Genomic DNA, 70,559 nt, shown 5'->3' on the forward strand with positions numbered 1-70,559 from the left:
CCACAGTGAAAGCACTGGACAGCTTGTCTCACAAAAAGAAAAGGATTTAATTACTCTGATATACTGATAAGCACACACATTAGTCTGTTCTTCACTATTCACTATCAGCAGAAATTTTCCTACAATTCTAAAAGCAGCTGTCATACACCCACACCAAAAATCTATCAAATAAAAACTGCTTCCTATTTTGAAGACTTTGCAATCGTTTAAAAAATTGACTCCTTTCTGAAAAATACAATATATTTAATGCATTACAGGAATTAATTTCAGTAACTTAATGAGAGCTTCATATACAACTAAAGCTATTTTCTCTATGAGAGTAATTGCCTCCTTTAGAAGGTAGAAAAAAGTTGCACAATTAGTGTTTCTTTATATTCAATCTAAAAGCAATAATGTAACCTTGAGAGTAACTATTTTTGCAGTTTCTACCAATTATTTTGCATGTATTAAATCCAAGTGTACTTGATATTTCAGCAGAATGGTTGTTAATTTTTTTTAAATCTGGTATTTGATTGCTTGTATGAAACTACAGATTAAGGTGGTTCCTCACTAATTTACCTGACTGCTTTTCTAACTACAATTACTTCAATATCCTTATTTTTTCCACTGTTGTAACTTCAAGCTATAATGGAAGCAAAAACAGTTGAAAATGCAGAACAACCAATCCCAAGCAAATTCAATATTCAAGAGATCAATACAAAACTGCTTCAAAGCTGTCAGTTAATAGGTGAGCAAGTAACACCAACAATTCTGGTTGAGGCTGAAATCAGTCCTTTCACCTTCATCCCTCTATAAAATGCAAAAACAACTGATGGACTTCAATGAATCGAGATCAATTCCATCCATGCCACCCAACACGTACTGAAAGCCCAGGTCTGACCGGACCTGCTCATTCTAACCTAAAGAGTCAGATGAAGTTGAACCACAAAGTGAAACTGGTGACAACGGTATAAAACAGGTAGCTTTATTGTGTGACTGCTTTGCAGCATCTGATGTAGAATTACAGGTACAACACTGACATCCATCAATATTTGTTTTAATAGAAAAGCTTCAAGTTTTTGCAAAGTTCTCACAGGCTGGAACACGACAGAAGGTGACACACATGTGCTTACAGGATGTCCACTATGGCCAACAGTGTCAGCTGTGCCTTCTTAGTTAAGCTCATTGGTGCCATATTGGTTTAACATGAAGAACTGTGACAAAATACAACAACAACCATCAGACAGCTGTAGTTTCTCTATCTGATCACCATCCCCACATGTACTTATATCTTAAAAAAATAAATCCGTTCTCTTCCACCAGTGAAAGTCTAATTGCTATCTTAATTTTTCATGTTACTGTACTATCAAGGCTAATGACTTGCTATAAACTTTTGATTGTTTCATGTACTCAAATGGGTAATCTAACATCCAGCTTCTCACTTCAAAGCAAAATACAGTTCAAATATCTTATTCCTTTTAAGTATGCTGCTTACCTGAGTCAGGTTTCAGGTGAGGGTTCACTGCAAAGTCACCACACTCCTCCAGCTCATCCTGTGCTGCAGAACATCATTAAAATCAAGCAGCATGTCCTGTCCTGATGTCTGATGGGGAAGCATATACACCTGTATTACCATGGATGAGTACACATCTCACCAGTTCTTATTACTGTCCAGGCAACGTGTTTCAACATGAATTGGCCACACACTTCACATCTAACCTAAATAATCCTTATTACAAATTAATGCAATTGCTTATTATTCTATCTACAATGATGCCAAGAGGAAGAGCTTTGAAAAAACTCACATGGTTCCACTAATAACATCTCACAGTTCTAACACCTTTCAGAGGCTGTGAGCTCACAGCTGCTGCACACCCCCAGTAACTCCACAGCACCACATGCCTAATAAGCAGTCAAAACACCCACTTCATTTCACAACTAGAGAAGCACATCAGTACATTTTTATTTTATTTCTATGCCTATAAAATGCAGGGATGGCCAATTACCCACACATTTAACCACACTTATTACTGTAACTCCTACCACAAAAAAAGCTTTGCTCCTTTAAAAGGCTGAAAAATATGCTGAAAGCAACAACTGGCTTGCCTTGGAAATCAAAATAACTTGAAATGTCAACTTGTCTGCTCCCCCTCTAAGCACTGGCATTCTACTGAGTAGAAGCTCAAGCCAACTCCAGGCCTCTCCTCTCCCTCCCCTTGTGACCACAGCTGCTCCAAGACCTCCAGTCCAACTCAACAGACAACTTATTGACCAACACCAAGCAGCTCGTAAGTACAGAACGCAGCTCTGCCAGGCTACCTCACCAGAAACCATTGCCTACAAGAGATGTCAGTCACCCTGTGTCTAAGTCCCTTGCAAATTAGTGCAGAAAATTATTTTCAGTATCTCATTTTCCTTTTCCCCCTGCCCACATCTGCAAAACCAAAGTCCTACAGAAAAGCTGCCAGCCTACCTGCAGCCTCTAGTCATTAAGTCATTAAGTACTTTGTTTAAACTGACTGTGATCCACTCTAACTGAACTACAGGGACTCAGAAAATACATTTTTTTTCCCCACCCTGGAAGAGTTTAACATGAGAACTTTAAACTCAGATGCAGTGATGTAAGAAGAAAATCAGTTGCTTTCAGTTCAGCTTTCCTCTGTTTTTCCAGTTGCCTTAGAAATGAGGTCTTCTTTCTCTCTCCCAATAAAAAAATTAAATCAGGAAGTATGCATATTTTTATTTAAAATCTACAGTAATAGCTCATCATTTTTCTACTTAAATTCTAAATATTCTAATTATAAATTACATTATCATATTTCTACTGTGAACAACATTTCATTTTGGTTGGATGACAACAGTAATAACCACACAGACATCAATATGTAAGTGCTCCAGGTATTAATAACAAGCCAAAGAAACCCATTGGACTTGTTGACTTTAGTAAGCAGTGTGTAACTATTTCAATTTAGAAGCAGCATCCTTCAGGCTGAGATTGGCTTGAAGAGAGAGGGCCATTGTTCATATTATTTAAACAAAATGAAGTTCTCTAGCTAGAACAGATGTGTGGTTGTCAGCATGGGGAAGTTTTTATCTAGAAGTGATTTACCATTATTAAACCAAACAGCTCCAGAGCTTTGTCGCTCACCTGGCACTGGGGAGAGGCCGGGTGTCCCTCCAAGCACAGGCCACTTTGCAGGTTGATGTCAAGGATATCCCAGAAGTCCAAATCTTTTTTGCAGGTGCTGAAAGAAGAGGTGGAAGATTATCCTTTGTATCTGACAGTTCTGTTTGGAAATGGTTTTTGGTTTTTATTGTCAACTGTTTTCAAACAGGAAATATCTGCTTTTGTTTGTATAGGACACTCTTACCTGTGAGGGTCTAAATAAAAAACCCGGCTTAAGAACTGCCAGTTACCTGTCTGAAAACAGGTATAGGAACATACAGAAATGAGCACTGTGGACAAAGCAGTGACACCACACACAGCAGCTACAAATGCCTCAGCCTCTATCCCTTCCGGTGCCCTACTTTAACAGATGTACAGCCACTGAGCTACGAATACCACCATCCCATACGTATTGAACAATGGAGCGCACTGACCTGTAGTGTTACTGAGCTCAGCATGAGCACACTACAAAGGAAAACCCTTCCTGGTGTCCATGCAAACCTGTACACACCAGTTACAACAAACTGACAAACTGGCGTGGAAAGTTAATGCTGGATTTTATTTCTGAGTGATTGTTCATGACAAACATGTTAGACATCGTTTGAGGCTCATTTGAAGCACAGATTTAGTCGATGACCATAATGTAGGTCACTAGTTCTGACACAGTTTGTGCCTAGTATTCATTCCGAGGAATCAAATTCTGCACTAACACCAATAGCTGTCAAGAGTCTACACGTGGTTTCACTTACACTACCATTTAATAAAATAATCCAAGTAAGCAGATATCACAATATTTTTCACTGACTTCCCTGTTTATTTCAATCACTAAAGCAGTATTTAAATGAAAAAAGCACCATACTCTAATTCTACACATCCAAGAATATTCATCTTTAAACCTGAACCGCCCTCACTGTTTCTGCTGCCCTTCTGGTTTTCAATGAGCTTCAGTAACTCAAAAGAATTGCAACCAACTTGGTAACTAAAAGAGAAAGCTTTGTAGAATAGGAAAGGTTCACAACAGGGGAGGGAAAAAAGCCTTTCTAAAATAGCCAGGTGTTCACCTCAACCCGTACCAACTTCAAACAGATGCAAGGACAGTAGTCGAATCTGATTTCAGACTAAGGACATGAAAGGTGAGCTTTATATTCTTATGCTTTTATAATGCTAGAACGAAATCATTTTTAGATAAAGAATGGTATACTCCCCACCTCTCCTATTCTTTCACAGAAAGTTTGCTCTGAAAATAGCATGGCTGAGTTCCAGACTTTCAACTATTATTTGATCACCGCTAAATATTTGCAAGTTCAGATTTTTCCACATCCCATCCATCCACTTGATTGTAGTTCACATAGTATCTACTATGTTTTGTTCTACTTTTATAAGTAAATGTACTGTGGCAAGTGATCAAGTCAGTAATAAAACCAGAAGGAGTTACTTGAAATACAAAATGGAAACACTATTGGAAGAAGAGCCCCAACAACCTCTCATCCAAGGGGAGGTTGAACCTGAGGAAGGGGTGACTGGCCCAGGTGAGCAGCTCTGCCAGGCAGGGGAAGAGCTGGAGTTTTACTCAAGGTATGGCTGGTGATGCTTGTTCATGGCCTTGAAGACAACGGGTCACGAGGACGCAGCTCCAGTTGAATCACACAATCATTTGGGTTGGAAAAGACCTTTAAGATCATCAAGTCCAACCACTGACCTGGCACTGCCAAGTCCACCTCTACCCCATGTCCCTGAGAACCTCATGTCCTTCTGTCCAACCCTCCAGGGATGGTGACTCCAGCACTGCCCTGGGCAGCCTGTTCCAATGCCCCACAGCCCTTTGGGGAAGAAGTTGTTCCCCAGATCCAATCTCAACCCCCCTGGCGCAACCTGAGGTCGTTTCCTCTTGACCTGTTTGTTCAACAAGGCTTAGTTCAAATGAACAAAAGTGGCAAGCAATGCTTCAAAACACAGTAAGAACAGAAGCAGAAGCTTGTAATAATCTCACTATCTCCTCATCACAGAGGGAGCCAAGAATTTTCTGTAGAGTAACTCCTAAGATCAAAATGTCACAGATATTCCAAGTCTATAATTTATGTATATGGCTGCATTTTTTTTTCTTTTAGAGATGTTCTGCTGGATTTTAAGCTTCATAATTAAAATAAGTTTATACACCACTATATTACTGAATTCTGTTAAACCATGTGTTGCATTCTGCTTAATGGACTGATGGATATCACTTGAATGCATTTATGTGTACAGTGTTATTGAAACTTAAATACACCACAGCATTAGCAGATGATCAAATACTCACTTTGCAACCACAGCCCTGAGAGAGCAATTGCCCATTATAGGACTTGTGTCTATGTCCTGTAACATGTCCAGTTCTGTGAAGGATATATGCAACCTACTTCAGGGTGCCCATGCCCATGAATACACACTCTGCCATTGTATACATGCACTTTTGATCTCTAGTGTCTATCATTTATTAACCTATTATTTATGGGGAACGTACCCCACCTTATTTATATCATATTTAAAAGAGAAAAAATATTAATACCTTCAATCATATCATTCCTGGTCTTTGCATAGTCCCTTACTGAGTTCAACTCCACCCCGTCCCAGTATTTTTCTGTATTTAACAGCAATCTAACACCCAGAAGTACTCACACATCTCCCAGAAGTCTCTGGAATGCTGGTGCTCACACTCAAACATGCTCCCAAAAGCTTGAACTACAAGAGCCAGTGCATCCTCCCTATGCATGTTATGATGCTCTGCAGAGAAGAGGCAGCCGGCTTTATCAGCCTTGTGTTCTCAGTTACTTCAGACACAAAAGTACAGAAAAATACAGCTGCTAAGTTCCTGCAATACAGAGATTTTTAAAGCCTTCCATTCAATATTGATACAGCCCACCTGTAGCTGCAGAGGTTTGATTTAGCACCAGTGTATGAACTTCATTTGAAATATAAATTAAAAGCTGTAATTTCTTCTCCCTGCTGTCAAAATATTATTGATCATTCATAATCCAAAGCTAAAATGGAGATGAAGATTCTCAAATGCACACGAGGACTTTCCCAAACACATACGCCTGAAATAACAGGATTAGTACGGATTTTTTTCTTAATTTCAGAACACTTTTTACCTAAACGGAAAACAGGGCAGTTACTTTCCCTCCAGGAAAAAGTACCTTTTTACTATTGTGTTTCTGTTACAAGGAAAGATGCAAAATTTGTAGATCTACAACAAAAAGTTCTGAAACAAAGACAAAAACTTGAATGGTTTTAGCAATTCATTTACATAGAACCAGTGCAAGAAAGCAAAAGTTTAACTAAGCAACTTCTACATAACTTCCTATCATTAATTGTTATCTCTGACAGTTTGTTGCATGCATTTTGTGTTGTTATTTAAGAGGCAGCAGTCCAGGACAGACATTTAATCACCCCATGTATTATGAATTTTTATAAATTAATTAACAAACTATTTCAAAGCTGTCTCATTTTAACTAGGTCAAATTTTGTTATGAAGTGGAATGAATCAGGGTTTAAAATTTTAATGAGTTGCAATTTAAACTGTGGTTCTGAATGGGCACTATTTTAAATGACATCTCCCAAACAGGCTAAACTTCCTTTTCAAAGAAGGATAAAGCAGTGCAAGAGGAAAGTGCTACACTGGGCTGTTCAAGAACACAAAACCCTTTTTGAAATTCAAAATTATTAGTCAAAGTATAGTAGGAAGCTGTAATATACATAAAAGGAATTTTATGCAGTGATTCCTGAGTGTAATCTTGTTAGTAGCCTGTTTTTTGAAAAAGTACTGAAGATGGAAGGCACAAAAATAAAGAGGAGTCATGTGTACGTTCTGAGGACAGATGCTAAACATTCTTTAAGAATTTTACCAACATCTTGATTTTTAGTCTTTTAGACCATGGTTTTTACTGATAGCAATATGGCAAGAGCAAATTCACAAGGTCCATTTGCTTCATGCAAGAGCTTGCAAACAGTGGTCCTGACATTGCCAACGAGACAGCAGACAGGCAAGAAGAACTATGGCTTATTCTTCATACACTGTAGTACACTTACTTTTGGAAACAGTTCTAAAAGTGTTTCATCTACACATTAAAACAACATATTTGGGCTTAAAACAACTGCAAATGAATTGATTTGTCAGCTTGAATTAAATTATTTCAAAAACAAGAAGTCAATTTACAACCTGTTCTGATTATCCCACACGATCTCTGCATTTCAGGGAAATTACCCAACCCAGCCGCAGTTTTTTTTCTGTCTGAATCTCAAATCTCTCTACTACAGATCAAGTATTTCAATAGAGCACTAAACCACGGTAGGGGCAGAGAATTTCCAATTCCCATTTGAAGAGATGACGTACCAGTACACTTCCGCAGCACTCCACGAACTGAAACAGAACATCTCTGGTGTGTTCTCAATCATATTTGAGTACCAGAAGGGGATATATCAAATATGGAGGTCAGCAAGGAGGAAGGGAATTAAATATTGCATTGACAGCACCACAATTCAATAGAAAAAGCAACTGTCTCAGCTTAAAATGACCTTGTTGATTCTGTTATTAGAAGACATGTGAAGGCAGAATATACAGTCTACATTTCCTGTGAGTTTCAAATGGATTAAAGACATAGGGAAGAGATACCAATAACAAATTTGGTATATAACACTTTGTTTTGGGGAGGAAGGGAGAAAAACTTGCAATATCAAAGCAGCAATAAGGAATTCAAAGGAGCTACAGTTCACATTTCCAGTTCTCTAGATGGTCCCCTTACAAAAGTGAATTCTGTGTATTTGAGTGGTTAAGACTTCTGTATTCAAGCTGACACAGCTCACCTCCAGAAGATAATTAGCAATATAATGAAAACTAGCTTTTCCAGGATTAGACACAGACTTGTGATACAAGTTTGCTTTTTGTTTAACAGAATGTTACTCTACTAATTCATTTTTTTCCAAAGCATTCTTCTAGTTTTGCTTCAAGTACTGACTAAAAACTAGAGAGCAGGCAAAATAAAGCTCTGTGCACTTGAAGTCCTTTTTTTTTTTATGTAGCCAGCTGCCATTTTTCCTTCTGTTGGCAACTGTGAAAGGAATCTTTCAAATTAGAAAAGTGTCTGACATGCATCAAAATCCACAAAGATTACTCAGGTAAAAACAGTATCTGAAAGTTCTTTTCAAATGTCTAGATTAAGAGATCACAAAATCCAACCAAATGTAGCAAAGTGGAGAAGTTACAACTGGATTAAGATCAGACTACATTCTCAAGTCAATTTAAGAACCTAGACAGGTCCCTCATGGCTGCCACACTCCAAAGCCCAAGAAATCTTAGGACTAACTAGAAGTACAAGGGAGATGCAGGAACATTAATGTTTGAAGATCATGCCTATTTATCTACATAGTTGCAGGTTCACACTTCTGAAGTGGGTTACACTTACCTATGTAATTACCACCTCTAATAGAATTAGCTGGAAAAAAAATCTTAATAGAAACCTACTTTTGCTCCTTGCTGATGGCAATGACAGCCAGAAGGTGTCTCATTCTTCCTCCATCTGTTGGTAAAACCACAGGTATAGCTTCTCTCTGCAATGATCCCTGGCACAGTCATCTGCAACCCAGGGAAAAATCAATTAAGCAATAGCACAGACTGCAAAACTATATTAGGACATCAAGTCTCCACTACATTACTATTTAACAATACTGTCAAAAGTGATACAAACAGTTCTTTGAAGCAAAGGGTTTTTTATCTCCTTTTCTTTTCCCCTGAGGAAATTTGTTACAGACACGCAAGAAAGTGTAAGAAACATGGTTAAACTCAGCTGCAGACTTCTCAGAATAAATCTACTGGGAACAGCCCATTCATCTATTCTAACCCATAGATGATTGGTTTTGTCCCATTCTCTCCTGAACTTTCTTCTATTTTGATGCTGGGTCTCAAATCTCACTCCAAGGGAAGGCAGCAAGGGACCAGGAAAACCCAGACTGCCTTTTTCTTTTTTGCTATAGCCAGACACGAGCAGCTAAACTGGAGCATTTTCAGCTGTGTTACAGAGCAGCTTTAATATTTTAAAAGCCACATTCAAAAAATACCCACACTGGATACACACCAAGGTAGGAGTCACCAGAAATGAGCTTGCTTGCCCGTCTCCAACTTGCAGCCACCTGCCAGGTTTTTTTGGATCTGCAAAAACATATACGCAGTTCTCCCTTATGGCAACTCCAGAGATTTTTGTGGGTAAGCATTCATTCTCCTGAACAGAGTGTAATATTTTCACACCACTAATCCTCCAACAGGAACCACTTCTGTCTCCTAGTTCCTCATCACATACCACATCCCACAAGCCCACCCCAAGCAAGTGGGCACTCATGAACATGGATATACAGCATTTTATTGGCCTGACCTTGTCAAAACAAACTAAGAGGTGAAAACACCAGGAGAAAATAATAATTGTCACATTGGGCTAAACACTTATCTGGAATTAGTTTTCACAATCTTCATAGCAGCCTTAGAGGAATAAAGCAATTAATATAATTCCAAGTCTACTGCTTGCTGACTTGTCTGTGCAAAACAGGCAAGTAAGCAATAATCCTCTTGAACCTTCTTGGAAGAACTCACAGGCTGAGCACAGGTAGATCTACGTGATCCTGCAATTTAATTAGCAATTATTCCTCACACAGATCTTCCCACATGCTACAACATTCGCACCATTCATTAACTTGTCCTAGATATCATGGGATTAACGACTTCCTTAGATAGGAACAGAAAACTCCTTCATAAATATTCTTCTCTTCCCTGAAGAGAACTATCTATTTTTGCCATCCAGTCCTACCGGAGATTAAACTTCTCATTCCTGCACTCAGCTTCTATTGTCCCAGTCCACTTTTATTGGGCAGATCTCCCCACACAGCTAATGCAAATACAGGTCTCATTGACAACAAAACCTTTTTCCCTCCACCACAAGTATCTGCAGTAAGCAACATGAACTCAAAGTATCCATAATGATTTAAGGCCTGGCCAGGACACCGAGGGATATTATTAATTTGTCAATTATATATGAGGGGTGTACACTAAGAAGGAACAGGAGCTAGTTACAATTCTTACCTTTTTAGGAGTACTGTTATCTCATACTAATCTCCTTCCCCTGCCGAATGCTCAGAGTGCTGCCCAAATAGCTCTTCAAAGCTAAGGAGAAAACATATTTTAAATGTACTCTCCTTCAAGTTAAAATAAGAGGCCAATTCATGCCAAATATTTTTCTGCCATGTTTATGGGGTTGTTTTAAATAAATCAGACATACCCATTTTCAAAATACTAAGTCTGCTAATTGAATATACATGTTTCACCAAGACTGAACTGACGCAGAAGACCACTCCCCACAACTCATACAAACCCATTTAGCACCAGCAGATGGTTGCTTTTCTTCCTATTTTTCCTCTTCTGTTCGTCCCAGCATCTCCAGTTCTCACCATGTAAGTTCTTCATATTTCATGAGTATACAAAGCATCCCTTCACTAAATATAGACAAGGCTAATTAAATTAGGGTTTTGAAATCTCTTTTGTGCCTTCCTAGAAGGGTAAAAGGCACAAACCTGGCACAATGTTTCAAACCCAGATTTTAAATTATTTACCTTCTTTAGAAGGCTACTGACTTTTCCTTTTAGTGTGCAAATTCAAAGACTCAATCAAAATGAGAATATATAAGCCAATCTGCAAATTATTAGTAAAGTGCTTTTGCTCTCAAAATTGAAGTATCCTATTCTGAAAACCACTCATATTTTGGACTGAAAGCATTCGCAAGATCCTTGGTAAATGGACAAGACAGAACGGGTGAAATAAAACCTTATATTACTTCCCTATTTTTGATATCCATGTATTTTTATTCCTATTGTACAGCTTGGAAAATAATCAGCAGTAATTGACAGTTATTTGTTGTGACTATTTGCAATAGTAAAAAGTGGGCAGGTATTTCATTTCATGTGGTTATTCTTACATTTAAAGCTAAATATTACATATCAGTTTAAGCCAAGAAAACCCACTTAGAGATGTAAAATCAAAAGAAAACTACTTTAAATCACTGGTCAGTGGTACATAGAAGGCCAACCTGTTAAAACTAGGCCAAATGCAAGTTAGTTTTGTGCTCAGTATGATGATATTCATGTCAAGCTATGCAGCTCATTCTTTTAAATAACTCTAGTAGTGCACTAAAAAAGACTCACTGATCTTCCTTCAAGAATCACTATAACAAAGGTTCACCTAATCCCATCCCAACATTTTTCTCAACTGTATGAATAATAAAATGAAATTAACATAATCATAGTTTAAGCTGTATCAGAAGATGCTAAAACTCTTAAGAACTTTTCCTTAAGTCTATTTTCAGAAGTATAAACTATGAAAACCAAAAATCTAGAAAATAGTTATTTCCATGCAGTTTGTTATATACTCCGCATTTTCTATGCAGCCAGATTTAGTTCCTAGTGGAGAGTAAGCTTCCCTTACCGCCAAGGGAAAGAAAAAAATTACTTAAGGCAATAGGTAGGTAATTACAAAATCCTCAAAAATTTACAGGATAACTCCAGAAAAGATGAAGCATGCACAGGATAAAAGCTCTGTTTGCTCTTGAAACCAAAAATAATTCAGGACAAAAAATAAGTATCTAGGATCAAGTCTGTCCACCATAAAAGCTGTCAATTCATGTCACTACAAGAACATCCACTTTTCTTGCCACAGACTTAAATTTAGCAAGCAGGGACTCGTAACAGACAGTGCTTTGCAACTGCATCTCAAAGAGCAGAGTCTAGAATTTGGCAGGCTTTGAGACTTGAGATATTTTTCTTACATTTTTATCTATTTATTTGACCAAATGACTTTCATGTATAGTCCTGCTACCACATTACCAATATTTTTCTGTTAAACATACAGGTGTTCAAAGCCTTAGAATAATTTCTATTTATGCTACTGAAAGTTTCTTACCTATTCAGATCCTCAAATTCCTTTGTATCATCATCTTGGGAAGATGACATGATGTCTTCTGACATGATTCATAAGGATTTATGCTAAAAGTGTAAGAATATGAGGTCAGATATGTATAAGTTGCCAGAAAAGCCTTTAAAAAGCTAGAATAAAGCGTCAATGACAAAATAAGCACATTTAATAGATTTTCATGGTAATTTGTTGTTTAAAGAGTGGCATTATATAATTAAGAGATGTACTATTTCTCCTTCACCACCCTTTCATTAACAAACTCTAAGGAGACATGAAAAGATCACATTTCCTTGTTTGAGTTTACCTACCCAACTGAATGCCTTAGAATACACTATACACAAGCTCCATCAGTTCCCGCAACATGGTTTAATAAGAGTCTAAACCAGCAACCTGACATAACAGCCATTGTAATAATTTGCAGCCACGGCGGGACAACTTAAGACAAGATTTCTGCTTACACAGAATCCTTCTAAAGCTTTTGCTTCATCTATTTTCCCTTGAAGAAAGAGGCTCTGAACAGTTTACAGTAGGAATTGTCTTGTTAAGCAACTTGCAGGATCTAAAGTGACTTTCATTAATATCTCATTTATTTGCTTCCCATAAAAAGATATGCCCCTTGTACATCACTTACACATTCTAAATCAAGCATGTTTTTCAATTACAGTATCTATGACCTCACTGAAAAGCTACATCCTGATTTCACTATATGAACTGATTTATAAAAATACAGGATTAATAAATTCAAAAAGACAGACTTTTAAACAGGCTTAAACATTAACACAGTATCTCTGAAGTAACGCATTGCCTCAAGAGGGAGAGATTTTGTTAGAGGCAAATGAGCAGGAGAAGGGATTACATATAGGAAAACATGCAGGAAATGCAATCAAACTAAGAAACAAGTGACCCATCCTAATTACCTCTAACAGCAGATGCTGCTGACAGATGCTCTCACATTATGCTCCAAGTACAGCTGCGAGAATCAGAAATAGATACCAAAGATGATAAACTCAAAGATGTAACTACCACACCTTGAAAAGAGATACTTATCATTTTAGGCTGACAAAGCAGGTTTCTTCCCATCACTTCCACATTATGAAGCAATTCAAATGTACATTAGGCCCTTTTGCTTATGCTGTTAACTTTAAGGCTTCACAAGTGTTGGCAGAAAAAAGACATCAAGTATTACTGAGATGCACTAAGCCTAAGAAACAGTTTATTCAAGTCATAGCTGTAGTATGATGACCATTATGTTACCTTAGCTAGTCTCCAGAATTGTAAAGGACAGTAAAAGCTACTTGGAAAAAACTCAGGGAAATAAAAGCATTTAGAACTGTCCAAACAGTTCAACATGACAAACAGTAAAGGAACTACAATTTACTTGAGTATCTCCAGGGTTATTTCTCTTGGATTTTTTTTTTCCTCATGTAGGTTCATGTTAAGTGTCACAAGTCATGAGAGTTTGAATAAAAACCAGCTTTAAGATACCTGTACCTGTTCAGGAGTAACTTAACAGCTGGAACAAGACAAAAGATATCCTCACAGAAGTATAAATATCCTAGTGCAAATTACAACTTGGATACTTTCAGGATGCTAGAAATCTTAAAAGGGCTATGCACCGCACTCCATTTTCCAAAGCAGCACCTAATTTTTTGGGGTCTGATTAATTCAAGGTTCTACCAGCTACAAGAATATAGCTGTAGTAAGGAAGAAAACATATACTTCCCAGCCTCCAGTCTTTTGATTCAGTGAAATACTCCAGTGCTAATACCTGCTACAACCTTTACCAACAGTCAGAAAAAACACCACTGAGGTGCTCAGTTTTTCCATGTGGTTGGCAGAATTCCAGCCACCACCAGTGGGGGTGCTTCTCTTGGATTTTGTGCTGGCAAAACTATAATAAGCTTGACTCATATAAACACTGAAGAAAGTACTATGCTACCACCATGTGCAGAGGGCCATTACCTAAGCAAAAGTAACTTAAGACTTTATAGAAGACACAATTTATTGTGATTACACTTAAAACAAATAAGAGCAAAATAACTACAAATAATACAACCGTGACTTTTCAAATTTCCTTTAAAAAAGTCCTTGTACACAAGTAACACCTTGCCCATACTCCCTGAAAGAAGAAAAACAATACCACATCCCACCCCAAAGAGCACAGCAGCTTTCAGCAACTGCTTTTAGAGGGCAACAACACAAAATTCTTATGGCACCACAAAATATCAATACAGCCTCACGCAGAATTGTTTTGGTTGGAAGAGACCCTCAAGATCATCGAGTCCAACCACAATCCACTCCTGGCACTGCCCCATGTCCTGAGAACCTCATGTTTGTCTGTCCAGCCCTCCAGGGATGGTGACTCCAGCACTGCCCTGGGCAGCCTGTTCCAATGCCCCACAGCCCTTTGGGGAAGAAATTGTTCCCCAGATCCAACCTCAGCCTCCCCTGGCATAATTTGAAGTCATTTCCTCTCACCCTAAACATACTGTCCACCTGAAAACAGACAGCAATACAGAAAGCCTTGGTCCCTGGAGAGCTCACTGATCAAGTTGCTCTATAACTTAAAAAGCTTTCACTTAGGAAAAACAACAGTTTGATTACCTGTGTGTGGTAGCAGAGAGGGCAGAAGACAGCAGTAAGGGCCACAGATCACGACGGCTAATCTCTGTCCAACGGTGTACTTGCAACCTATAGAAAAACCACAACTTTTAAACCCTACGTTTGGACTCTCACTGTTTTGGATGTTACCACCCCCACTAGACGACCGTCGCGGCCAAGACACACAGCAGAGGCCCCTCCGGCTCTACAGCCACTCAGGACCCGCAGCCACTCTACGAAATTCTGCTGTTCAGTTAAACCGGAGCGCGGAGACGGAGTACGGGTGGCTTCTCACACCTCGCCTCCCTCCTCCTACCGGAGACAGCGGCCCCACACAGGGAAGACTCAGGCGCTGCTGAGACTACAAGCCTTAGTCCCCAACAAAACCAACACCCAGCAAACCCCCACGCTTCCCACCAAGCGTTATGCACCAACCCACACCTCCGCACACCCACACGCACGGAGCTCCGCTCCGCTCCGCAAGAAGCTCGGCTCCCTGCCGCTGCCGCCCTCAAATGGCCGGGGCCACGCCCAAGCCACGCCCCTCCCGCCCCTGTAGCCAATGTGGATTGTGCTTGCTCAGAGGAGTGCTATGAGTGGGTGGCTGGCCAGTAGGGCGCGGCGTTGTTGCGGGGGGCGGGGCCTGGTAGGTGTGTGGGGCGGGCTGGGCGGCGGGCGGCCGGTGAGGGGCGCGGCTGGTGCTGCTGCCTCCGCCCGCCATGAACTCCCTGGACCAGGCTGAGGGTGAGTGCACGGCTCGCAGCCAGCACGGACCTGCCGCGTCGGCGCGCCGGGACCTCTCGCCCCCGTGGGTGGGTTGCCTGAGCGCGCTGCCTCTTCACTCTGAAGCGGGCCCTGCCACGGCGCGGCCCTGAGGGGGCGAAGCGGCCTCGGGAGGCCTCGGCTCCCGCCCCTCTGCACTCCTGGCGTTCCTGCTCGGCCCGGACAGGCGAGCTGGGGCGGGGTCTGTGGGGCCGCCTCCACCACGGGGCCGGGCGGCTGCTGCCCTCCGGCCGCCCCGAGGGGAGGCCTGTGCCGGGGGTCCGTGTGCGGGCCCGCCCGCCGCCCTCTGGGGAGGAGCTGCCCCATGGGCCTCGTCTGTCGCTGCCTCTTCTCGGCAGGGCTTTCGCTCATTAAAATCCGCTTGTGCTGCCGTTACTGCTTCTCCACTCGTGGGGTTTTACGCGAAATGTGTTTCATTGGGATGTGAGTCCTATCTAACGCACTAGACATTAGGTCTTCCGTGGCTTTTGAAGAACGTGGCCTCGAATAGCCCTCCCTTGTCTGCCAACATCAATGGTTTGGGTTACAAGGTCTATGAAGTTATGGTTTGCAGGGTGTGAAAATCCTGAAAGGAGTTTTTGATGTCAGAAAATAAGACCGGTAGAGATTTTTAAAATGCATCAGTGTCTCAGACTCAGCGGGTGTTCTCTAGGAGACACCAGAGGCTCGTCAAGAGCAGCGATAGTCCGGCGTTGTCACAGCTTTGTTGCTATGTCTGTACAAGCTGTAGGCATTTAAGAAATGCGCCGTGCTAGTTACAGCTGCCAAAGTGATAAACTCAGAGAAAGTTTAGAACATGGATATCCAAATATAAGTTTAAATTCCTGATTTCTGAAGGGTGATTTTTCTGTTTTTATTGTAATGCTGTATACATTATGTGTTTTCTTTAGAGCTGTGTTATCAATAGATTAATTTTATGCCTCCAGGGTGCTTTTTCTCAAGTAGCAGGTTTTTATGGGATGCCTCATCTTCCCCCTCTTACTTCAGTGACTAGTCAGGGGTTTGTGCTAGTCAGGGAATGGTTAATTAGCTTTAATTGCTGGCAGTGGCTTAGCTTCCTCAGATGGGAGGTGGAGAACAGGCCATAGCTACCAGGCTGCTGGCAGTAATTAAGACTAGTTAACTGTTCTGTGGCTGAAGTCAAGATGCTGTAATCTTCCCCCATGAATACACCTGCAATCCACTTAGGAGTGAATTTACAGTTTGGAAAACTACCTTAGTAATTATAATAATAGGTATATTTCTTATAATCTTATTCTTTAATTGCTTTATTATGGTAAATAATGTAGCAATAGGGAAAAAAAATAGATTGATGCTAACTGAAACACTTGAGCTGAAAATTAAGTTTATGCTAATAAAAACTCCAGGGAGAATTCTAGCTTTGACTGGAATGTTGTCGAATGTTGGCCTTGTTGAACAGAAGCTTAAATCTAACATAGACTTCAGGTGAAACAGCTCCTTGTAGACAAACATTGGGAGGTTGGCTACGGTTTGGTTTTTTTTTGTTTTTAAACAAATTAAGAGTATGAACTGAAATGGTGCTCAGTATTTAACAGCAATTTCAATGAAAACACCATAGGAGAATGATGGCAATGAGTAGAAAGGCCTATCCAGAGGGGAAAAAAATCATTGGGCTAGTGTTTGCTGTGATTTTTTATGTGCGTATGTATATATATGTATATCATGGCATTAAAACTGTGTGTAATACAAAAAACTCCTTGAATAGCTGACAAATGGCCACCTTGGGGGTTTTTGGTGTGTTTGAGGGTTTTTTTTAACTATTTTCATTACTATTTTATATGTAATAGAACTTAATGGTCTCCTGATGTACTCAATACTACAAAATATGATACTTTTTTCTGTGTGGAAGGGCTATTTAACCTATTCTAGATCTAACTCTCAGTGTTTTTAAAGATGTCTAAAATGATTTCTCAGCTATATAGATTTTCTTTTCTGTAAGTGGGAGTTTCTTGCATTTAGTGTAACTCCATCAGTATATTTTTTAGCTAAAATTGTGTGAAGCTACTTTGGCAGTGCTTTTATTACATCTAAATGATCATTGCATTGGTTTTCTCTGCCTATTTAAGAAATGGGTGTGCATGGGGAAAAAGTTAATTCCTTTTATCTTTTACATTAAAATTTGACTCAATAGATGAAGATCTAATTATGCCTGATATACATCCTTCCCAGATCTCAAAGCTTTTGAAAGAAGACTTACTGAATATATTGCCTGTTTGCAACCAGCTACAGGACGTTGGAGAAGTAAGTTTGTTTTTCCAAGGCATACATAGGATTCTCTTTTTCAAGCTTTTTAGATTTACCAGTGTGCATCTTTGATTTATGTTTGCCTAAAGAAAAATCTGTGTTTAAACTGTCTTTAAAATTTCTGTGCCGTATATTCAAACACTCTGCAACAAGATGATAAAAGATACCAAATTAATACTTTAAGCTGAGTAGGAAAAATGCGATAAAGATTGAATTGGCTCGAGACTGCGTTATTCTGGAGATAGTTGAGATAGTAAGTTGTTGTATTTATTATGGTTTGGTTTATGTGGTGTTTTGTTTTTTGGGGGACTTTTTTGGTGGTTTTTTTTGAAGGCTCAGACTTCCCAGATAGTCACTATAGTTACTTGAACTAAATATGATTGGGTAAGATAGTACCTATAAAATTGAAGATGAAAATGTTCCAGCAGTGTGCCTTAAGGGCAGAATACGTCTTGATCTCTGTTCTAACAGGAAAGTTTGAAAGAGGGGGGAAGGCAAAAAATACCACAGATTTGCTGCCAACATTGGCATCTGTGGTAGGAAGAGACTGCTTTTTTTGTTCTAAGATTCCACTGAGGTTTCCATGCTCAAAGAATACAGACACTTTTTAGACCATCTAAAAGAGCATCTTTCTCTTGAGAAGCCAAGAGGTTAATCTCAAATGAAGGAACTGAGGGAGTGGCTACTTAAAAAGCAAAAACAAGCAAACAAACAACCACCCCACCCCAAACACCACTCCCAGCCCCCTTGTTTCACAGCAATTGGGGGGAAAGCAGATATTTCTAAGTAGATCTGTGCATCTTGTGCACACCTACTATAGGAATGTATTTAGCTTCCAGAATTGCTATTTACTGTCAGATATAGCTAAAACAAGCAAACAAACACCAGAACAAACAAACCACCAAAAAAACCTAAAAACAAAACTAAAAAAAAAAAAAATGGAAACTTCTAAGCACATTTAAATGAAGTTTGCATATTGTATTCACGAGCTGACTTTTTTCCGCTAACTGCTTGTTTTGCTAGTTTTGTAATTCATGTAAAAGAGGGAATTTTAACTTTAATTATAATGGGGCATTTAACCCAATGTTAACTTTTCCTCCTGTTATCCTGGAAAAAAAACAAGTATTTATATAGAGAAGTTCTATGCTTTTGATAGATCTTTTCCAACTTTCTTTTGAAAACAACTTGTTAGGGTTACTTTTTTTAATATTGTAATATCAATAAGGAATATGCAACTCTATAGTAATTTATAGCAGTCTTACAAACCTGAAATTAGCATTTCATTCATATCTGGGGTTTGTTTTCCAGTTCTTTCCTATGATCCTAAAGGCTGGTAACTCTGGGTCTTCTGTTATATTTTTTTTTGTGCTGCTTTTTGTTTTCCTTCTCCCTCCACAATCAATAAAGGACTTTATTTGCATCTGGAACTTCAGAGTCTACAGAAAACACTCAGAACTGCCAAATGTCCAGTGGAAGCTGCTAGACTTAATGGGTGTGCAATAGAATATGAGCTTTCTCTACCTTCAGATGTGTTCTCTTTCCTTTTTCCATCAACACCCATTCCCTAACCTTTTGTAGTCTCTGAAAATCAATCCAGTTACTCCAATATGTATCTAGCATTATTCATTTACAGCCAGTTGATAAATTCTCCCTAAGCCATTCTGGATGTGCAGAGGTTTTTGTTAATCTTCACGTGCTAATGCTAACATGCTTTCAGATTCCCATTTGAGTTTTGTGGGTTTTTTATCTATGTCAGTTTTTCTTGCTTGTAATCATGTTGATTGGGGTGGGGAGCATAACATAACCTTGACGTGCCAGTGAAAGTGCTGGTGCTAATGTAATCATGTTGATTGAGGTGGGGAGCATAACATAACCTTGACGTGCCAGTGAAAGTGCTGGTGCTAATGCCTCAGGCTTTTCTTGTGGGGACAGAAGCTTTAGTTCTACTCTGCAATTTAATGATGCTGCATTTCTGTTGCCCTGACTGCATAAGCTCAAATAGCATACTGAGTATTTGGTACAACTCTTGCTCCAGTCTTCCAACTCATATTTTTGCTAACCATGTTATTTTAGAAACTTTCATTTCTTCAAAGCATCAGGGTGTTTTTACTTTACAGAATTGAGATTTTGATATTTACTTGTCCTGTCCAAGAAACATGTACGGAATCTTTATGGTTTCGCATAATAGAAGTTTCTTCGCCTGTTTTAATTTCTACCTTCCAAGTAGAAGCTTTTCCTCTCTCAAAAGTGGGAGAAGAAATAAATATTTAAGAGCTACTGCTAAAAAGTTACTGTTTTTTAATAGGAGTTACACTGTTTCTGACTCTCATTCTTTGCTTTATCAGTGATTCTGATAGTGGTATCAGTCTGCACAGCTACTGGTGCTTGGAACTGGTTGATAGACCCGGAGACACAAAAGGTAAAGATCATGCTAATCCCAAATGTCTGTGTCATAGCTTGGTGTTGCAGCCAAGTGGTACAGTATCTTGAGAACAAAAAGACAAAAGGGGGTTTTGCAGTGAAACTGAGAGATCATTTTTAGTTACGCTCTCAAGCTGTCTGGAGTTGTTGTGGAGTATGTCCTGGGACAATGCCTCCCAAAATGCTACAGCTTCAATGCTTAGCTGGGGAATTGTTCACAAATACTTAGAAATGGCTAGAAGGAATATTTTTATTTTTTAATGAAATTAACTAGGCAGCAATTTTTTAATGCTTTAGAAAGTATCTAGTGGGACTAATCTGATTTCTCTCCTAGGTGTCATTTTTCACATCACTTTGGAATCACCCATTTTTCACAATTAGCTGTATTACCCTAATAGGCTTGTTCTTCGCTGGAATTCATAAAAGAGTGGTGGCACCATCAATGTATCCTTCCATTGTGGCTGTCGAGTTAAAAGCGCTGTAGTTACTGCTGTTATTGAAGCCTGTGCTAGTATTGCCTTTTCACTTTTGACTTGCTCTGTGCCCAAGTGTTAGTTGCCTTCCTTGACACAATCCACACAGTATAGCAGCCCGATGTCGAACTGTTTTGGCAGAGTATAATATGTCCTGTGATGATGTAAGTGTCAGTGGTTCATTGACTAAACCTTGTTTTTTGAAAAAAATCAGATATTTTGAAAAGGCATACAGTTTTATGTGTGTGTTTGTTTTCCCTCTGAACAGCACTTGTATACACCTTAACAAATTTTGTGTGTCTGTAAAACTGGAATGCAGAATAGTTGGTATTGTTCCTTGTGTCATTTTAAACTTAGCCTGTAAAATTCAACATGAAGTGCAATTGTTGGGCTCAGCTTTCAGGATCTAAACGTTTTTTTCTTTTTCTATCTTGCAGACTGGAAAATTAATTTTGAAACCTAGGCCTCACGTTCAATAAGGGCTGTCTTCCTTCAGTTTTTTCCACTGCCATGGAAACCAAAAATGACCCTTTTTAAGGTAGTGTGACAGCAAAAAAACAACAGGACTGGTTGTCACTGCCTGGGAGTGAAAGTCTTACACAGTTGACAGTGAAAGTGTGCAATATTACTTTCTTGACTATTTATCCAAATTCTTTGTTACCACATTATCAGTGCTTTTGCTACTTCCGATTACCTCTTTTTCAGTATTAGTGTCACTTTTTTACTTCAGCTAGAATGGAACATACAGGTGAAGTATGTTAATCGGCTATGAAGTTGAACTTGAAAATCAGACCTCATTTGTGTTGTGTCTTTGTAAACTGTTGTAAATAGCAGATCGATGCCAACGTTCAGGAAAAGAAGTAATATTTGCTGTATGGATTTGTTTTCTTTTCGTGAACAGTATTGAACACTCACCATTCCCACGATGTTTTATTAGCACACTTCCTCATTACAGCTGTCCTCGTCTCCTGGCCACTCTTTTTGGAATGGGTTAAAAGGCTCGCAGAGACTGTCTGTGCTGGAGAAAACTGGTTTTCTTCTTAAGAACTTTGCAAATGTATCAAGGATCACATTTGTCCAATTGTATATATAGTGCACCAGCCACTTTCATTGTGGTCACATGTAGCTCCTTGTTTGATCTGGTTCACAACACCGCTCTTTTAAGATTTTAATATTTTAAAAATTGTCTTAAATATGCCTGTATCTTCCCGATTATAAGGTTGTACTGTATCTTAACTCCACATGACCATTCTGTGTGGGTTTTTATGCTGTGGTAGTCTGAATATGAAACTAGTACTGCAAACCTATAACTGCATTGGTGAAGAAGATACAAAGAGTGCTACAATAAAATAACAAAATCTGTTATTCAGAGTGTTAAAAACAAGGCATGGATGTTATATACATGAAGTCTAACTTTTAAATAGCTGCAGTTGTAAAGAGTTTTGAGTTAAGGTGCCTTTTCAATTGTTTCAAACTCTTTTAATTGACTAAAACTGCAAAGCTTTTGCAACTTAGGTAACTCAGAGAACAAGGCAGACTGGCTTTTAAAGGCAGCCTGCCAATGGAACTTTGAGTTGAGACATTAACAGTTGTCTCATGTGGTTTTTCCAGTAAGTCTTCTGCCCATCCATTACTTTTAACTGCTGTATATTTTGTAGGTAAATGTGTATAAAATAAATTCTTTGTATAAACAGATGTTATTTTTTTGTACCGTGCAAATGCAGATCTCAAATGAACACTGAAGACCCTCACAAGTTTATAGCTGAAGTCTGTAACTTTCATACCGGACCAGCCTTTCCTGTATTTGATGTGGTTCTTATAATCTAAGATACTGACACCAGAGAGAAAGTCCTTCCAGTTTCCCATCCTCCAGGTCAATCCCGCCTCTGTAAGTGCTGTTAGAGGAAACTCTTTCATTCGACATTTACGTTGGTTGAGATTTTTGACCTGGGGAAACACCCGGAGTGACGCGATCGTGTCCTCGAACACGCGGCGGTCTCTGCAGCTGCCCGGCTCGCAGGCCTGCGGGGGTCTCACTGCTTTAGGGCCGGTGTCCGCGGCTGCAGGGGCCGTTCCGTGCCCCGGTCCGGGCTGTGGCGGGGCGGGGCGGGCCCGACGGCGGGGCCGCGGCTGCGCCTGCGCGGAGCCGCACACGTGGGTGCGCCGGCGCCGAGCGGCGGCCGCGGAGCCATGGGCAAGAGCCGGGCGCGGCGGTTCCGCAGAGCCCCCTTCTCCCCCGCCGGCCCCGAGCAGCGCCACGATGGGGAGGGGGACCCCGAGGATGAGCCGGCCGCGGAGCTGCTGGAGAAGGTGTGGGCGGGAAGCGGCCGCCAGCCGGGGAAGAGGGCGGGGTCGGTACGATCTCCGTTCGGGGCCGGCGGGAGCGGGGCAGCGCCGGGACGCGGCGCGGTGGGGCTGTGCCCACAGGTGAAGTGAGCGGTGAAGGTCTCGGTCCTCCGCGGCGGGGAAGGGGCGGTGCGGGGCGGCCCTGCAGCCGCTGCCGCCGCGTCGCTTCCCCGCGTCACGGCTGCGCCCGCGGGCCGCTCGGCGGGGAGGGGCGGCGGCTCCGCTCTCCCCGCACCCTCCCGGGCTCCCATTCTGCTTCCTGAGCCGTTCGGAGGGGCCGGGGTGGGGCAGGGGCTGCTCTGAGCCCCCGGCCCGGTTCTGGAGCTGCTTGGGTGCAGTCTGCCCGGTGGAGGGTTTTTCTACAGAGCGATGAGCCCAATATCTAGAAGTAAACAATAACTGACAGAAAATGTTGAAGACACTTGTTGGACACTTGTTGACCACATTCCTGGTGTTGATTTAAGTATTACAGATTAAAATTAGTTTAAAGCTCTTCCTGCCCATGGGACTTAAGTATCACAAGTAAAGTTTTCCTTTAAGTAAATAAATGCCCTTTGTTCACTTCACCTAACTGAAATAATTGAACACATCACTGCTTGATTATCCTTCTGGACTAACCTACTTAGTCCTAAAAAAAAAAAGGGAGTGAAAAAAATGCTTGAATGCACAGATGAGGATGAACTGCGAGACCTTCATCAGTTTCAGTGGGGCAGGATCTGATGTACCTCTCTTTTCCACTCTGCTCTTCAGCAGATGCTTGTCTTTTCTGTTAAGATATCAATGAACACCGTGACTTTGCAGGATAGGCACTTCTGCTGCTTTATTATCTTTGTGGTTAGCAATTCTTACATCTCACCTAAACCTCTGTTACAGCTCAAGTCAGTGTTGCCTTGTGGACACAGAGAGCACTTTCTCCGTGTCTTTAAGCAGATGTTTTTAGTCTGAAGGCTATCAGGTTTGGTTTTTATTGATTATTGAGTTTTTCTTTATGGTGGCATATGTTATGTCTCTTATACTTCCTTGATGATATTTCCTCCCATCTCTTGTACATTTTGCTTTAAACTTGGTAATCAAAAGTAGATATGAGGCCTCACCAGTGCCAGCTAGTCTAAAATCTGTGTTTGAACTATGGCTCTCTTGTCAAACACTCAGAATGGTATTTATCTAGCCACATAGTCGACACACATAGCCCAGGCAAAGAATTATAAACTTCTACAGAAATTAGAAGCTCTTGATTCCATTCAGGAACAATAAAACAGCACCTACAGTGCCAGGCCTGCAAATCAAAAGGCAGATCATTTTTTTCACTCAATAAAAACTTCGAACTACCATTTCCCTCCCCCCTAATCTGCCCTGTTTGTGTCTCCCAGCTGCAGCATCCGAGCGCTGAAGTGAGGGAGTTTGCCTGTGCCAGTATTTCCAAGCTGTTGCAGCAGCAGCATGTTATCCCAGCCTTTCTGCAGAGAGACGTCGTCCGGTGCTTAGGACCACTGCTGATGGATCACAGCTTAGCTGTTCGGGAGACGGCTGCCGGCGCTCTCCGGTAAGCAATTGTTAATATTCAGAGTTAGAGTGGTAAAGAAGAGAGTGAGGTTTTGCTGTGAAAAGCTGTGAACTTGAGTGCCAAGCTCTCTTGTTTCAACTCTGTTTTAAGCATATATACCTCCATTGAAGGCCCTGAGAGAGTGGCTTTTCTTGCTCCAGTAGGCTGCCCTGAGACTTTAATCAGGAGCAGGATTTAAGTTAGTTGCTACCGTTTTATCTGCTCCCGGTGGAACGCACTGTGCTCTATCCTTATGTTAGGAAAACAAACAAACCAAAATACCAAACAACTGGTACTATGAAGAAATATAGAGAATCTGCATGCTGTTAATATGGCATTTTGTGTCTTGATAACACTGTGGGAGACTTGGGTTAGTTAGAGAATGCACATAGCTGGCTTTTTGAGAAACTTGTAAATATTGAACAGCATCATTTTGCGTTGGTATTCTGCATTTACAGAATCACAGAATATCAGGGATTGTAAGGGACCTGGAAAGCTCATCCAGTGCAATCCCCCCATGGAGCAGGAACACCCAGCTGAGGTTCCACAGGAAGGTGTCCAGGCGGGTTTGAATGTCTGCAGAGAAGGAGACTCCACAACCTCCCTGGGCAGCCTGGGCCAGGCTCTGCCACCCTCACCCTGAACAAATTTCTTCTCATCTTTCAGTGGAACCTCCTGTGTTCCAGTTTGCACCCATTGCCTCTTGTCCTGTCACTGGTTGTCACCCAGAAGAGCCTGGCTCCATCCTCCTGACACTGCCCCTTTCCATATTGATCCCCAGGAATGAGTCCCCCCTCAGTCTCCTCTTCTCCAGCTCCAGAGCCCCAGCTCCCTCAGCCTTTCCTCACACGGGAGATGCTCCACTCCCTTCAGCATCTTGGTGGCTGCGCTGGACTCTCTCCAGCAGTTCCCTGTCCTTCTGGAGCTGAGGGGCCACAGCTGGACACAAGATTCCAGGTGTGGTCTCCCCAGGGCAGAGCAGAGGGGCAGGAGAACCTCTCTGACCTACTGACCACCCCCTTCTAACCCACCCCAGGTACCATTGGACTTCCTGGCCACAAGGGCCCAGTGCTGGCTCATGGTCATCCTGCTGTCCCCCAGGAGCCCCAGGTCCTACCTACAGCTTGCTTTATTTGCAGAAACGTAATACTAATACTTTTTATAATTCATGTTGTATCTTACACTGAGTAACTCCCAACAGAATTCATGTTTGAGTACAGATACGTTTTCTACTTATGGGAATTATTTTTCTTCTGATACCAAAGTTATTGTGTTAGGAAGGTGGAAGACTAAAGTTACTGATGAAGCAGATAGATTTTATAAAACAAAAAGCAGAATATCCTTCAGAGAAGAGTACCGAATACATATTTTCTTGGAACGTTCCTGGAAAGTATTGTATCTGATCCAAGACGTTTTCTTTTACCCAGAAATCTGAGTGCTTGTGGAGGATTTGAAGTCTGTGATGACATGGTGACGAAAGACATCATGACACCCCTTGTCGCGCTTCTGAAAGAGGTATGTGCATTCTGATTTTAAAACTGATCCAGCTGTTGAGTTATTCCATTTTCAAAAATAGTTCAATTTTTGTAGCTCTCATCAAGATAAAATATTTGAAAGATCTTTTAAAAGAATGTTTCAGTAGGTTTAATAGTAAGAAAAATATTCCAGAGATTTCAAACCACCTCCTGACCTGCTCACTTGGGCCTGTGGTAAGCTGTGCTGCCTAGGATAATTTTTGAGAAAACAGTCTGGAGGTTTTGGGTGTGGAATGTCGGTCCAGGCATGTCTGTTTTGTCAGTCAAGATCCTGGTGCAGCATTTGTGTTGCAGCATTATTCTAGTGAGGCTTTTTTGGTAAGCAATTTTGTCTAAAAGAAAGCTTGGATGTACAGCTGAGTAATTACTGTTAGTGCAGAATAATCTGTACTGAATACCTATTCTTTGGTTGGTCCAGGTATTGCCGTGCAGTTTGGAAATTACATTGAATACTGTCGCCTGCTGTCTTTATATGAGCAGCGTTGAGCAATACCCTAATTTTCTGTATGTTTCTTCCACATTTTAGAATATTATTGTGTTATTGTAAAGCACAGTGAGATATTACCTGAATTAGTCTTTGTGTTTAGAAAGAATGGTTGAAAATCGTGTACAGGCTGTATGAGCAAGAAACAGCATTTCAGGTTCTAAAATTGCTAAGTATTTCTGTATTAAAAATGCTTCTGAAGACTATTGAAAGCAAAGCAAGTACTTTAAGAGTCTTTCTACAAGGGAAAAAATAATCAACGATTCAGTTCCATCGTGGCCGAGTTCTCATAGAGAATAGGAAACTAGTCAGGTTTTCTGATAATAAACGCTTCATGAGAGATCTCTCCATTCACTGCTACTAATGTGTGAAGTTTTTGCTTTTCTCTTGGCTTGTTAGTTTCCCAACCCTAGTTCTCTGGTTTGGTTGTAGTGTAGCACTGGACTGGATGCTCACCAGCTCTCTCCAAAGAAATGCAGAGTGATGAACAAAAATTATATTGAAGACATAGCCAATGAAGCTATCAACTTGCTGTGGAATGTATGGTAAGTGCCTTTTAGAGGAGCTAAATTAAATTGTTCCTGAAAAAGAGCATGGTAATTGAGGCAGAGAGACTGTCCTTGCACGGAAATATGTATTCTGTTGCTGATTCTGGTTTCTGATTGTGTTGCTCCTACATGTACCTTGCTTAATAGACAGCAAGTCTTCATCTGATCTGAAATCCAAGTTTATCTTCTACCATAAATTACTTTTGTAAGTGAAGGATTCTAAAAGTGCACAAAAGCTGGTCATTAGCTTTAGGACAGTGACAAAATTTTCTTTGTGTTGGTTTTTTATCCTAAATTCTGATACTGTTTTCTGAAGGTGTTCTGCCATAGTCTCCTGTACAGTTTGGGTTCTGGGGTCTCGCATACAGTTCCTGTAGATCTGTATTGTGGTATGGGAGATGGAGAAAATTACATTTTGACCAGTGCACTCCAGTGCTCTGGGAATATGAGAAGCTTTTTTATTACTTCCTCCCTCTGCAGATCACCCCAAAAGTTAATAATGTTTGGACAAACTGTCGCTTAGTTACTGAGGCACTGATACAAATCTACTTGATTATATGAGAAAGAATGTGAATAGTTCAATTAGTAGTTTACGTTGGAAACACTGGGTAGAGGAAGAGCAATTGCAACACTATTAATGCAGAAGTGGCTGTAAACATTGAAGCGATACAAACCTTTTCTGAAAGTTCTCCATGAATTTTGTGTTGTTTTTCTTTGGTTTGTAACAGCTCCACGTCATTATACACTTTGGGCCATACAGAATTTAGTTTTGTCCTGTACAGTGTTTCAGTGGAGCTGCCTTCATGTCTGTAGCTGCTGGCTTCAGGCCTTGCTTGTGAATTGGGTTTTTTTTTTAGGGGTTGGAATCTAGAACAGTACAGAAACAGCTTGCTCAGCACCTTGCACAGAATACATGACCCCTTGTAACTCTGAACAACGTTTTGTGTTCATTTTTTTTAATTGCGTTTGTACACAGAACTGCTTTGGAACAGGAACTACAATCATTAAGTGTGCTATAAATCACTTCTGTATTTTGAACTTTGTGGCAATGACCGTGAACTGCTGACTTCATTGCAGAGTTTGGTACTGGTAGAACTGGGGCTGGTGTTGATGCTGAGCCATACTATTTTCAAAAGTCAGTTTTGGAAGACCCTGGTAGCTAGTTAGGTCCCATGCTTTTTTAGTTTGGATTTGTCTTGTATCAATGCATTAGTTTAAAAACGAGACTGGCTGTCAAAACTTGAAGAAACACAAACCCCACTGCTAGATAATTCAATGTCACATTTATCATTGACTTAGTGTGCATTTCTGAATGTTGAGTGGTGATTTTCTCTAGTAAGTGACTGTTTTGTTGCACAAGGCAGCAGCCGCTGTGCTGCTGTGGGTTTGTGGATAAAGGCTTTCAGGCCTCCACACTGCGGAAAGCCCTGTAGAATTGACCAGAACCTCGGTAACAAAGGATAGCTCTAACATGTAATTCTTAGGTGGGTTTTTAAAATGTAGTAGTGAGGACATGTTACTGAAAATGTTGTGACAGTAATTTTTGCCTGGGGAAAGTGTTTTATTAATCTTTTCTATGCATTAGTGAATGCAACAATACCGCAGTGTCCATATTCAATAAAGAAGGATGTCTGGAGGCTGTGTTACATTGCATGAAGAAATTCTCCACAAATGTGGATCTGGCTATTTCAGTAGGTAAGTGGTAAAAAGAGAAGATTAGGGTTTAAAGATACTTTTTTTTCCTTTACCATATGGATGTAACACTGTTGTCACATCCCTTGCACAACACACCTGCCTTAGCCTTGCTTAAACTTTAGACTGAATAGAAGACTTGGGGTTCCTTTCTGAACAGCACATCATTCAGAAGCTGACAGCTGTTGTGCTAGTTTTCAGTCCAAAGGAGAATGGCTTATTTGTGGTTACACAGGAGGAAAAAATTTGTGGAAAGAAACCTCTAGATGGCGGCTATGTCTTTCATTTCTTTCTGTGGTTTTGGTAATGAAGGGTTTAATTTGTAGAGCAAAGGACATAGTGTATCTAAAAATACCCCAAACAACTCCTATTGCTTTCAACGTGTTTTTATTAGTAGCATTGTTATGATAATCTTACAATGGTCTTGCAGGTGGATGTGTTTGCAACGTTTTTTGCTGTTTTCCCTAGTTGGTATACAATGGAGGAATTGAATTTTGAGCAGCTGTAATTGCTAGGGGTACTCCTAGGGCTGGTGGGCTACTGTCCTCACCTGTTTTATGTACAGGTTTGACAGAGAATATCTTTTAATCAAAACCACAGTTGATGAAGGACAGTGTTGTACCATTACACAATGTAGTGTGAAATGATGTAGCGTGAAATGTGTTCTCCCGTGCCTGTGTTTCATCACTCCAGCTTTCAGGCAGATAATGCTTTCTCGTTAGGAGAGTGAAAGCCGCTATTGGGTTTGTTAATTACTGTCATTGTTTGCTGCAGCGAACTGCTTGCAGGCAGTGACAGAAGATAACCCGGATCTTCTTTCTTCATTCAACGCTTCTGCACAACAAGTCTTGGAAACGGTGCTGTTGTGTCCGGAGAGCACAATGAAGCACGTCCTGCTGAGGACACTCATAGCAGGTACGGTGCTCGGGGCGTCTGTGGCTTCGTGATGGAGAGCGCCACACGTGAAGGAGGGTGGGAAGCACAGAATTGGAATTGTTTAGATCTTAGGTGTAGATTTTTACCTCAGATTCTCTACCCCACGTTCTACTTTTCACATCAAATGCTTAAATGTGGTGATTTTTGATACTGGAGTGTAATAAATTAATTTTGAGAAGCCTTAGAAAATGGTTACCTCATGTGGATTTGTTATCACAGGTAAAAAATGTCACCAAGATGGCTTGTCATAAATATTGTGTGTATCCTTACATGCCAAAATTTACTTATGGCCACATCATAAGCTTAATTATTACAAATTAGTGTATGAAGTGCTAAACAGAAAAAAAATACAAGTCTGTAGAGAAAAGACTTGAAGATTCTTACTGAAATACAAGCAGTGATTATTTTTAACTGTGTCCTTACAAAATGTATGACTGCCGCAGAGCTGGGAATTGAGTGTTTTAACAGATTTTGTATTTCAACTATCTCATGTTTAGGCACTATCTGGAATATCAAGGATTCCATTCCACCAGGCAGCCTGGGAAGCATGGTTAATGCAATCCTGAAGATATTTTCAGAAGCATTAGCAATAGATGCTGGTGAAACAATTATTCATATGCATGAAGCTGAAAAAAACAGGTTAAAACTTGCTGCGGAGGCAGAAACTGAGGAAAACATGAGTGACGTTATAGACAACAGTGTTTTGAGCGAAGATGATAACATGGAAGAAATACCGAAAGGGAAAGGCGGAAGAGAAAACGATGTTTCAGACCTACTTCCAGTAAGTGTGGGGCTGGCGCTTGGGCAGCCGGCGCGTTGGGCTGAGCGTTGGGCTGGGCTTAGCCTGAGCCTTAAGCCAGAGTAGCTACCTACTGGTGTTACCAATCCAAATAGCTGGACTATTTTAGCTAAAACTTCAAAGCTGAGCATGGAGAGTTTCAACCCAACTTGTTCAAATGTGAGGAAGTTGTATGGCACATCAGGAAAGCACGTTTCCATTTTTTATCTCCAGTGGAAGGTGTGGGTTTGTCTGACACTTGTAGCTAGTGCAGGAGTTCTGATCTCTGCGTAGGGTGAGACTTGTAATGGATGTAACCATCCCATCACGAGTTGGTGGCACAGAGGTTAACGAATGCCTTCACTATTGCACACATTAAATGAGTAACAGAAATACATGTTTCTGTTGAGGCTTTAGCCAACATCAGGTAGTCTTGTCCATTACAACTTCAGTGCAGGTGGCATTTCTCAAAGGAAATGTTTGTTCTGAGGCATCCAGCAGACGGGTTTTGGTTGCCTTTTTTTAATGGGGAGGGGTGAGAAGAGGAAACGGCTGGATTGTATTTTTAACTGACAGCTCGAGTACTTTAAATTGTGCTGAAATGTTTTATTGGTTCATATTTTTCTTTTTTAGTTTGATAAGTGGGAACTGAAGGAAGTGACAGCCTTACTGATGGCTCAGCAGACTGCTCTAGAAATCATTGTTAATATGTGCTGCACTGAAGGTTTGTAGCAATCTCTTCCATTGCAAGTGTTGTGGTGCGTTTTATTTCTGGAACACAACATGTTTAATTTGCTGTTTGGTGATCTTTGCTTTTAAGGGTGAATGCACATAGACTTGTCGCTCATACCCTCATCTGGGGGGCAGATCGGATTGTAATTTCTATTACTGATTTAAGTGGTTATTTTCCTCATTTAAATAATTTCTATCACTTACATATTTTTTTTTGCATGCTACAACATGTGCCAACGTTTAAGAACAAACTTGTGTTGAAGAGATATTTCCTAAAAAGTATTACAGCAAATTCTTTGTTCGGTTAGAGCGTCATCTGAATGTTCATCTGATACAGTGTAGGTGTGAATCCTGTCGCAGGACTGGGACATGAATTTTTTTAAGCAGATAAGTCTTGTAGTTTTGATTTAGTTTTAATAGCTACAAGTGTTGCAAGAGAAAGGAGAGAGCTTTTGATGCAGATCTGGCAGCAGTGCGGATCCAGGCTGTTCAGAGTTCCACCTTTGTGCGCTTTTTTGGAGGAGAAAGAAAGGCTGTTGCTCTGAGGGTAGTAGGAAATAGATATTGTATATCTTCTATGAACTCTGATACTCAGCTTTTCTCCAAATCCTTAGGAAAACAAATGATTCTCAAATTCTGTGTAAAATGAGCACCCCCACCAACCCAAAAAAGTCTTGCAAAACCTGAAAATTGTAGTTGCTAGCATAATTTGTAAGCCTGATGCTAAAGTAATTGTGTAGGAGATAACTTCCTAACTAAATCTTTCAGATTCTAATAAAATCTGCAGTAATACCCAGATATTCCCAATGGTGATTCTTCTTTTCTCTTGCAGCGCAGGGATATTCTGCACCTAGAATATGAAGTGCCTTTCATAACTGCATTTCTCATCTAATGAGCTGTAATTCATAAGCTCTCCCCTTTAATTGGAAAATCTCTTGTGGATAAACTGCATATTCTGCCATTCACTCAGCGTAATGTAAGGTTGATCGTGTTGTATTTCACTTCAGTACTTTACCCATTCATGGACAGAAAGAAACACAGTCTGTAGAAATTAAGAGGAATCCAGAGGCAGCTGTTCATTTAATTTTGAAGTTATTTGAGGACTGAAATAGCTTTAGCCATTCTGCTGCATTCACATAAATGCTCAGCTTGCCACAGAGCTGAGGGAAATCACCAGGCTGGCAGGAGCTGGGATTTTCTGAGCGCTGGTGGCATCTGGCAGCAGTGGCAGGAGACCCCAGCATTGCTGTCCAGTCTGTGGGTTACCAGCGCTAGTTAAGATAGGATTTCCTTTGGAAATATTTATGTATTTCCAAAACATTAGAAGAAACCTGGCTTTAGTTAGGGGCTGATGTTCCAGATTCCAGTTGCTCACTGCGAACATACAACGACTGTTGTCTTTGTGGTTGCTGAATTGCGTGCTCAGCTCATATAGGTATCGTTTAGTTTTCAAATGAGATTTTGCTTTGCTTCATAAAGATGCAGGTGGATTATTTTGGGGGTTGTTTTTTTTTTTTTACAAGAAGCAAGAAACTGAAAGGGGGATGTCAGCTTTGGTTTTGTGCTTGTTGCTGCTGTGGGCTGATTAGGCACAAATGACAACTTTTCTCATGCAAAGGCTATTAACACTAGCATATTACGGCTGTAGAATTAATTGGACATTACCACAGGCAAAAGAAGATGCTCATGTGGTCAGGTTGCCACAGCCTAATGAGTTACTTTGCATCAGATAAGCAGTAGTTGTCATCTTCAAATAAATTCTTAAGCTGCTGCACAGTGCAGGTGAAGTGTGTTCCTTAGACCAGGGGTGTCAAATTCATGATCACCAAGGGCCACATCAGCCTTGCATTTGCCTTCAAAGGGCCGAATGTCATTTTAGGTCTTTATAAATGTAACAACTCCTACATTTACACAGTCTTAAAATGACATTCAGACCTTTGAAGGCAACCGTGAGGCTGATATGGCCCCCAGTGACCATGAGTTTGACACCCCTGCTGTAGACCTTTCTTGCTGTATTTTAAGTGAATGAATTTGTCATTCACTTTTGTCGCAGAGAAAACACATGGTTATAGCATAGTTACTGCAGTACTTTGATCTCATGAGAATCGGTGTTGTCAGACAAAACTACTTGGGTACCTGTTTCATTCCAGATTTCTGAGCAACCTGATCTGGGTGAAGATGTCCTTGGACATCTTCACACAAGATGGCAGGGGGTTGGACTAGATGAGCTTGGAAGGTCCCTTCCAACCCAAACTATTCTATAATCCTATGATATTTTTTTCATCATAGTAGTTAAATATCCTGAGCTACGTACGCAGGCAGAGCTTTCACCTCTTAGTGAGGAGGATCCGTCCAACCTGTAGACTTAGGACTTGCGTAAACACCAGTATCGCACCCGTTAAAATGTAACCAGCTTTAAAACAAATGTAGATAGATCAGTGTAAACCCTGTGGATGTAGATATATCAGCTTAAATACAAATGATGGACGTAGCTTGTGCTTGTCAGGCTGAGTCCGCCATGAGCCACGGACTGATGATTCACTTTGCAGTAGCTGTGCCCCTGGTAACACCACCTCAGCCCCTCTCCCCTTACACATCTCTAGTAGAGTAAATCCTGTGAGTATTAACCTAGTTCAGGTTTGTAACTGTAAACCTAGTTTAATTCACGTGCTGTGGAGACAGTGCCGTCTTCATCCAGCCCATTTGTGCCCGGTCAGAGGACATCTGAGAAAACAGGTGCCTTAAACTGACTGCACTTGGTAAACGAGTTCACTTAAACTGGTCTACTTGTGTGCTTGAACCTACCTCAAAAAGTAAAATGGTACAATCCTAAAATTTTAGTAAATGCTTTACAAAATGTTTCTTCTGCACCTTTTTTGATGTCTTGAAGTGAAGCATGGTTAATACCAGAGAGTGAAGTAACCCGTGTATGAAGAACCTCTCTCATAAGAATGCTTGTTGCCTGAGTGAATACAAAATAAATACTTTTTCTTTTAATACAACTTAAACAGAAGCAGTATAATATTTAGAACTGTGGCTTGATGGGGCTTGGCTTGTGTGGACTTCATTAGAGCCTTCATCAAAGACTCCTAAAGCAAGAGGTGGAGCCAAGGATGACTGAGAAGCAGGATACCCCTCGCAGCAGTGCTGTTACATGTACAAGTCTGCCTTCTGTTCTCAGATCCCTCAGATGATGAATGGGAAGAGCTCTCCAGCAGTGATGAAAGCGACTTGTTTATGGAAAACTCGTACAATGAAGGGAGTGGGCTGCTAATGTCACCCCTGTGCCTCTCTGATGAGGTTAACTCAGCGTTTCTGAACAACCTCATTCCAAAGAAGGTACTGCCTTTCCTTTTATTTCCAACACGTGGTACAGTCTTTTCCTCCTGCTCGATTTGTATCCCAGGTTAGGCAAGTTATCCCAATCCATCTGGAGAAAAAGAATACCTTTTTAAAAATCAGTTTAGCTTCACTTTTTTGGCCTAGAGGTGGAGCATCATCACATGAGCTGTCTTGACCTGAATAATTTCTTCATGTAAGTGGGAATAGAAGTGTTTCAGAAAGATGGTGCTTATTTTAATTATTATTTTCCAAAAATACAAAGGTGGTTCTTCCCTGATTTGGACATGAAAGAAATCCCAGATTTCCATATTAACTGAGATGGAAATAATGCATGTGAATGGCACCAGTCAGCACCAAAAAAGTGCAAGATCCTTTTTCCACCTGTTTTATACCCAGTGTCTGAAGTACAATGTTTGACACAGACAAGAATTCAAATGTTCTTGTTTCAGAGCTGTTTTACTCAATCTTATTTAGGGTTGTGAAGATGAAATTCGTCATTTGAATCAGTTATTAAGCTATTTCAGCAGTGCGGTATTATAGAATTCTGACCCAAAGCATCAAGGTGCAACGTGAAAACATTGAAGGCTTTTTTTGTACTCAGTTCCAAGTGGTCTAAGTTTTGTGGCAAGGTCTTTTAGACTTGCAGCTGGCTGAAAATTTGGTAGCACAAGCTGTAAGAAGAAAGGTCTAAATAATAACAAAAATAGCAGAGACCAAGAAAATCGCTTTTGTTCGGTACAGTTGGATACTTATAATATGCTATGATAAACCCAGGTATAATTGCACCACTGGGTGACTGAGGAAGAGTTTGACATTTTTATTAGGGGAGACACTTGCTACCTGCAATGTTTTGAAATACGTGGTTTGAAGTATCTGTTTGATGTTAAACTAAAATTCCAGTCTTCCCCCCAAACACACCTTTAAAAATAAAACACAAAACTTTATTGCTAAATCTTTCTTTTTCCCCTCCCCAGATTCTTGAAAAAACTGCTTTTCCGAACAGTGTTGCTCTAGACACCTGTATGCACAATCCGTCTTGGAAACCATTAATTAAAAAGTAGGAATTTCTTACTGTTTTTCATGTCTATTCAGTTGTTTTAGAACTCTTAGAAGGATTGCCCATCTTTGGGTTACTTTTAATATGTGGCCAGTGGCAGATCCGATACATGATTTTGAATAGATACAGATGTTTGTGTAAATTGAACACTGGATCACAGCCTTATTTAATTCTAGATTGTTCTTTGTCTTTTGACGTGTGTTTTCCGATGGCTCTCCTAAGTGCATTTGGTGTTTGTTCCAGGCTGAACGCCGTGCAGTGTCGAGCTTTGACGTGTCTTCACAGCATTTTGTTGGTGTCGGACGTGGATTGTCTGGGAGGAGCTTCAGCACTTCAGTCCCTTGCACAGCATCTCTCGCAGCTGGTTTTTTCTAAAACGGGTAAGATGGTTAGTAAGGGGGGCTTGCTGACCTATTGCATAGAGGTATAAGGTCGCCACGTACATTGTTAACTTTTAATGTCATTTGATTACTAATTTTACCCCTTTGGTCTTTCAAAATAAGGATACTGAATGTTGAAAACGTGCTGACAAACAGTGTATCCTGATGTGTTTATCCAAATTGCATCTTGACGCTTCATGTCTGTGTGTTCCTGCAGAAAGTCGCTAAGTTAGTGCTTGAATCCTGAGACCAGAACTGCTTGCTTGGTCATATTTGTGACAATAGCAGTTTGTCATCAATCAGACAAGCCATGAAGAAGACGAGATGTTTTCATTTTAAATGTGCAAACTTGCCTGAATAGCCATGTGAAAAGAAGGGTCTCTAGCACAGTCTTTCACATCATTTTTTCTAGGAATCTTACAAAATCGTGGCAAAGGTGGTTGTTGCAAAAATCTCCAGAATGTACATGCTTATTACAGTAGGGAAGACAGCAGCCGCCTTGTCTCCGGGACGTGCTTTATGCATATGATTGCACAGCTTTATTGAAAATATATTAGTAATATGAAAATGTGCCAAGTTTTTATGACTAAATATTAAAATTGCTTAACATCCTGTGATGGTGGTGGTTCAGTTTCAATGGAGAAGGTGATAAATTTCATTCTTCTAAAAATACTATTATAGAAAATCAGGTATATCCTGGTAAACACTGTAATGTATCCACTGTAGTTCCTCCAAGGTGTGTTATTTCATACAGATACTGTGAAGGTTTCCCCACAGACCTGCTGGTATTATCAGTATTATTGGATGCTCTAGTGTAGATATGTAGCAGTTAGCATTTCCAGCTGCCTCCTGTAGTGTTACACATAACATCAACATCATTCCAGTAATACTGTTGGGCCACTTAAGCTATGATCTTTCTGTTACTGACACAAGAGCAGCTGAGTTGGGATAAAAAAACAACAAACAACAAAAAAAGGAGAAAAAAAAAATGGTTCCAAGCTGATGATCTGGTTCCCTGCCGGGCTGCTTCATTCAGACTATTCTGATAATCTGTTTTCATTTTAAGGTCACTGTCGGTGGCTTTTCAAAAATTTAGAGCTATTCTTAGAGGCTGGAAAAGCCTTCCAACTCTCAAAATTGTCAGAAAGTGTTTTTCCCAAGACAAATCAGTTGAAATCCAGCATATGCATGGCTTTGTCATTTCTTGTCTCTTAGAAGCTGGAGAAGCTCTGTTTTCTTCAAGCGTCGTCATTTGTAGCCACAAATGTGTATGTAGTTCTTATTCACTGCATAGTATGCCGCTGCATTAATGCTTCAAAACACTTCTGCCTGCAAAACACACTTATTTCCCAATGCCGTTAAAAGCATGTGATCAGTCCATGGGAACACTTAACTGAGACCGTAGTTCTCTAAATACTAAAATGCAGGAATTGAAAATAAATATGAAGACATATGTGAGGAAGTTCACATAAAATAGTTGTCTCATGCTTGAACAGCAGGACTCGCAAGATTTCGGGGTCTACATGTCATGCTTTGCAGTAGAATATCCCTAGATGAAGACAGAGAGTGTTAATAAATTAGTTTAATGACCCACATACATTTTCATTAACAGGCTATGGTTTTAATAGCTAAATGCTATGAAATGGAAGCTGCCAGATAGAGTTGATAACATACCAACATGTGGTTAGAAGGAATTCTGTGGTTTACAGGGTGAAGAAGAGGTTTAAAGGTCTGGTTGCTTACGCGGGAAAGGAAGAGATACGCTTGAAATAATGGAGTGTTTCTGCATCTGGAGTAGACCAGAAAATAAGAACACATTAGAGGAAAATAAAAAGCTTCAAGCAGTGCAGAACATGTACTGAAGATGTTGGCTGGTATCGATGAATTCATAGTTAAACAAGAATAGTGCAGTGCGTGAATCATACAGTTCTGAAAGGTTATTAAAGCACCGGAAAACACGCTCTTCATGTGAATTGGAAAGAGTCCAGTGTTCTGGGTGTCTAAAAAGGCTACTTAGAAGACAGAATAAAGGAGTTGAAGTACACAGTCAGCTTCTGTGGCTTTCTCAGTCGCTGCGTTATGACCTCCCTGTGCTGCCGGCGGAGGTTTGTACCTCGCGTTCGGTCACACAAGTGTCTTAACCAGGGACGTGCCTGAGAAGGAGGAGCAGCTGAATTCAAACAAATCACTATGGTTACAGCCTACAAAGACCAGGCACTGAGAATCCAGCTCTTCCTGTTTGTGGTAGTACCTGAAGGAACAATTACGGGATTAAAGAATTTGTATTTCTTTGCTTCTTGTATCCTTCACCTTCCTGTTTAACTTTTGGCTCTGGGTTCAATTCCTGGACAGAACTCCTTGCAGACACAGAATTCCTGGAAGCCATAACCAGCGCGCTGAGGGCTCTCCTACAAACAATGGCATCAAAGAACATCTCCCAGGTAAGAGCTTTCAAACTCAAATGCTCTGGTAGGTTCAAATGCATGTGAGATTGTCTCAAAAAGCTTTCCAGCACAAAAGCGTTTAAATGAAGTGCTAAATTTCAGTGACTGTGAACACTGAAAGAACAGATTTAATAGCGTTCATTCTTTGTATTTTTCATGGACCAGGAATACTTTTTAATGTATCTCCTCAACGTAAATAGATGAGAGGTATTTCAAAACCACAACAGCGATAAGGCACGGGTGTTATCATTAGGAGGTGGATAGAATGACAAACATTTAGTAATTCAGTGCCTAGAAACATAGATTCTTTATTTCTAGTTGAAGCTAGTTGTCCTTCTGGAATCTTGGTTGGACATGAATTAGTGAGCTAAATCTAAGAATGAAGCACAATAGTTGTTATACAAGCTGTAATACTACATGGTCTGCTGGTCTTTTCTGGCTTTAAACTGAAAAATGAGCTTTTATGCTATAAGTTGTAATTACTTGGAAATAGCTATTGAGCTAGTTAAGTCTGTGAAAATCCCTTTGGTCTCAGAACGTGCTCTTCAGTTTCGTACCAGCCTTAGTTATCTTCTGTAAAAAACACCTTGAGAAGTTGAAAGGGAGAATTTAACTGTTTTCTTGCCAGTTGCATTGTTGGAATTCATGTAGTTTTCATAATACAGGACGCTGTTTCTCTGTTACAAATTTGCCTGTGTTCTGTAAAAGCAAACTATTTGAATTTGAAATCCATGAAAATGTAAGTATGTCTGTTTGCCTTTTCTTTTCCCCTTGCCAAACAGTGCATGACTCCTGAGCAGCTCTTGGCTTTATGTGAGGCTGGGATTCACAGCAGCAACGCCAGTGTCAGAGTGAACGTCGTGAGCATCCTTGGAATCTCTGGCAGCGTCCTGGCGAAAGGACAAGATACAGCTGAAACACTAAAGGTGAAAAAGCAACCTTTGCATTGCAAGCCTCCAACAGTTTTGATACTTTTATTCAATTTTCTTAAACATTGCTGGAAAAATCAATTTTTATCTCGTTTCAGATGATTGGAAAATTTCTTCTGGAGGTCGCTATGAAGGAATCCTCTCTTGTCGTAGCAGGGGAAGCCTTGGATGCACTTTTCGATGTATTTGCAGATGGTAAAGAAGCAGAAAAGGCCGCGGTACAGATCAAGTTGCTCCCAGCACTGAAAGAATTCCAGCCAGTGTTCAAAATGAGGGTAGGCATCAAATGCAGCCAACTCAGGGTCTCAGCACACAATGTGGGGTAAAATTTTGACACTTGGGCTGATAGAAGATAAAATTAAGCGGGAATATATGGCCTTATAAGATGACCAAGAAAGGTAAAACATATAACTGAATTCCTGATATTCTGCTTTAGAGGAAAGCAAATACACTTGCCTTGCAGTTTGTGGAACTGTCAAGGTAACAGCGCAGCATCTTCATCACAATCTCAGTGTTATTGATGTCCTAATCACCATATCGTTCTGAAACCCTTGTAAAAGGAAAGTAATAATCTTGCAAGTGTCTCTGGAGGAGAAAACAGCTACACTGGTGGGAGAGGAGTCCCTCTGAAGTTACATTGACATCTTTTGGTTTTAACTTGCTGTAGTTGCAGGTGGACATTTTTGTTCTGTTGGTTAATTAAATAAATCATGTATTCCATATTTTCAAGGATCACAAGGCCAAAATTCTAAACTGTCATTTTAAGTACATCTTTGTCTTCACTAACGAATGACCTTCAATTTGTTGTTTCTTTAGTCAGATGAAAACCGAGAATTGACTTTCAGAGTCTTAAAGCTGAGCACCATACACACTAAATACACACCTGGCAGTGCTGCTGCTGTTTGGTTAATTAGACATGCAAGGTCTGTCATAGAAAAAGCTACAGAAAGTGTTTCAGATTTATGAGTGAAATAGCATGCCAATAGTGGTCTAGATTTAGGCAGAGATGTATTCTAGTAAATTGGCTTGTAGAAATAATTGCTGGCTCCGCATGTGCACATGTGAATATGTTGGAGTTCTCAAGAGGCACGGGTAGCACGCCTTGATAGAACACATACATACAATTGCTATAAACTGTAGGTGATCTAAAAGGAGAAACTTCTCCATTAGTAAAGTATGTGGTTTTTTTGGTTTTACAGATGCGAAAAGAAGGCAAAGGACAATATAGCACAGATCAACTGTGTGTGCTTGACAATGTGAAGATGAATTTGAGAAGATTCATTGCATATCAGGAGACACTAGGGAAAACTCCAACTTGAAACATCGAGGAACTTTACACTAAGGTTTCCCTTACTGAATAATGTTTTCCAAAAATATAACCGTTTTGAACTTCAAAAATGTATTGAGCAGAGCAGTTTTGTTAATACTGCATTTTTTTTACATTTAGTATTTTTATACTTCTGGGTTGATGCGATATGAAAGTCACATCAGTGTAAAAAAACACAGCATACTTCAAAATTAAGTGTTAGCAGTGATAAGAATGTGCTCTTGCGGTCCTGAGGTCTGTACACAGCACCACTGTCATTGCCCAGAAACCCTCACGCATCCTGGTGGAAAACTCTAACTGCACAAAGAAGTAATTTAGAGAATATTCTCGGTTATGTGGCAGATGAAGAAAAAAAACTGTAAAAGCTCAATATGTTTTTCAGGGAATTGAGCAGGGGCAGGATGTTCGGATTTGCTCTTACCTGTTTCTAGAATTGCACAGGCACTTAAGTTTCCCAAGAGGAGCGTGTGACGAACGTGTAGATTACTGACTGTTACTTCATGAGCTTGATCAAAGAGAAAACTGCTTCACATTCATTTATGATGAATTCAGTGCGACAGCTTTTTGCTGTAGAAATCAGTGTAAGAGGATCCTACGCTTATACGCAGCTCCCTGGTTTTACTTGATTTCAATTGGTGTTTCTGCAAATCAAGTCTCCTGAATTACTTTCTTCCTTGTAATTCTACATCAGGATGGATTTGAATTGAGGGAGGTAGTAAACTTATTAAGTATTTTTTATAGCGAGGTATTATCTAAAGTAACTTTATAATTACTTAAAATACCCTTTTTCATATATTTGTGATAGAGATTTTTAAGCTGTAAAATACAGAAATCATTTTCAAAAGATGCCACTGATTCATGAAGATTGTATGTGAATTTCCGTATACCAAAAGCTTTGTTTCTGTTTCCGTGAATGAGATCTTCTCACACGCATTTTTTAAGGGGAAAAAACCCACAACAAACCACCAAAGCATTTTGTTATGCTGATTTTTGAAATGGGACCTTTTTCTTCCCTTTTAACACGCTGCCTTAGCACAGGCATCTAGTTTTTGGCAAAAGTTTGCCCATGGTGTTAGGCATGGAACTACAAAGCCCAGATTTGCTCGGTTTGTTAGGTTTCGGTCTCTTAGGTTGGAGACCAGGCTCAGGGACTGACCAACTAACTTGGAAATGACTGACTTCACGAAATCCTGACAGAGAAAGGGAAAAAGCGAGTTTAAGCAGCTCTACTGCCTGGAAGTCCTGTTATTGCTGTGACTTGGCAGGAGCTGGATGAAATGTGTGCTGTGATGCAACGCCTGCTGATCAAATGAGTGAGTGTGGGACGGGGAGGGCTCGGGGCTGTTGAGCCTGGCCTAGAGAAGCCCAAGAGAAGTCCTGAGGGGCAGCTGGAAGGTTCTCCTGGGATCTGGCAGCAAAGAGGGCTGGAGTGTCCCAGCTAAGGTGGATTATGGCATCAGACTGCACCGTGCGTGGATTTTAATCCCAATGTTAATTGCTGTGACTGCCGATAGGATAATATTAACCTGATAAGAGATGTTAGTATTTGTAGCACTTAAAAGGACTTCCACGCAGAAAGTTGTGCTCTCATTTTCTGGGTGCTACATGGAATTGTAAGGCAATCCAGGTTGGCGAGGATCTCAGTCCATTCCGCTGCTCAAAGCAGGGCTTACCTGGGAGTCAGATAGGTTGTGCTGGGCTTGAGCATGTCTGAGGATGGAAACCCCACAGCTCTGGGCAGCCTCTTCCAGCGCTTGACTGCCCTGCTGTGAACACTTTTTTTCTTTTTCCCCTTGTACCTACTAGGACTTCCCCCTGTTGCAAAATGTGCCCCTTGTCCTTTGCACACCACAAGAAGCATCTGTCTCCACCTCTCATAACCCCCATCTGGCAGCTGAAAATAACAATTATATTCCACTCCCGTCCGGGCTGAACCAACGCAGCTCCCTCAGCCCGTCCTCGTGTGCTCCAGCCCTCTCACCATCCGGGCGCCCTTCTGCTTCACCTGGCCTGCTGGCTCTTAATACCGGGGGTCCCAAAACTGGACACAGTATTCCAGATGTGATCTCACACGTGCTGAACAGAGGGAAGGAATTGGTTTTCTGCTAATGCAGCCTGTTATTTGTCAGCCTTCATCACCACAGAGCTGCACTGCCAACCCCTCCTCAGCTTTTTGTCCACCAGGACCCTTAGGTCCTTCTCTGCAAAATTGCACTTTGGTCATTGAATCCAGAGCCTGCTCTGTTTTATGGATTTACTCTGTCCCAAATGTGGGACTTTGTATTTTACATCACACGTAGCAGTCAGAGTCTGGTTCCTGGGGGCTGGTAGAACAATAAAGTATGTTATTTTTTGTTTAGCGTTTGGTTTTGGCTTTTTTTTTTAAGTTACTAATAAAATGTTTCATCTTTAAATATGAATCTGAAAGTTGCAGATAACTATACAGAAGATAGGGCATTCACTAGGAAACCTGATTTTCTTAACCTCATCTGTCAGACCCTGATTTTTTTCCTTGAAGTGAAAAGACACTGTCATTTAGATCCCGAACTATTCCAGCAGTAGAAATGCATGGATTATTTTTTTTCTATGCACTAATCAGTTGAACGTCTTAAAAAATAATTTGTATCATCATAAGATAGGTGCATAATCTGAACCATATCGCCTGCAGAAATACATGATCTTTAGTGTTTAAAATATTTGCTTCTGTCTCCTGGTATGCTTGCCGTTTCTACCTAACAGCTGAAAGAGAAATGAGGACATGCAAAGGCATTTTGGTGAGTTGGTGCTAAAACCCTGACATACAAAAACTAAACTAATCCTCTTGGTGTCTAATGGAGAGTTTGTGACCGAACAAGAGGTAATAATTTCGTATATTAGTTTAGAGAGCATGTTTTGCTTCTAAGGTATAAAAGATAATAGGGAAAGCATGGGAGACTCTTGAAGACTTCTGTCTATGGAAGACAAGACAAGTTATCAGTGATTTAAAGCAGTGTCAGATCGGGGCCTAAAGCCAGATGAGATTTATAAATACAGAAGAGCTAAGCTGTAAGATTGAGGCTATAAATGTTCTGACACAGTTAAGGAAAATTAAGGCAGCAGCAGAAGTGATGATGTGGTGCAAATTTAATGTTTTGGGGGCTCTTTTGACACTGGTTTATTTAAATAGGTTTAGGGTAAGCTTGAGACAAAGACAAGATCCTTGGCAGCCTGCAAAGGCAAAGCCAGACCTTGAAGATGCTTTGAGGGTGGCAGAAATTGGTCTGATCTAGCTGGTGTGCAGCATAAGTAAATAGATGCTAACAGACGTAGGCGATCATCATCAGTTCATGGAATCACACGGGTAAGACCAGTGTCAAAACAGGTACCTGGCACTGAATTTGTTGGCTTATCCTGGTCCCTAAGGCATCATCTGTGCCTCAGTTAAGAGCTGCGATCCTTTGAAAGTGTGGATCAGGAGTTCCCATCGCTATGTGGGTTTATTTTTGCTCCCGATGAGAAGAAACAAGTGGCAAGATTGAAATAAGCATTTGTTGTGAAGTACTTTTTATACATCATGCCTTGACATTCATAAGATGCCTATATATCACATCATAGTCACTTTGGAGCTTGTGGTGTGTGTTGGAGGTATTTTTTGCACAATATGGGCTTTTATAAGATTGTCATTTAAGAGGAACAAGAATAACTTTACCCAGTACTACTTGGCTTGGTGTTACATTTGTATTTTGAGATACAATATATTAAAAAAAAAACAGAGCACAGTAAAATTACAAAACAAGAACTGTGTTGGAGAACAAATTAATTTAAAATCTGTTTGTAGTTTAAGTATTATAAATGAAACGCGTATCTTGTGGAATTTTGACATAAAACAACCAACCAAAAATGCACCTAAACTCAAGTTCTGTTTCCTTCCCAAGTGATTTTCAGTAAAAGCATTTCCAGAGGAGCGGATAGAAGCGTCCAGCCGTACATCTACTGTTGCGAATTCCAATTCAGGCAATGCTTGCGGTAATTGAAAATAATGTAATTGTTCCTTTCTGGCACAGATGAATTGAGCAAACAATCTAAATATAGTTTGTGCTGGACATACTGCTACGATATACAACATTAGGATCACTGGCAAGAACTGAAAACTCTGACAGTCACAGCAGATTAAGGAACCTGGAGGTTTTCCACGAGGGCTGAAACACGGTGAGCCTTTTGGTTTGAAGAAGCTTTTACTAGAGTGGTATTTTTGGGTCGTTTTGCCTAATTTCCAAATAGATACAAGCTGTTAACTTTTGTACCTTCTGGGAAAAACAGCATGAATTTAAATCAATTCCCTCTAATTCAGTTTCTATATTATTTTCATAATTTCCTCGCTTCTGTGAGAGGGATTTTGCCAGACGTAATTCAGTGACCACATAAACACATAGTTTGAGGCTTGCACACAAAGGATACGCTAAGACACTGCTTTTTGTTGTTTTAAATTTCAAATCTGCGTGTCAGGAACTCCTCACATTACTGTTTTATTAAGGCCTTAAATCAAACTGCTTGTGAACTGGAATGAGACAGCACTGTAATAATCCGTACGCTGCCAGGACGGTCGCGGCTGCTCCGTGTTCTCAGCGTGACAGAGGGTCCCACATCAATACCGGCACCGCTTTTAAACAGGCGTTGGGATTTCAATGTGCCTTCTCTGGGGGTGTGTACCTTTTTTGACAAAAATCCCCACGTGGATTCTTTGTTTTCTCCTCTGGCCTGTGAATTTTTTATATATATTTTAAGGAAAATTGCATTTGCCGCTTCCCTCCTCCCCGGCCCTTGCTTGGAGGGTGAAAGGTGCTTCCAGAATTTAGCGGAATGGCTGATTCAGCTATAAAATGCATGATGTTTCTAAATGACCTTTTCTGAGGAGTTCTCTTTTTAGTAAGTAGAAGAGTTAAAGTTCAAAGGCGTGATTAAAAAAATCCCTTTGACCATATTCAAGTGAGGGGGCTTTGTTTGTTTTGTTAATACCCATAGATATGCTCCCTTTGTGGTATCACACCACCCATGTTGTGTCCTGCCTTTATTTGCTTGGGACCAGGGTTGCTGCTGAGGAATCCTATAAATTAATAAACCTCAGGCCTACAACAACACTTGTTTACATTTTTGTGCTATGAGTGTAGAACAAATCACTGATTTTTGCAGAATTAGTTTTTAAAAACCAAAACAACGGGTAGTTTTACTGTTACCTTCTTAAGGATAACATGAAATCCTTTATTAGATTTATGTTCACTTTTCTGTGTTGCATTTAATAAAAAATTACGAATTGAAACCTTTTTATTTGTATCTTTGGGGTAAGATGAACATCAAGCGAGTAATTTTCCAGTTACCTTTTTCTGGACTGTTGATAATGCTTAGAATAACTGAAGAATGGGTTTTGGAAAACAGGGTTATTCAGGGTGTTTTTTTTCCACTTCCAAGCTGTGCTGAAGTCCCACCAGTTTCCACTTGGCTTTTGGAGTTGATTTTAGGTACAGATCCTAACTCTCAAAGAAATTAAGTCAGTCAACTCAAACCCCAGGTTTTACCCTGCGGCTTCTTGCGGCGGTTGGGTGTGCAGATCAACACCCTGTGACAGAACAGAGCGAGGCTGGGGACAAACGTCCTGCTCTGCGATGGGGGGAGAAGACGCAACTTCAGCCTTCGGTTGTTGTCAGGAAGCGGTGCTAAGACTTGTTCTTTGCAAAGTGTCCACCCCATGGAATACTTCCCATTGAAATGCAGCTTTTCAATTCCAAAACCTCCCTGTCCATCTCCCTGAAGAGAAATCTTCTCCCATACAATCCTGAAGCTATGGGAGGCACCAGGCCCTACTTGCAGCGTGCTGGTGACTTTCTAGCCAATATTAAAGATGTTTTAAGGCTGTAACACTAAAAATAAAATGGACTTTGACCAGAACTTGTAGTGCCAAATGTTGCTGTTTGCTGTGTTATGTGTTTTTCCACCTGCAGAAGTGCTGGCTGTAGGAAAGCATGGCACCTAGGCTATCTTGTGACACGCAGGAAGAGCCAGGAGTGCCCGTAACCATCCCCAAAGAGTTTTAGGGGAGTGCAGTGGCAGCTGACAAGGGTGAATCTGGAATATTGTGTCACATCTGGAATATTGTGTCCAGTTGTGGCCCCTCAGTTCCAGAAGGACAGGGAACTGCTGGAGAGAGTCCAGCGCAGCCACCAAGATGCTGAAGGGAGTGGAGCATCTCCCGTGTGAGGAAAGGCTGAGGGAGCTGGGGCTCTGGAGCTGGAGAAGAGGAGACTGAGGGGGGACTCATTCCTGGGGATCAATATGGAAAGGGGCAGTGTCAGGAGGATGGAGCCAGGCTCTTCTGGGTGACAACCAGTGACAGGACAAGGGGCAGTGGGTGCAAACTGGAACACAGGAGGTTCCACTGAAAGAGGAGAAGCAACTTGTTTGGGGTGAGGGTGTCAGAGCCTGGCCCAGGCTGCCCAGGGAGGTTGTGGAGTCTCCTTCTCTGCAGACATTCAAACCCGCCTGGACCCCTTCCTGTGGAACCTCAGCTGGGTGTTCCTGCTCCATGGGGGGATTGCACTGGATGAGCTTTCCAGGTCCCTTCAACCCCTGACATTCTGGGATTCTGTGAGGTGCCGGCAGAAGACACCATGTACCGCAGGACGCAGGTCCCGGTTGCCTGGTGTCCTTGTCCGCTGTGCCGGGGTGACGGGGGCAGCACCCGCACTTGCAGCCGTCGGGGCTGGGGGAGCGGGGCCGAGGGCTCGTCCTCCCGGCCGCAGCCCTGAGCCGGGGGTTGCTCCCGGCAGCCGCCTCCGCTGAGGGCCGGGACCGGGCACCGGGACCGTGAGAGGAGCCGCTGCTCTCGCGCCAGAGCCGCCCGCACCAGGGCTCCGCTCCCCAGCGCCCGGGCCCCGGTACAGGGGGAGACCGGTGCGGGGCCGGGGGCGCCCGGCGGGGCCGGTGATGACCCCGGGCCCGGCACATCCGCCGGCCCTGCCGCCGCCGCCGCCGCCCCTTTCCCTGCGCGGCCCGTGTGCCGGCGGCCCAGCCGGGCCCCGCCTCGCCGCGCTCGCCAGGAGGGGCGGGGGCTGTGGAGCGACGGCAGCGAGCAGGCAGGCGCGGAGCTGCCCTTCCATAGGAGCCGCCATTAGCGCTGGGACCCGGTGACAGGGTCTCGGCGGCGGCGGCCGGCGCGGCGCGGGGAGCGGAGGCAGCCGGGGTGGGTCCCCGTTTGATGGATCCCCGGATCGCCTGGTTCCAGCCAGAGCAGCTCGGCCCCTCGAACCGCCTGTGGATGCAGATCTGGGAGACCACGCAGGGGGTCCGCAACCTCTACTTTCAGCAGCAGCAGCAGCAGCAGCAGGAGCAGCAGCAGCAGAGCGCCCCCGCCGGGGCCGGCCCGGCCTCCCCGCCCGGCATGTACCGCGCCCCCCGCGCCGACCCCCAGCCCGACTTCCTGCCGCTCGAGAGCGCCAACAACCAGCACAACCGCAGCCACCACCAGGCCTCGCCGCCCCCGGGGGCCGCCGCCTGGGCCCGGCCCGCACGGGGGGGCCCGCCCGCTGCCGCCGCCGCGGCCGCCAGCAACAAGAGGAAGCGCGACAACAAGGCCAGCACCTTCGGGCTCAACTACAGCCTGCTGCTGGGCAACCCCGGCCAGGGCCGGGCCCCCGCCCTGGGGGACGAGCCGGCCGCCCGGGCCCAGGCCGGCCTGGCCGAGCCGCTCTACACCGGCACCCCCTGGAAGAAGAGGAACTACAGCCAGGGAGTCGTGGGGTGAGCGGCCGCGGGCCGGCCCGGGTGGGCGAGGGGGCGCCGGGCAGCGGCAGTGCCGGGCCTGGCCCCGGCCCGGCCTCCGGAGTAGGCGGGGGCCCAGGCCCTGCCCGCCCCGGGGCCGGCGCGGGGAGCGGGGCCGGGCAGCAGGACCGGGCGGCCGCCGAGCCGCGGCGGGGGACGCTGGGCCGCGGCAGCTGAGGCGGGGCGCGGCGCAGGCCCCGGCCCGGGGGGTGGCGGCGGGAGCGGGGCCGGGGAAGCGGGCGCGGTGTGTGCCGGGCTGCCCGGCTGTCAGCGGGGAGCGGCCTGCGCCGGGGCAGCCCCTCGGCGCTCTCCCGGGCCGGGGCGGCGGCTCCTCGGGCAGGGGCAGCGCAGCCGTGTGGCGGTGGCTGCCCGGGGGCTCCTCGCCGCCCCGCCGCTGTCACCGCCCTGCCCGTGGGGCGTGTTCCCCCCGTGTTCGCCGGCCCCGCGGGGCTTGTGTCGCTGCTGGGGTGTCTGGTAGCGCTGCTGCTCCTCACGGGCAGCGGGGCCGCGGTGGCTCGGGGGGCAGAGCGGGCGGGACGGCGGGGCCGTGCTGCGGGGGCACTAGTGCAGGAACTATACCTTTAAAACAATGATAGTCCGCTCCTGTTAAAAGAAAGCGCCTGGGCTCTGTAGATACATGGGGAGTGCGTTTTCTGAGACCTGACAGGAGGTGCACGTGTGTGCAGGCACCCGCTCTCCGAAATAAACTTGCGCGCGTCTATAGAGCGTTATGGATTTCAGTATGGGATTATTAATGGTTTTCATGGCTCTGTGGCTGTGGAATGCGTGTGCTGATCCGAGTATTTTGTCCGTGGTGTTTTTGTGTTAGCTTAGGTCCCGTCGGGTTTTGTTGCACGAGCCCTCAGAGATCCAGGGCAGGCAAACCTGGCTTCTGTTTACCTGACAGCTGTTTTGAGCCCTTTCTCCCCCCTTTTTCTAAATACAGGGCTGGCCTTTGGTATGAGTGATGCCCTGGATAAAAGCCATTCAGTAACTTATGTGTTTTTTTTTAAGTTCACGCTTTTCAAAATATAACCTTTGCCTTGATTCATGCCATCCGCCTCCTCCCCATGGCAGGAGCACGTTGGCGTGTGTTTGACCTGTTCCGTGTGGATTGCTGGTGCGGTGTGTGCAGGTGTAATTCCCTTTCCACCCCTGCTCGTTTACAAGCAGGTCTGGCCCGGTTCCAGGGTTCGCATGGCGGAGGTGTATGGTGACAGGCCAAGGCCCAGAAGAGCTCATTTTAGAAATCAGGAATGATTGGGGTGCGTCACTTTTTGGGTGCCTAGCTTGCATCTAAGGGCCTCCCCCCACTGGAAAGCGTTGACCGCTTGGCCTTCTGAAACTGCAGTTCTGTAAGATTTCTCAAAATTACCATTCCAATTTGCTGGTTGCCTTGGAAGGCAGACTGTACCACCTCTGGCTCCCTATTTTCTTGCCAGCTGCTGTGTTACCTTTACTGCTGGGGTTATAATAATTCATGAAATGACACTGCAGAAGTGTGCTATTTTAAGTTCTGTAGCCGCTATACATTGGAACCTTCCGTAACTTCCTTCACGCGACTTAGGAGTAATGTGTGCGACACGTACCAAGTACTGAATTTTCCTGAGTTAGTTTTTGGACGCTGTTTTTCTTGTTGAGGAACATTATTAGAAGTGCCTTTCTGTCTTGTAAATCCATAAACCTTTTCTCTGCATTGAAGATACAGGGCTAGGGGTGGGAAAGGGTGAGCTTCAACAAGAGCTTAGTAATAGAGGGGGAAAAGCATGAGCTTCAGCAAGAGCTTAATAATAATAATGATAATAATAATAATAAAGGGGGAAAAGGGTGAGCTTCAGCAAGAGATTAATAATAATAACAACTGTACCAAAGTATTCTGTTGGTAGAGTAGAATTTCAGTTGAATCAGTTTCAAACTCGAAAAGTACTCATATGTTGGTGTACATTTGGCTTGGCTGTCTAGTTTGTGACATATATTTACACGATGTGGAGGTTCTGTTTTAGCTGTTTCCTTTGTTCAAAGCAGAGTGTCTCTAAGATACACCCCTACGTTGCTTTTCCTAAATTATAGAAGCGAGCGGTGCTTGCTTCTAAAAGCTATTTATTCCAAAGGTATTTAGAGGCAGTTGGCTGACAAATCTTGAATGAAAAATTGTGAAAACAATTTCTGAAAGCGTTGAAACCTCTTAGGAAAGCCTAGGAAATCCTTAGTTCTTGGCAAGTTCAGTGAGGCTGCCTGGTGTGCACTGAGGTGCTGCCATCGCCCTGTGTACAAGTTTCTTTATCATAACTCTGCTGTAGGGCCTGTTTTGGGCCTCATGACATGGGACAGGAGTGATGGATAGAGGGGTTTGTAACCTAGCAAATGAGGTTGTTGCTAACCTAAATAAATTAAATATTTGCAGCATTAATTCCCAAATTTGTGCTGACTGGTTCTAACAGTTATTGCAGAAAAAGCTATCTGTAGGTCTATTGCAGCAATACATGCACCTGAGCATTACGGGTACATATACTATACCTTGTACCTATAGCATTAAAGGCATCTTTTTCTTCCCTTCTTGTTTTGATACAAAATATATTAAAGGTTCTCTATATACCGTCCTGTATTTGTTTTCAGTTTAAATGGTGAGTCTTTAGAACACGACAGTGCTGTGGAACAGTCCCATTTTCAGACAGATCAGGCCTGGCTTGCTGGCAAACCCAACTGAAAGCTGACCTGTGGCATTTATATTCCAGTGCGAGGATGTCACTGTGTGTACGGCTCTGCAAAACCAGCTCTGAATACGCAATTATATTGATCAGCTGTCCGGAAAAACAGTCCGATAATTTTTAGCTAGTTGAACACTTTATGTAAACACGTAACAGCATGTAAATAGCTGTCTGAAGATTTAGGTAAGGTAAACATGTTGAAATAGGAGAGATTTTGGTTAAAAACTAAGTGTCTCTTCAGTCAAATCTTGGAGGTTTTTCTCTTTGTGTTTTTTATTTTGATTGAGAAACACACTTTCGTAGTTACTGCTGTTTATACATGCAAAGAGATAACCAGATCATAAAAAATGACTCACAGCAGTATTTTTTCTTTTCAATTTTAGGATCGATTTCTTACAAAATACGCACAAGATTTGCCACCATCCACCAACGCTGAAATACTGACCTTCAACATGCGGCCAGTTTTCACTTCCACAGCGTTAACAGTGCTTTTGTGTACCTCATATTCTGGCTTATCTTTAATATTTTTCACATATTCTGAGTTTTCAGACTTGCAGCTCTATTAATGCTGTAGATGTTTCCATCACAGTTACTCTACCTTGTTCTGGCACTCCTAAGTTTGTGACAACAGCAGCTGTCTAGTGCTGCCTGCACCAGATGGGTTCAGCTGGCGTTACCTTTGTCCTTTGTCAATGGACAGTAGTGCTAAAACCAAAAGATAACACAGAAAATGAATGAAAGGTTTTGCAGCATGTCTATAGTGTTACTGTTGACTTAACAGATAATGTACCGTTAAAGAGTTTAATTGGATTTGCCTGGACGGGGTAGGATGTAGAAGGATGGGTGGATTGGGGTTTTGTAGGGGATATTCTGTGTGTGTCCCGAGGGCAACTGTAGATAGTGCTAGTAGTGTCACAATTAAAAAAGGAAGAAGAAGCACTTGGGATACTGGAATGGCTGTTTTACAGCCTTCCCTGAGTTTAGATTGAGCCTGGCTAGAAGGTGGCATGTGAACTGCTTAAGCCAGAAGCCTTAAGCGTAGCATAACCCCAAAATAAAGGCTTGCGTGTAAGTTCAACCTGTCTTTTCGTAGGTTTCTGTGATCCTTGTACCAAAGGAAGGAGTCCAGTTTGTACGCAGTTCCCAGGTAGGAGATGTGGATTTGGGGACTGTAGGGTGCTGCTTAGTTTGCACAGGAATCTGCAGCCAAAGCTGAGAACCCAATTAGTGTGTGAGTTTGGGGAGGGAAATCTGTTGTGTGTGCCTCTGAGGAGGAACCTTGGTTACACAGAAACCAGTGCATTTGGGAATACTGAGTGCACACTGCTTTGGGGTGCTGATGGACACTGTGCCACGAACCGGGGGAACCCTGTGACAGGGACGTGCAGACACTCCGGGGCTGCCACGGTTGGCACAGAACTGAACAGGCTCCAGCTTACTTGTTTTAAGGGTTCCCAGCATGTTGCCCAAGATTATAGAGGGTACCATGAGATAAAATCACAACTGCTTTAGGAAGAAAACAGCTTAAAGCTTTACGCCTTGGCTACATAAATTGTACTATGATTTTTTTTTCATGTGAAGTTTGTCAGCTTCTCAAGTCTTTTAATCTCTTTTTGGAAGGAAACTAATGAGGTGGGTGCAAGCTCATTCTGCACAGGTTTTGAGCTGGCCGGGGTAACGCAGCTGTGTGCCCAAGGTAACCCACCCTGGGTCTCTTTGGCTCGTGTTTGCTCCAGCCCTTGCGTGGTGTCAGCCACAGGAGCCATTTCCATGTGGGCTGGAGCGTGGACAGTGCGGTGTGAGCACGCAAGTACGTGTTCTGCAGCAAAACGTTGAGCCAGACCGAACGCCTGCCTTAGGGAAATAGGATAAAATCCTAATCAATTGCGGTGGTTTTCATCATGTACTCTTTAGTGCTTAAATCCAACGCATGGGTGGTGCTTGATTTGCTGTTGCATTACTTGATACAGATTCTTCACAGAAGTGAAGCAAGCGCTTCTGTGCACAGACTTCTGATTTCTGGTGAAACAACAACGAGGTGTGTGCACGACTTCTTAATATATCTTCTATTAGAGTCGTTGCGTGTAGTTTGGAATTAGAGAAGATGAACGTTAAAATTCACCGTGCACACCATGCGTGAAAATGAACTATTCAGGAAAAATTCATAGGTGCAAATCTGTTTGCTTCCTGCAGACACCTCTTAGAACAGCACTCTGCTCGCCGCGTACGTGAGCTGTAAGGGGGAGGCGCAGGGATGTGACCGGAGTGCAAATCCTTCTCTGGGATCCGTCTGAGAAGATGCAGCGCCGCTCCCCGTCTGGTCCTGAGTCACGGCACAGCGCGGGTCTGGCAGCGCCTCGCGCGGCTCTGGAGCCGCCGGTCGGCTGGGATTTATGGAAGCGAAATGGGATGTTTCCCCACAGCCTCCTGGAGTGAGAAATGGCTTTTTGCGGAGGGGCTGTAAGAGAGAAGCAGGTTTACTAGAGGGTGAAGATGTTGGACTGAAGGCAGTTTGAGGAAACCTTTAGGAAGTGTACTGTAAATATTGTATAACAGCATTGTTTGAGCTCACAGGGTTTTGGAATGGTGCCAATATTTTGGCATGTTTTGTTGAAACGCTTTAGGGAGGACTGGTTTGTACACATGCAAGGAAAGAGCATGTGAATGTGTTCTTGTGAACTGTTTTGTTTTCTCCAATTCTTATCTTCTGTTTGGGACTGGGACACCTATTTACCTTGGAGTGGCTATATAAGGCACAGAAGTTTGGCGGACTTTTTTTGGTAGATAGAGATGTCTATATTAAGTAATAGGAAGAGTATGTCGTTCCCTCTCGTGTGCTTGCTGATTCCCCAGAGCCAATATGTGCTTTCTGTAGCAAGTATGCATTTGAAAAATGAGGATCTGCTCACTCTGGATCTTTATCAGTATTATATTAAACCATGTTGGGGTTCTAGTTCTTATTTTTTAATTGGCAAGCTGTTAGTATAAGATCCGGTTTAGGAAGTCTGAGATAATGTTGTTGATCCTCAAGAATGCAAATAGATGGCGATGCTTATTGTGGAAGCATGTTGTTGCTTTTTTCTCCTTTTCCCTTATTATTTATTTGTTTAAATTATTATCATTATTATTATTATTATTATTATTATTATTAACCATCTTGCTGTTATACTTTATTCCTGGACAGTTGCTATTCACTTACTTAAAACTGGACTGCAAGGTCCGTTTCTTGCTTTGGGAATTCACAGAACTTGCAAATGCAGTTTCGAGAAGTTGTTTACATAACCTTATTATCAAAATAGGCAATAACATTAAATACCTCACATTTCTTTTTATCGACTGCGTAATACGGTGGTTCAGAACGCATTTCTCACAATGGGCTGTGTGATCCCAGAATAACGTCTATGCCAAAATTCGAGGTGCGCTGTCGTGCTGGATGTCGGTGCTGGCAGCAGCAGAATGCGGCCCAGAGCCAGCTCAGGTGTGTGCAGAGCTGGGTGATGTAGCGATGTAACCAGGGACAATCCTGCATAATACATGTTAGAGGTAAATAAATGCTATTGCTGTTCCTAGTAAGCAGTTGCCATGCTAATTCATTATTTGAGCATGCTGGGGCTTCTTAAATTGTGAGCGTTTGTCTTCTGGAATTATCTAGTTGGCTGAGCCGCCAAAGAATGCTTAAGATATTGATCATATTTGAATATTGCTTTCTGTCCCTTTGTCTAGAAATTTGGGATAAAGAAAATATTCCTGTAAGCAAGAAAAAGAGAGGAAAACGAGTGAATTGGATGCAGGCTTCAGATATTTTTCCTAGGCTGCAGATAGTTTTAGAGAATGAACAATTTGAACTTTAATCATTTTGGAACTTAAACCTCCAATAGATAACGCAGCATGAGTTTTTTCCAGGAGTACTATGAACTTATGATGTCAAAGCAGGAGATAGATGTGGATCAAGGCAGCAGAACTGTTGTTTGTAAGTTTGTACGAAAACCTCTCCTCCAGATCCCTGGAGCCTGTTTAAATCTTTTCAGTAACTTTGTAGTGGTGATACTCGTGTGTTGTATCATAATAATGCAAATAATATATTAGTATTGCTGCATTCAGTATAGATCTTTTGCTACTAGCTGTTCCTGATGGTTGTCTTTCTGACCCTTGAAGGGGTTCGGGGCCGTGGAGCTCGGGGGGTTCGGGGCCGTGGAGCTCTGGGGGTAGATGGCAGGTAGGAGGCAGCTGCCCCAGGGCAGTTCCGTCCCATCAGCTCAGTGTGAGCTGTATGACTGGGTGTGACGATGTCTTATGCTGGTACATCAGCAACATCTGTTAATTTTCTTCCTCCCGTGGTGACAATTAAGATTATTTGGCAGCCCTCATTCCAGATCAGCCTCTCTGACAGTCTTATAACGTCCTGCATGGCGTGAGAACTACATCTGCATTATTCAAAAGCTATGTGCAGCTAAGGAGGCACCGTTCCTTGAGAGGGCTTTATAGTGTGGAATTCTCTATCACCATGCTGTATTGCATGCATCTTCCAGGGGTTTTTGCATTGCATTTTACAGCTTTTTTACTGGAAAACAGTGGTAGCAGAGTCTCAAATAAGCAGAAGCTTAGGATCAAAGTGTCTGTGCGTTTCCACTCTTCCATCTTGTCAGCATGATTTATTAGGGGGGAAATAGCCAATATTATATTGAAAATGTGGTTAGACACCATGGAGGAAATAGTGTTGTGATTCTGCTAGTAATGGGATATAACAGCAGGTAAATAGAAGCATTCAAGTCCTTTAGGAACGTCCAAAGCAGGGAGATGAGGGTAGAAGAAGAGGTGTGTGGGTGAGTAGGAACATTGGCTCATTGTCTGCATTCGGTGTAGACTTCCAGGTAGATTTAAGTACATACGTGTAACGTTTCAAATGCTTTCTCAAAATTGCTTTGTTTATGGACTCAGTAAAATGTGAAAGAACTCGCATTAACCTGTCACAAATATCAAGTATAGGTAAGCCCTTCATAAAATGTCATGTTGCAGTTAGAGTAAGAATGCTGCTGAAATACATGCAGGAATATTTCCCTGTAGCCAGATGACTAAGATGTTGATTTTACTGCTATGTGTCAGTGTGTAGTCTGAATATAACGAGGCCTTAATCAAAGCTTGTTGGCCTTACCTGCCCTCTTGATGTTGTGAGTGATCTGCACTGAGGAAGTGTGATAACATGACTGTCTCATTTTCCTAAGTTTTTGTCTCACGGTGTTAATTTTAAAGCTATTCACTTCCTCTGTTACTTTAGGAACAGATGATGTTTTCTTGTGTCTTACATAAAAAAACCACAAGGCCTTTTTTGTTGTTGTTCTGGCTTTGGGGTTTTTTGTTTCATTTCAAGGGGATTGTTACAAGAAGCACGCTTCTTTAGATGCATTTACATTCCTCCCCCTTCTCTCTTAGTGAGATTTTGGCATTAATCTAAACTAAGTATGTGTATAATTTTGGAAAATGGTGTGAAGTTTTGCTCTGGGCTTGCACCTTGCACAGCAGCTTTGTCTCCTAGGTGTTCAGAGGTGCTCCTGGCCAGCAAGCTTTCCACAACCATTAGAGTATTGAGCTCCGCACAGCGCCGCGAAGGAAGTGTCTTCATCTGAGTAATGATCGTGATTGCACATCACACCCTCTTGGGTCAATATTGAGCCTGGCTGAAAAAAGGTCCTGATAGTTTATTTTATTTAATTTTTGCTTTTTTAGGTCACGTTCTTCTTCCGTTGGGTGATTGAACTCATGTGCTTGAGGATCTTGTATTTACTTAGCTGTCTAGTTGTGCTTTGGACTCGGCGTCTTACTCTCACTCATCCCTGGGGGTTTTTTGTTGCAGTAATCATACGTGGCAGGTACTCACATTTCCCTGTTGATTTTTGCCTCACAGTTCATAATCTGAAGTAAGCAGCTTCTCTACATGCACCTCTGCTCCCGGCATCGGGGGAAGAGAAGTTTTGCCTCATCGAGCTGTTGGATTTCCTCTTACGGGTTAGTTTCTGAGATGAGGCAGAAAGGACGTAACTGTCTCGCTTTTATTGTTGTAAGTACATTATACATCAGCTGCAACCGTTTTCTTAGCTGAAATCTATCTAAATTTGGGTTAACTAGTGATCTTCTGCAGCTGCTCTTGTTACCAGTTGGCCAGATGTGACAGGGCGTATACAAGCAGTGAAAAATAATGTTTTGATGGCAGTAAGTAGCAGTGTGAGCTCCCGGCATAACAGCACCTTGGAGCAAACCGAGAATAACTGCGTTATAACAAACTTCCTCTCTCGTTTCTTGTATAACTTGGTATTCGCCTGCAGCCATGAAGGCACCGAGCACTGTTTGCAGGAGCAGTTCAGCTCAGCCTTTGCTCCTTGGGAGCTCCCGCTGCAGCCGCGTTCAGACCAGCTCTTTGTCCTTGCAGTGGATTGTGCGGTTTGCAGAGTGTCCCGCGCCTCCCATAGCTGATCTCTGCGTCTGCTGCTCGCTGACACGTTGGTTTTATCTTCGGATTGTTCTTGGAATTATTTTGAGAGAGCGGTTTCAGTGAGCTGCATGATCTGGAGTGGGTTTCTGGGAGCCCCTTGCTCTCTGTTTGCTGCTTTTATCAGAAGACTGTGCACAAATGTGTTAACACAAATATCCCCTCCTGGAGTGGGCTCCAGCCTTCACCTACATGGTATTAGACCTGGGCCAGTTGTGAGGATTTGACTCTGGAACCATTAGAAGTCCCTTTTTTCACCATATGCTGATTCTTTTGTCCAGATGTCCAAACAGAGCCCAGTAACTGAGGTAGCTCATTAAACCTTTTTTAAGTCATCCTTCAACGTGTGTTAGTGTCTCTGAATGTTAAGATTTTGGACTCATGGAAAGTATTGCAGTGAAGTGTTTTCTAGACTTACATTGGCAGATTTCTGACAGATGTACTAGCTGAAGCTTCAAGAAGATAAAACCTGTTATTAGATCCACATGGTTAGTCAAAGACCAGCTTCTCCAGATACTTTAAAGGATGAGACCAGTCACCTGCATTGGACGAGGAAGCATTTCTTCCAGTTCCTGACACTGAAGCTCTGGAGTGTGCATTTCTATCAGTGGGATAATAGAGGTGACCTCAGGCAACATTCTTCTGTGATCTGCTTAGGCGTTGCCCTTTTTTGATGGTTATTGTTGGTAGGTTTTTAGCCCAGAGTGATGAGCAGAGCAAAAGGAGGCTGGTGACACTCCCGAGTGTTTTGCAGGTTGAGTGCTCCTGCTTGGGTCCCATGGTTTTTCTGGTCCCCAGGTATCCTGCCTTGCAAGTGGGGGGGTGTCTGAGTACAACACAACAAAGTAGAATATGAATAAATAATTTCTAACATATGCCTTTAAGGGAGCATATTGCTGCATCACAAGTCCCAAAATGAATACTGTGTTGTTCAATCTGAACACAGTTCACTGTGGACACCCTTACTGTAGAGATAACAAATCATTGATAATAAAAAGTTACCTGAATGTTCCCTGTACCTTGCCATAGTATATGCGACCTTTTCTTCCTCCTCTTGCAAAATGCACCTGCTTCAGTGACTTTGGAGCATTTGGAAGTGAGAGGAGAACTACCTCTGGCATTTGAATTTTGCGTGGGTATGACAGCAGCACATCTACACTTGCATTGATATTGTAGCAGAGTGTCACCAAAGTGCAGGAACGCATCTTAAATGGGTGAGAAGCTGGTTCCGAACCTGTGCTAAACAGGTAAGTTGGGTCACTGTCCATTTTGCTTGAAGAGTATGAATTTAACATACAAACTTAAAGTACTGTGGTTTTCATATTAAGTGCTGGCTTTGAATCTTGTAGCAAGAAGTTTTGAATGCTTCTAATACAGGAGATGCGAACAAAGTGATGTGTGGAACGTTGAATGTTCCAAAATGCTGTGTAATATTCCCCTCTCAATAAAAAAGCCACCCAAACCCATGAATGTTAGAAAATGTTGGAAAGCTTTAGGAATCTGTATTGATTTTCCAGGCGGCATAATGGCACTTCGGATTTAATTTGAAAATGTTCTTATGCTGGAGCCAAAAAGGTGTTAACAAACTGCAGCTGTGGCCAGTTGTTTGACTTAATAATTTTGTATTAAATCATTGGAAGTTTGATCTAAAGTGTTACTGAAGCAGAAGTATGTAGAGTTGTATTCTGCTCTTGGTTCTTCTGGCTGTTTAGCGGCCAGAAAGCAGGTTTGTGCACAGATGGAGCGGGGTGGCTGTGCTCTCAGGTGTGTAAGCACTGGCTGCAGTGGGAACTCAACTTTAAACAGCTTTTTGAGTTGGCATGGAGGGGAATGGCATAAACCTGGGGTTGTGGTAGCGTTTTCCTTCCCAGGGACTGGTGTTGGCCTATCTGGGGTGAGCGTTTGAAAGTTTAAATTGACTCTGACAGAAGGAGATGGGAGTTCATAATTGCATTGCTCTCCTTCCTTTCATTGAACTAATCTTTCAAGTTAAATTATTTATCACATCATAGCAGGAAGAGTATTTGCCAGGAAGGTAGAGGACTTCTCTCCTGCGTCGGAAAACGCTGTTTTGAGCCCCACACGTGGCTTGCCCGGCTTCATTTACGCAGTGACCGAGGCCCGTGGTGCGTTTTTAGCTCCCATCAGAGGCTGCAGACGGAGGTTTTTTCCGAGCACGCGTTACCCGTGGGAAGCCAGCCCGGCCGCGGGAGGGTGTTCATCTCGCCTCTGCCCAGATACCATGTGCTCCGTGTATTGGCAGGTCCCAGAGTGTTTGCTTATGCGATAAAATTTACTACGCTAACAAAATAGTAGCAACATACTAGGGATGTATGAAACACTGTCCTGATAGCCCAGCTTTGTGGAGATTAACAGGGAGATGTGTTAGCTGACCTGCTGTATCCTCTGCTCTGGTTTAATAGTAGCGCCACTTGGGATACGTGCAAAACTGATCTAATATGCTCTTTAACTCTCTTCTACCTGTTGTGCGGGTGCAGAAGGGGTCAGACCTACTCACAAGCCTTGCGGGGATTCGCTGGCTGGAGCTTTTGTTACAATCCTAATACAAACCCAAACCTTACTGGGAAAATTGTGCTAATATAAATTGAGTTACTACTGATACTGACAGTTACTTTTGCTTCTTGTTAAGCTCTTATTTAAAAGAAAAATGCATGAAGTGTTGTTTGGTCTTTTTGAGTGAGAGCATTTTAAGCAAGGGTTATTGGCAGGCTGAGGGATTAGTGATTCCCCACTATAGAAAATAGGTACCTTTGACTTCTCAGTGGTTGTAGCCGTTTGGAGATTTACCTCAAGCTGTAATTAGAGAATGTATTGAAGTTGCAGTTACAACTTTAGACACTTTTAAAAATGTATTCCTGTCTTTTAGATTATGAGGTTGCAGATTGCGTATGTAACTGCTGCAATGGACTGATACTTTTCTACAAGTCAGCTCAAGAAAACCCTCGTAATATTTCACATAGGAGATATTGGAATTAGTGGTTTGTTTCAAGATAATTAGCTGTTACTAGAGTCAAAGACTTTTTGTTATCATGAAATAAACCAGCTATTTCCTATCTCTGTTTTCCCTGAACTAAACCCTTCTCCCCTTCATCTTGTTCTTTTGTTAGTACTTTTTCTTTTAGCCCAATGGAGGTAGCAGTTTCCCTTAATATCTTCCGCTCTATTACCAAAATACCTGCGTTACTTTGGGAATGCGGAGCCTGGGAGAAGGGCAGGAGCAGACTCTCCCAGCCCTTGTTTGCAGAGGTGGGAAGGAGGGATGATACTGAGATACTTTGCAGGGAAAAATACAGGGCTGTTCCTACACATGTAGTGATTCAACTGTGTTGTTTTTATGTACCGGAGGATTAAAACAAAAAAAAGGCAATGGGAAATAAGGGTGCTTCTCAAAATGTTCTTGCAAGGTGGCATTTGATATCTTTGTTGGAACTGCTGTAGAAATCGAGAGCCAGACTCGGTATGTATTTGTGTGGGTCTGAAAGCCAGGGGATCAGTCACGCCGTTAGCTTCAGATTGCTTGTTGGTAGGACTCGTTTAAGCATCCAATTTATCATTAAAGTTCAGTAGGGCTTTTTTCCTCTAAAAAGACAGATTTCTATAGGAAACATTCTAGTATGTTTGAGTGCGTCTTAGAAGACAAAGGACACACTGCAACTTAGGGACAGACAAAACCTGCTCAATTCGATGTTGTCAGGGAAAGGGAGTCTCTTACATATTGAGTAAAGAATATGATTGGGATTTTTAAAGAGAAGTAACCTGAATGGGTTTAGAGAAGATAGCATTCATCCTGACTGAAACAAAGAATCTATACAATCAGAATTAAAAAAAAGGGGGGAGGGGGAACTTAAAAATATGGAGATAACATTTTAAATAACTGAAAAGAACTGCCCACATTGCTACTTTCTCCTGTGTTTTAATACGTGTCTACTGCACTTTGGCTGTTTCCATAAGACAGTGCTATGTTAGTGCTTTTTGTGATGCGTTTAAACCAGTAAGTTGATGTTAAATCCAGAACACAAATAAAAAGCTACATTAATTTTAGGGGTTATGGGGAATGGGTGTTTATTGAGGGGAAGAAAGAGGGGGCTGTACTCTGTGTTTTCAAATATTTGCACAAGATAGAAGTTTTAGGTTAATTTAATGTGTATTTGTCGTCTTCCTTTGCTCCGCAGCGTTTGAAGAAGTGTGTGTAATCAGCGCACCATAAAGTGTTGAAGTGAACAAATTAACTCCATTCAGAAGAGCGTTTTGAGACTTAGTATCCTGGTAGACATGAGTCCTGACAACAGGATCTGGGTTCCTGAATCACACCTGGCGGGACGTAACTTGGCTAAATTCGCCTTGGTTGGGATGATCCCATTAGAATGGATTAACCCCCGCTGGCAACGCAGCCAGGACGGCCGCTCACCCCAGTAGGGGAGAGAATTGAAAGGGAGAAACTCATGTGTTGAGTTAAACATGGTTTAATAAAATATCAAATAATATTAATGTATTCTAATTATATATAAAATGGAAATGAGAATATAAAGTAAAAGACACTCCGTGAAATTCCTCACAGACCACTCTGGTCCCAGCAGCCGGTGCTGGGGGAATAGAGGAAAAGGCAGAAGGGCCCTGAGGCCCCTGCAGAACAAGGCCTGGCTGAAGCCTCCTGGACGGGACTCAGCCGAAACAGAGCGGGTCTCTGTCCCCCAGCCATAAAATCCCGCTTTCCGTAAATACAAAGCCTGGCGCTAATGGCATGGACTGTCCTCACTGGTCAGGCTGGCTGTCAGTCCGGGTCTGTCTGTCCCACACCTGCGGATGGGGCTCACACAGACCTTGGCTCCCAGACTGCAGCCAAGATAACAGTAACTTCTTACATACTCTTTGTTCCAACTCAAAACCACTGAAGATGCACTTGAAAAACATTAACTCTGTCCTGGGGTCTGATCTTGTTCTCAAACTAAATCCTGAGGGTGACTGAGCGAGCTGTGGAAAGGAAGGTTTCTAACTGCAGGAGGAAAATTAACTCACTTGGAGTCAAACCTGGGCGCTCTAACCTGGGTTGTAACTGAAGGGGCCGGAAATAAATCCCGTTTGCTGAGCTCTTTGCAAAGTCGAGTTCTTCATCTGCATCTTAGGAAAGTGCTTCATACAGCAGATACCCTGATTTTTAGTGGTGGTTAGTAATTCTGTGGCAGTGGAATGCTTGTTTTTCCTGCATGTGTATTTTTAGGTAAGCTGTGAAAAGATGCTCTGTGAAGCTCAGTTTCAAGTGGGTGAACTGAAGAAAAATGTGTGTGATCAAAAACCCAGCTCCTTAAGATCTCCTTGTTTTGTCGGGTTACTAACACGGGCACCTTTCAGCATGCTCCATTTTAAAGCTTCCACAGGGCATATGTGGCTCAAAATATGGTTACTGTGTCATCTGTGATACATTGATATGGTTCAGTAACTAACGATATTAAAAGTGACAGTCAAAGTCTCTGAGGCCTTTGAAAATTACTTGCTTTATTATGCACAATTTTAGTTTCTGATGAGGACTGATGTATCAGTCACCACAAGACTAAACTGCACATTAATTCACCTTCCGATGCAGTTAGGTGTTCTTTTAGTAGTCAATAATGACAGAATTTGTCTGCCGCCGAGGCTCAGGTGGCAGGGGGAGGATGTCAGCAGATGCATTTACAGTTGCCTTTGCTACTCTGGTGTTTGGTTTTGCTTGAGTCTGTGGGTGAGAAGAATAATCTGTGATCTTCACAGTGTCTGCCGCTGTTCCTGATCCATTATTCAACACGTGTGGATGGTGGTAGTAATCCCGAAATTATTTTATGAAGCTCATGGAGATAAATGTTAAAATCAAAAGTTACTTTGGGAAGCCGTTGGATTCCTCATCTTGTGGGGGGTGTCTCTTTTAAAATAAATAGTAAAAAATAAATGGATGAAATTGTGAGGGGGAAAAGGGAGGATTTGGCTCTCTATGTCTTTAGCTCAGTTACAGCTTTGTCCAAAGCCATGCATCCTAAGTAGGTTTTGGTGTTGGTATGCCTCAGTGTGAATAGAAAGGAAATATTGCTCTCTAGTGAAATCAGGTTTATCACAGTGTAATTTCCTGCTAAAAACAAGCCTTCTTTTAAGGACTTTTATCTAAAATAACTAATGAATGTAATGGCATTAAATAATAGAATACTGTTATGATGCCAAAAGTAACTCCTTGGTCTCTTTGATCTTCATTTCAGCTAAAGATATAAAATTCCACTAGAGGCTTTGTAAACAGACTCCATTAATCCAAACAAATCGTTTTGAACAAGAGCAACTGTAATAGGTGTTGATTAGACAGTGAATAACCTTGAGTTTTAATTTTCAATGCAGTCTGAGTTAAGTCCCCGTTAATTGGAGTCCCGCCTCCCAGCCGTGCTGCACCGCTCTGAAACCTGCGTGTGGCTGCTCCTGCGCCTCTTGGCTTAATTAATCATGCTCTTAGCTCTTGGCAGCGGCCGTTATTGGGCAGGGAAACGCGGTTCCAGGTGTAGCCGTGAGTCCTTTTGGCTCGTGCGTGCTGCGGGAGCAGCTGGAACCCACACATGTCTGTGCTGTTTCCAGCTGATGGGGACTCAAAAGTCTGTAAGCCTTCTATCATTGAAAAAGTTCAAATGTATATTTTTCTACATGTGCGTTGTTTAGTAACATCCAGCACATGTGTAATGGAAGTGTCGGTGTGTTTGCATGCTGCTTAATTTTGTTTTACCATAAAGTGTATGTGACTACCGAAGAGCAAGAAGGATCCCATTTGAAGAGATGCAGACACATGTTATTTGTATTTAGAAGAAGAAATACATCTAGTTGTGATGACACATCATTATTTTGTGTGCTTCTAAAGAGTGCACCGATGGATACAGTTATCTCAATTAAGAGTGTCAGTGGAGTTGATAAAGACAAGTGCCCTGAGAGCTGCGGTTACAGTTACAGCTGAGATTACAGTTACTATGATTACAGATTACAGTTGAGAAATAATCAGTGTTTTCTAGAGTCTGATTTTTTGCCTGTTTTCATTGTTGCTCCTGTATTTGAATGTTACCTTGATGGCTAAGCGTGCAGAGACTAAATGAGCCATTCAGTATGGCTGGTGGTGGGGACAGAGAGGGCTTGGTGGTTGGAGTGCTCCATTTGTACTTCTCAGCCGAATTCGATTTCTGCAATGGGAGGAGAGCTATGAGGAGGTGTAAGAATGGCACTGAAGAACACACCAGTAACTACATCCAGCACACCGCAGCACAGCAAATTAAATTAGTTATTCAAACAGAGAAAGTACACTGTACCTAATAAATAACAGTATTATACTTGCAATGAAACAACCACAAAACCCAGAGTATTTTCATTCGCTGCGCCGGGGAAGGTTGGATTTATGAACAATTTCTTCCCCCAAGGGCTGTGGGGCATTGGAACAGGCTGCCCAGGGCAGTGCTGGAGTCACCATCCCTGGAGGGCTGGACAGACGGACAGGAGGTTCTCAGGACATGGGGCAGTGCCAGGGGTGGGTTATGGGTGGACTTGATCTAAATGATTCTATGATAAAGCAGCCGTAGGTGGATGTAGGAAGTTTCCTAGCGACATTAAAATAAGTGCTGAAAACAGCATTTACTGCTGTGAATGTTGCAGCTGTGGTATTCAGAACATGGTGTGGTACCTGAGATGATGTGTGAGAAGAGGGCTCGGTGCCAGTGTGGCGATAACAGGGCAGTGGGGGGAGGTGGCACCTTGCATTTTTGCAGATCTTTTGGGGTGGGTTGTTTTAGTTTAGTGTTTTAATTTAAGCATTTGTCAGGCTCCCTCTGTAGGTGCCAGAGGAGAAGCAGCTTCTCCAAAGGTTGCTTTAGAACAGCTAAATCGAGTGCCTGTCTGGATCTCCCTTTGAAGGATGTTGTCAGACAACTTGTCCTCTTTGCTAGCTATAGAGAGCCTGTGGTGATGGCCGCCTCAAGTTGCTCGGCTTTTTGGACTATTCCCCTAACCATATGTGTGGGAAATTCCCATAAATTCTCAGTGGAAAGTAATGTAAATGTTTTATTCCTCAGTGTCTGACAGAAAGACGCTTGTGTTGTTCATAGTGCTGCAGTATTGAACATAACGCGAACGGTTTGAGTTCTGTCCCTACCCTGACTCTGTTAAATACCTGGTTTTTTGACACCTGTGAACAACTTCCAGTTATTAAGATTTGATTTAAGTGTGTGTGCAGTGGGGAATTATTAGATTCCACAGCTCATCTAAGGCCTTGCTCTTAATAAATTGCTCTCTTCTGATGGTCCCTCAGAGCTTTAAGGAGAGATGCAGTTGTACTTGGTAACTAGAAACAATACATTTAAAAACCCCTAGCTATTACTGTAATGGTCATTGCAGGAAACAAATGAAATTATTTTAGCTACTCTGTGCCAGGGTTCCTCTGAATTTTCCTGGAATTAAAGGGCTGTGTCTTTTTTAAATATGTTGTTAGTCAAGATGATGATGAGTTTGTGATATTACGGCAGCATGGAAATTTGTGGAACTATATGAAGACGTCTTTATTTCAGCTCTAATCATAGGCAATCTAAACACAACTTGCTGCCTGTGAGAGGCACGCATAATACAGTAAACTGTCAAATAAATGGGTTTACTGGCTGTCAGTCACTTATTCTTCTCCGCCACCAGTGCTGCGTGTGTACTACTCACCGCCTTGTGTTGGGGAGGGAGCGCCTGTTCAGTTGCTGTGCCTTCTCCAAGCAGTAAAAGCAGCAGTGTTTCTAGCGCTGTGATGACTGTCGGCTCTTGCAAAGCTGGGGGCTGAACACCGCCTGCTGCCCGAATCCTCCCGTGGGATTCCTGCTCAGCGCGAACTGGGAGCTCCCAGCCGCTTCCCAGCTGAGGGCTGAACTGAACTGCGCTGGCATTGACGCACAGAGCGGGACTGTCGGGGCGAGCTGGGGCTGCTTGGATTTAGATTTGACCTATGGCATAAGAAACTAAACCTTACTACGGGTTATGAATCTGGATGTTTATTTATTTTTAATTGTATGCTACTCTTAAATTGCCCCGTAACTCAATCAGTAGCTAGGAGCTCAAAAAGCATGTTTCATTTTCATTCGAGTAGTTGGTATTTCATTCTCCTGTGGGTTTTTCCTGACTTTCTGTTCCTTTTTTTTCTTTCTTAGTCTTCATGAAGAAATCATTGACTTTTATAAGTATATGTCTCCCAGACCTGAAGAAGAGAGGATGCGGATGGAAGTGGTGAACAGGATAGAAAACGTTATAAAAGAGCTCTGGCCTAATGCAGATGTGAGTAGGACACTGTTCTATTTGTTAATATGTAAAAGCATCATTTGTGCCTGTTTACTTTGTGTAGTATTGAATAATGAAAACACTGCTTATTTTTCGATATTTAACACGAACAACAACAAAAGGATTCCTGGTCAAATCTTTATTTCTGGGATAATACAGGTTAACATTTTCTATCACACAGAGGAACAAAGGTAAGCTAGACCTACTGTCATCAAAGAAAGGGCATGAGAAGTGGCAACGTTTAGTCTCATTAATATTTATTTACTGAGATTAATGGGAACATCAGCCATGCATGCTCATAAAAGAAATTATAAAAAAATTCTGAAATTCCTGGTTTGGCTGAAGAATCTGTAGTGGGGCTTCTAGTCCAAAGACCTGAGGTGTTGAACAAGGCTCTTAAGATGGAATGCCAGCAATGCCACGTCACACAGCCCATGCTATTGTTAAATTAAATTGAAATATCTTACATATGTAAAAGAACCAGGAAGAAACAAGTCTGTAGATCTCTCCCTCTCTCTCTCTCTCTATATATATATATATATAGGTTAGATATATAGTACCTCTAATGCCACTTTCCACCAAAGGCAGGTTTTTACTAGTACTTGATTCACTCAAGTGTTTCTCCAGTGCAGATCTATGCTTCATTTTATTAGTTTTTAATAAAGGTTGAATTAAAGAATCACAGAATCCCAGAGTGTCAGGGGTTGAAGGGCCCTGGAAAGCTCATCCAGTGCAATCCCCCCATGGAGCAGGAACACCCAGCTGAGGTTCCACAGGAAGGTGTCCAGGCGGGTTTGAATGTCTGCAGAGAAGGAGACTCCACAGCCTCCCTGGGCAGCCTGGGCCAGGCTCTGACACCCTCACCCCCAACAAGTTTCTTCTCCTCTTTCAGTGGAACCTCCTGTGTTCCAGTTTGCACCCATTGCCCCTTGTCCTGTCACTGGTTGTCACCCAGAAGAGCCTGGCTTCATCCTCCTGACACTGCCCCTTTCCATATTGATCCCCAGGAATGAGTCCCCCCTCAGTCTCCTCTTCTCCAGCTCCAGAGCCCCAGCTCCCTCAGCCTTTCCTCACACGGGAGATGCTCCACTCCCTTCAGCATCTTGGTGGCTGCGCTGGACTCTCTCCAGCAGTTCCCTGTCCTTCTGGAACTGAGGGGCCACAACTAGAAAAGCTAGAGAAGTTGCTTTTACAACTCAAGATGGTTTTATGGGGACACAGTTGTTTTTTTAGCATAACTGAGTCTAGTTTAATTGTATCCCTGTGCTAACATGGTGTTCATTTCCAGAATACAGGTTTGTAGCCGTAGTAACCTATCTGTGGATAATGGTAGCTGAAAAATAGGACTTGTTAGCTGGAATAGCAAACCCAATGCAGACAGCAGAATCTTTAGTGTAAGGGATGCTCTTTGGTCCTGCCACAGTAACAGATAGTGTTTTGACATCAACGACTTAGTTGTCGTTCATTTCAGATCTTCTTCACCTGTTTTGTGGAATTTGTTTTTAGAAGCTGACAGAATATTAATTCTGTCAAAGCTTTATGTATGCGGTGTGTGGTTTTGTGTGTAATATGCTCACACTTTCAAGATAGTTTCTGTAGTAATGGCCGAGGTATTAAGTGATGTATAAGCCAGAAGGAGTACACTGGGAACGTTCTCTTTGAGCAAAACCAAGAACCTTTCCAAGGGAACTGTGTAGAGGCTTTAGTGTATCTCATAGATGATGTGTAGCTCTCCTCTAACCTGGTCAAACCGGATTGTAGACCCTAATCACAAGCAGTAGGATGCTGCTAGCACATGATAGTACAGGAAACAGTGTGGGTATGGAACAGTGATTGCTATGATGCCTGTTGCCAAAGTCGTGCAGTAGGGGATTCCACCAAAGAACCCATTGCTTCAGCCTAGAGAAGATGCTGCTGTTTCCTGGACAGGTTTGTGTGCTGCAGACTTCACTAGTGTGATGGGATTAATGGGTTTATTACCAGGGGATCGCTCTTCGTTACCACTGACGCTTGGAACGGAGCACAAGAACTTCGTGCTTCCAGACATACTCTGTTTTAGGACAGGCTTGATCTGTAAAAGCTAGGTCTTTTATATATATATATTAAAAAAAAAAAAATATATATATATATATGTATATATGACTTCGGGTCCTTAAAGAAACTAGTCTTTCTTTAAGCTGCTGAAACTGGCTTTTGTAACTATAACGTTTTAAAGAAGGGGAAGCAAATCCCAAGGCCTATGACCGCTCAGCTCTGCCGTGATGGGAGCGAGAAGCAGCCGAAAACTGAAGTTCGCTTTCAATGAGTGCCGGTTAAAGCTGCCATGACCGTCTTTCTTCGCTGTTCTTAAAAATGGAAGAGAGCGAGAACGTGCCAGTTGTTTTTGCTCAAGTCAGTCACTGCTTTTCCAAGCCTAAGTCCATGTTTTGTCTGCTGCTCTTAATGTCGAGGGAGAATTCCCCTCCTGCGTGCCCTTCCATTCTCTGCAGGCCAGAAGGGAGCCAAGCACTGACAACAGCACGCCAGCCCGCAACCTGGAAATCACTGTCATCTTCTATTTCTAGTACTTACTTTACAGATCTGCTCAGGAACCGAACTGCTGGACTCCACCGTGTTCAACTTTGACAGTTTTTTGTTGTCATTTTTCAGTGGTTCGAGTTAATCACTAACTTTTTGGAAATCTGTGTTGGTTTAGCTACTTGTAAGATTCAGGTTTTGAGTACACGCTCTGAGAAGGTGGAGTGTTAATCCGGTCCAATGTCCTCAGCTTTAGCCGCAGTGCAAAGCACCAAGTTAATGTTTAAGCTGTTCATTTTGAGTCATAGAATAGTGAATCCAGCTAAAATAAACTTTAAGTTAAACATACACATTTGGTTTGCAGTTTCTCACTAAACATGTAGGTAGGACATACTCTATAAAAACTATATACCGAGAAAAGGAAAGTCAGGCTTCATGAATCTAAATGTATAGAAAACATGTGGAATGTGTCTGCGCACATACTTTTTCTTCCTGCTCCACTTAGGAAAAGGCTGAAAAGGCAGATGGAGGGGGATAAAAGTAGGTATCCTACACTGTTACGGTATTTATAGAAGTTAGCAATTGTGTCATTTGCTCTCTTACTCAAGGGAATGTGCTTAGAAGGAAACATTCCTAGTAAGTGAGAGCTGTTCTTGGCATCAGCAAGGCTCGGCCCGTAGGAAAGGCTTTAATTACACCAAAACCGACCAAACCCAAACACTGAACTAAAGCATTTTAAAGTTTTTCTTACCAATTGAACACGAAAATTTGACTATTGAACAAATAAGTCCTTATACAGTGAAATTTAGGATACGTTTGTGATAATGTCCGTAGTTTGGTGTCCGAGTATTCCGTGGCCTTGTAGATCTGAAAGAGGTGATGTAGCTTCACTTATGAACCTTTGGAATTTAACGTGAACAAGGTTGCAGGAATCCAAGAGAAACAGTAACAGCAACATGCAGGAGCAGGAGGACTCACTGCAGTACTGTGAAGTCTCAGGTTA

At 42.4% G+C, this 70,559-nt stretch overlaps 3 protein-coding genes and 1 long non-coding RNA gene across 8 annotated transcripts in view; 3 read left to right on the forward strand and 1 right to left on the reverse strand.

Moving 5' to 3' along the window:
- Positions 1 to 950: 950 nt before the first annotated feature.
- On the reverse strand, positions 951 to 15,285 carry LOC136107322 (uncharacterized). Of its 4 annotated transcripts, XR_011741295.1 has the most exons (11): positions 15,188 to 15,285; positions 14,730 to 14,816; positions 13,043 to 13,095; positions 12,114 to 12,196; positions 10,534 to 10,654; positions 10,245 to 10,325; positions 9,250 to 9,323; positions 8,640 to 8,750; positions 3,128 to 3,224; positions 1,475 to 1,582; positions 951 to 1,193 (listed from the first exon to the last, which is right to left on the reverse strand). It is a non-coding gene; the product is annotated as an uncharacterized lncRNA (long non-coding RNA). The 4 variants fall into 4 exon arrangements; XR_011741293.1 differs by lacking the exon at positions 10,534 to 10,654; XR_011741294.1 differs by lacking the exons at positions 10,534 to 10,654; positions 13,043 to 13,095.
- Positions 15,286 to 15,358: 73 nt separating this feature from the next.
- On the forward strand, positions 15,359 to 22,520 carry CNEP1R1 (CTD nuclear envelope phosphatase 1 regulatory subunit 1). 2 transcript variants are annotated; one of them, XR_010652250.1, is made up of 7 exons: positions 15,359 to 15,470; positions 17,700 to 17,771; positions 20,120 to 20,193; positions 20,530 to 20,639; positions 20,778 to 20,832; positions 21,106 to 21,206; positions 22,393 to 22,520. XR_010652250.1 is itself a non-coding variant. In XM_065848074.2 (6 exons), the coding sequence occupies exons 1-6, from the start codon at positions 15,446 to 15,448 to the stop codon at positions 21,145 to 21,147; spliced, it is 378 nt and encodes a 125-aa protein (XP_065704146.1). In that variant the 5' UTR covers positions 15,359 to 15,445; the 3' UTR covers positions 21,148 to 22,361. The 2 variants fall into 2 exon arrangements, 1 of the variants encoding a protein (XP_065704146.1); XM_065848074.2 differs by lacking the exon at positions 22,393 to 22,520 and having other exon boundaries at positions 21,106 to 22,361.
- Positions 22,521 to 22,827: 307 nt separating this feature from the next.
- Positions 22,828 to 43,100, forward strand: HEATR3 (HEAT repeat containing 3). The gene is made up of 15 exons (XM_065848073.2): positions 22,828 to 22,978; positions 24,385 to 24,557; positions 25,985 to 26,072; positions 27,009 to 27,121; positions 28,710 to 28,819; positions 29,591 to 29,731; positions 30,250 to 30,533; positions 31,164 to 31,254; positions 34,444 to 34,601; positions 35,579 to 35,661; positions 35,905 to 36,041; positions 38,394 to 38,482; positions 39,268 to 39,411; positions 39,513 to 39,689; positions 40,614 to 43,100. Exons 1-15 carry the CDS (start codon positions 22,859 to 22,861, stop codon positions 40,731 to 40,733), a joined length of 2,028 nt encoding a protein of 675 aa, XP_065704145.1. The 5' UTR covers positions 22,828 to 22,858; the 3' UTR covers positions 40,734 to 43,100.
- Positions 43,101 to 47,825: 4,725 nt separating this feature from the next.
- Positions 47,826 to 70,559, forward strand: part of TENT4B (terminal nucleotidyltransferase 4B) — a 38,464-nt gene continuing 15,730 nt past the window's right edge. Inside the window, exons 1-2 of the mRNA XM_065848611.2 lie at positions 47,826 to 48,511; positions 66,913 to 67,036. Coding sequence (XP_065704683.1) covers positions 47,970 to 48,511; positions 66,913 to 67,036 — 666 coding nt within the window. The 5' untranslated portion in view covers positions 47,826 to 47,969. The remainder of the gene's footprint in view (positions 48,512 to 66,912; positions 67,037 to 70,559) is intronic.

Source organism: Patagioenas fasciata, chromosome 13 (assembly GCF_037038585.1).
Source record: "Patagioenas fasciata isolate bPatFas1 chromosome 13, bPatFas1.hap1, whole genome shotgun sequence".
NCBI lineage: Eukaryota > Metazoa > Chordata > Aves > Columbiformes > Columbidae > Patagioenas > Patagioenas fasciata.

Bases quoted from the DNA above. Each gene is read 5' to 3' on its own strand.
- CNEP1R1 (XM_065848074.2), top strand. From the start codon at position 15,446: ATGAACTCCCTGGACCAGGCTGAGG. The intron at 15,471-17,699 runs GTGAGTGCACGG...CATCCTTCCCAG, and splicing joins CTCCCTGGACCAGGCTGAGG to ATCTCAAAGCTTTTGAAAGA. The intron at 20,194-20,529 runs GTAAAGATCATG...TTTCTCTCCTAG, and splicing joins TAGACCCGGAGACACAAAAG to GTGTCATTTTTCACATCACT.
- HEATR3 (XM_065848073.2), top strand. From the start codon at position 22,859: ATGGGCAAGAGCCGGGCGCGGCGGTTCCGCAGAGCCCCCTTCTCCCCC. The intron at 26,073-27,008 runs GTATGTGCATTC...GTTTGGTTGTAG, and splicing joins TTGTCGCGCTTCTGAAAGAG to TGTAGCACTGGACTGGATGC. The intron at 27,122-28,709 runs GTAAGTGCCTTT...TCTATGCATTAG, and splicing joins AACTTGCTGTGGAATGTATG to TGAATGCAACAATACCGCAG.